This window comes from Artemia sp. Qi Xiang Cuo, unplaced genomic scaffold (assembly GCF_049724085.1).
Source record: "Artemia sp. Qi Xiang Cuo unplaced genomic scaffold, ASM4972408v1 HiC_scaffold_23, whole genome shotgun sequence".
NCBI lineage: Eukaryota > Metazoa > Arthropoda > Branchiopoda > Anostraca > Artemiidae > Artemia > Artemia sp. Qi Xiang Cuo.
Genome location: NW_028297432.1, coordinates 2,840,935 through 2,899,206, shown reverse-complemented (window position 1 = coordinate 2,899,206; position 58,272 = coordinate 2,840,935). Strand labels below are relative to the sequence as shown.

The following is a 58,272-nucleotide window of genomic DNA, read 5'->3' as shown; positions in this document are numbered from 1 at the left end:
TGTTGTTGTGCATCACGTGATGCACAGTACTAGCACTGCTTCGGCTTTTTATTCTTCTAATCCTATCCCTTTGTTGTCTACTTTCATTGTCGCCGCTACTACTTCTTCTGTGAAGCGAAGAACTGTTGCTCGTCAAGAATTAAATGAGTGTTTAGTCGATATTAATTTTGGTTGAAAGTACATTAAGATTGTGAGAAGTGGTTTTTTACTACTTTTTGTTGTAAAAAGTAATAAAGCAGTTCTTTTACTACTTTTTGGCACAAGTTCATGCCGCCTTATGCCTCTTTTTTACATGGGCTAATACCTCTTGCCCTTGGTGTTCAATTAGTACTAAAATTTCACGGGAAGATTGAACGGACAAACATGGAACATTTTGCTGAAAACTATGCTAATTCTTGTTTGTGAGTGTGTGTTTTTTTTTCTCCCTATCCGCACTTATTTATTACTTGAATTTGGGAGATGCCTTTATCACCTATATTTTCTATCTATATTTATCATCTATATTTTCTATCTATATTTATCATCTACATTTTCTTTCTATCTATATTTATATCTATATTTTAGACGACTCAACTTTTTGGTCTCTGTTTTCATCTATGTTAGCTTAAGGAGTGAGCATTTTTTTGGATACACAGATTTCATAGGAAAGTCCCAAGTGGCTTTGCTATTCCAAGTGACGTTTAGAAGGAGACTTCAACATCAAGACTTATTTTAATTTTGCTCAAATCTAAATTGAACCATGTAATGTATATATAATGCCGTTTTAAGGAACATCTTGAGCCTAGCCGACTGGTTAGCACTCTAGACTTGAAATCCTGAGGACAGGGATTCGAGTCCTGGTGTCGCTGGTTATTTTGTTTGAAACGAGGATCAATAGTGTGACCCTGTAAGCTCAGCGAGGGTCGACCCAGCTGTAAAAGGGTACCTGGAGAAATCGGGAGAGGAAAGCACAGGAAGTGTCGGATTATTTAACCCCCCCCCCAACTACGCATTGCACTCCCGGATGAAGGCAGTAAATCAAGAAACTAGTACCTTCGAAACGCAGACCATTGGTCAGCATCCGTAAAGGTTTGAAGAAATGTAGTGAAAAATAGGGTTTAACTGTGGTTAAAATAAAAAGTAGTACTGTCAGCAAGTTTGTATTTATATATAAGTTTCTGTCAGGCGAACGGAGAGTTTAGATCTTAAGACTGCTGATTTGGCTACGCCACTCAGAGGCGGTTTTAGGGATGGAGCAGAAGGAATATTAGCCCCGGGTGCAGAAATTTTTGGGGTGCAAATTTCAAATAGATAATCTAAGTGTTATAACAAAAACCATTATGTAATTTAAAATTTTTATTTTTATTAAAAATAAAGTAGAGCGTGCAGTTAATAAACGAAAATAAACTAAAAATTAAAATGTTTCAATAATAATAATTGAATGATGGTAATTAAAATAAATAAATTAAAATAATCAATGAAGATTAAACAATTAAACAATTTAAATAATAAATTAAAAAATGAATTATGAATTTTTCGATAAATTGAAAATAATAACGATAATAAATTAAAATTATGTTAAAATTTGGCCTAAAAATTTTGTAGGAGATAGAGAGGAGGGAGGGGCTAATCAAGATTTTGCCCTGGGCACAAGAGAGGCCAGAATCGCCACTGACTAGAATATAATATTTTAGGGATTCCACTTTACCGGATTTGGGCATAGTTAATGTTAATGCATCTTTCTTTCAAAATATTCTTATTAAGTACAATTGATTTTAGGACTGGTATTGTTAAGCCTTGTCATGTCGGGGAAGATGGACGTCCACATCCTGTTGACCATATACTTCAACTAAAAGATGAACTTGAAAGACCCCTTGGACGTAACCAGGACACTGATGAAGATTGAACAACCTGAAAAACTTTCCTTTCGTTTTGTCTTCTTTTACTTTTTTTTTCCAGGAAAATTGTTTTATTTATCTATGACAGCTAGAACCAAAATCTGATATAAAACCAAGTGTATTCCCAATTTTGTAAAGCATGTGTTTACAGTACTTCCTCTATTTAATCTGTTTTTTTTTTCTTATTAAGAAGAATAACGGATAAGCTGAGTCTCGTATACGTTTTTTCATTTCTTTTAGCCTTGTTAGAATTTCAACAGAGATTTCCCTTAGAAATGTCAGTTTGTAATTGTCCCTTAGAGGGCTGGAAAACATATATTTTGGACTGCTATTTTTTTTTTCAAGTATATTTAGGATGAAACAACTTAGACCCTCCCTAATGTTTTGTAGCATAACTTAGATTATCGAAGGTAAAAATTATTCGATGTACGCCTCGACTAAACCAGGATTCAGTTTTATGTTTGCTCCCGTTACTATTGTTACTTCGTTGATGTTTGCATGCACGTTTGAAACGGAATGAAGCTACCATAGTTATAGCTTGGGAAATGAAAATAAGTAATGTTACTTCATCTATTCAAAATGTTCTTAAAAAATTTCTAAAAAAAACGACAAAAAAAAATTATAAAAAAAATGTTCCTAATTGATTTTTTTTTTTAATGTTTAATAGCAGACAAAAGAGCATAAGAAACTGATATTGGAGGTAACCCAGGCCTGTCTCTGAAAAAGAAAAAAACAACAAACAACATTTAGACCGAGCGAAATCATAAAGTATATTATAAAAACTAAATAATTCAATTAGTTTCATTTTTTTTATTTGTCACTTTTGTTTTTCATCGGGTTGAATATAGAAGGAATCCGACTGGTAGGCTCAAGAACATATTTTAAAACAAAGCAATGGACAAAACAAAAAAACAACAAACCATTAAATAATAAAGAAATCCGAATATTTTGGCTTAACGTCCGAAAGCCTTTATCAATGGAAACAAATTAATTAGCTAAATTAATAAGGAAAATGAAAACAATATACAGAACACATCTTAATAACTTTCAATATCACCATACAAATGTCACGAACAGAATGATACAACAGAATGATAAATTAGGTTGTCTCTGGTACAATTGGGGTTTGAAATAACCTCATTTCAGAGACAACCTAATTTATCATTTTGTTGTGTATATTTGTGCTATTTGCATAGTGATATTGGAAGTTATAAAGATGTGGGTTTTGTTGGTTGTTTTTCTTTTCTTTATGTTACGTTTAAGTTAGCTTAATTTATTTTGTTGTGTTTTTATTGTGTTTTTTTTACGTTGATAAAGGTTTTCGGATGTGAAGTCGAAATATTCGGATTTTTTTGTTATTTAAAGTTCGTTCCTTTTTTATCCATTGCTTTGTTTAAAATGTTATACTTCTTTTCTCTATATTTTTATTTGTTTATTTGTTCTGTAGGTGGAAAGGCAGTATGGTCTAAGAAATCGTTTAACATGTACTATGTGTGTTTTTTAATAGCCCTTTGTTCTACAATGTAATCTAGCCCTAACTATATTATAATCAATAAGAATAATCAAAAACTAAAGAATTTCCATTCGTTTATAATGGTTAAGGTTGATTCCAAATGAAATTAGACCTGTATTTGATATACAAATTTACAACTCTAAAATGTTTCTAATTTTTCTGGGTAAGTCTGTATTTTCCAGGGAGCTGCCAGCTCTAATTTTTATCATACTCATGCTAAAGCGCTAATGTCTACTGTTTTGTCAATTTATTATGCTCTTTGGTATGGACTACAGTATGTTATATATTATTATTGCCAATGTGTATTTGAAGTTTTTAAAAAAAGGTAAAGAAAAAAGTACAGGACATGAAGAAACAATTCAAAATCAACCTTATTAAAAGAGAAAAGGTACTAGAAGAAACCTAATAGGGTTTAAAACAATTTTGGCATTTTTCTTTCTAAAACATATTGCTAGAAATTTTATTCGTTTTTTGGTCTTTTAATGTGAAAATTTTAACATTTGCTTTGAAAAAATTCTGATGAATGTATGCAATACGCTATTAATCTAATGATTAGATCAATAGATTGTAATCCATTGTCGAGCATGTCCGTATGATTATTTGTTTTAAGGAACGAGAAGATAGGACTTTGTAGGAAATTTTTCTGTAAAATTATCAGTATATATTCATTTAATCCAATTGCCCTATTAATTTGTAATATTAATTGCCTTATTAATGTAAGGGGTACAGAAGCTGGTCCAAAATAAAGACAGAGAAAACCCAAAAAAAACTCGAAATGGAAATAGTCAAAACGTAAAAGTTTTCAAAATTAAACATAATAACAATTTTCTCCTCTTATTTTTTTAAAATTAAATTAAAAACAATTAAAATTAAATAAAGGGAACAACATATGAAAAAGAAAACTCAATTGTCAAAAATTTCATTGATAAATTAAAAAAAAAATATGGCAGTTCCCCCCAAAATATAATATTTACTTGAATCAAATATTCCCCTCTCCCCCCCCCCCTCCCTGCTAGGTCTCATCAAAGACAAAAATGCTTATTACTTGCTACATATTAGGTATAGCTAATTCAGAGAAATTTAAGAAACTAAACATTAATTTCGTCAAATACCGTGTCTTAATTAGGCCGTAGTTTCCTTATAAGAACACCACTCCTCATAGTTGCTCGGCAATGCTGTTTGCAGTCACGGTTCTTCATAGGTGAATTCGTGAGATGATGATTAAAGTTAATCAGCCTACTTGTTTTTTTTTTTATGTGTTTTTTTTTCGTCTTCAGAGCCAGACAACTAATTTCTTTAGATGCCTTTTCTTTTTGAAAATTATAACTTTTTGATCGTGTAGTTCATAACATATAAAGATTGAGGACAAATTTAACTTTTGTTTGTTCTTATGGGGACATGTTGTTAAGTGAGAGAAGTTTTGCGGCTAATAAACATACTATGTTCTATTCATGGGTACTTGGATCGAAATAATTAATGTATTTCCGTTTGCTTAGCACATTTTATTTAGTTTTAGACAACTATGAAATTAAGAAGCTAAAATTTATCCGTTCAAAAACGATTTGTTGCCATATTTCTAAAAAAAATGGTTTATCTGAGGAAAAATAACTTTAATAATTAGTTAAAATTAATTATTCATTATTTCAACAACTAAATTGATTCTTGAGTAAAGAGGGATAAATCCCGGCTTCTTTTAAAGTGCCCGCAAAATTCAGATTCCGTCAGTATGAATCATTGTTGGTACCGTTTTTCCATATACTTTTTCTAAACGGTGGAAATTAAGCTGTTAGTTTCTGGCCTTAAAAAGACAAAAACATAAATACATGGAAATTTTTTAGGCAAGAGTTGTAATTTTTATTATTCAGAAAATCAAACCTATTAATAAACAATAAGTATATAGAATCAGTTAAAAAATGTGTATGATGAGGATTTATAATTCTATGATTGTTACCAAAATTCGCATATTCTGTGTATTTTTTGCATTCATATTTTCTTTTTATTTCTTTAAAAATTTCTTTAAATGTATCTTTCTTTAAAAATTTTGTATCACTCCTCAGAAGGATTGGCTAGAATAATGATGTGAATATGATGTTTGATTCCTCTAAAAACAGGCTTTGAATTTGAAGACGTTTTGGGTTTTCAGCCGCTATACGAAAATGATGTAACTTCCTTTGCTCTGTTTGCCATTTTTTCGAATGGTATACATAGAAACTAATCAAATGATGTGTATATTGGAAAGTTCAGTTCAATGTATAGAAACCCACCTTAAGCTCATTAATTGAGTATATTTACTTGTATTTGGGATTCTTGTACTTTGCTCACTTCGCTATTTTTAAACTTGAATTTTATATTTGGTCTTATGAATTACAAATATTTCTTTTTACTTTTTCTCATGTAGCAAATGTGAGTCGCTTTTAATTAATAAATCATTTCCCGTGGTGTTCTAGTCCTTTCATATGTTTTATTTTATCTAATAAACACTTTATATTGACTTTAGCATACATTCTAGTTAGTAAATCAAAGCACTTTATGGGAAAATTCCGCTTCTAAAATTAATAATACAACCGAAAAATAATTTTAGGCATTACTTTGACTGACCGTGTATTAAAACATAAGTTACACAAACGAATGACGTTTGATCCCACCTTCTAAGGCTATAATGGAAGAAAGGTTAGGGTAGGTAGGCCACCACTTTTCCGGATAAAGGACGACATTGTTTCAAATTTTCCTCAAAATAGATATCCAATTTCTCCATTCAATGTATTTTTGGTAATTAAGATTTTTACTTTATTTACCACCATCGTATAAGAGTAGAAAATTGTGCAGGACCTGCGCAATTGTGCAGAATTTTAATGCCCCAGATATAACGGCAAAACTGGTCTTGTTGCATGAGGAGCTGTCCGATCTGCTTTTCAAGGTTTCAGCCATTTCATGGTCGTATCGCATGTTTTTGTTTTATTTAGGTCTCTGTTTCTTGTAATTCATTATTCCACTTATTTCTTGTTGTTTATAGTCGGTTAGAAATAATTTGTTATTATCATTATATTCTAAAGATTGTGCTTTTTGGCCATCCATTTGGGACTAGGAAAAAAGCATTTCGTTCCTGATGGGGTGACAAAAGGTCTAAAGAAAGAATTTAGAGGTGATTGGGGCTTCAAAGGGGTTTAACAGTGGAACCTTAAATAGATTGGGCAGAAGAAGAGCATGTGCACCTTCGTTGACCTGAGTTGGCCTGATGCTGCAATGAATGACTAGTAGCACTGGTAGTTTAGAAAACGTAACTTTCATGCGAGTTCATTTTATGTAATGAAACAAATATTGCCATAAGCATTCCAACGAGTTAGTTCTAATGATGACCGTAAAAGGTAATTTTATGGTCATTTCAAGGTCAAAATGTAAGAAAAATCTATTATGCAGATTTCATGCTATTGATAACAACATTGAAAGCCCCAGAGAGGGAAGGGCTTGTACCCCCTGCAGGAGGGTTTTTTTAGTCATATCAGTCGTATGTTTTGACCTCAACCAGGCCTTTGTCGCTTAATTCAGCCAGAGACAGTCCAAGTCGTATATTTTTTCCATAGATAGAGTTTCACATTTTCAAAACTTATCCGTAGAAAAAAGTTAATTTTGACACTACTCTGAAGACAAGTCCAGTCGATTCAATAGAACCAGATTGAAAAGGATTGGATTTCGAAACCTGTTTATAGTCGCGTATAATTGTGTTGCAAGAGTAACACTTGGAGTCTACTCTCTGTGGTCCTTACGGGAAGCATGGACATCCAGGCGGATTGATGAATATGGCGTTACATCTTGGGAAGATGTGAATAATTCTAGCGAAGAGCCAAAAAGAATGTTCTCGTTATTACTTGAACCAAAGCTTACAGTGTTGGATGTAGAGTCTAATTGTCCATGTCAGAGAGAACACACTGAAGTCGTTCCACTATGATTTTGCTTCTAGCTATAATTCTGTTTTTGAGTATAAGCTCCTTGCAAGCTTGCATTCAAACAGGCATCAATCTCAAATTGAAGGCGGACTAACAGCTGAATGTGCATATTTTCCTTTGGTGATTTCCAGGCACAAACATTAGAATATTTACTTGCAACTCTTGGAAGGGTAAGTAGAAAGTTTTAGCAATCCAGAAGAGGAGTATTACGTGTTCAAAAGTGCTATTATCAACTTTATAGACAATTTCAGTTTGTGATTTAGGCTGAGTTTATTATTTCTTTCTCTAAGTTTGATATTGAGGCAGTAAAGCGACACCAAGTGCTTCTCCTAAAATTTAATAGTTCTCTTGTTGCTAAGATTAGAAAGTTGGCCCCTGGCAAGAAAATCAAACTTTAAAGTAAGGGAGATTCGATTTAGTTTTTGATGCCGATCAATAATTCTTGAAGAGCTGATACATTTTTCATGGAATCATTTTCTTTTTAATAATAAAACTTGTTCATTAGAAGCACCATTTTGAAAATTTCAAGCGGTGACGACTTGATTGCTCTAATGGACGTTGGAAGAAAAAAATAATTTGGTAATAACTGTACTAAACCGACCTAAGCCCTGATTCACTCCGAAAATAATCCAAGTCCTGACTAGGTGTGAAAACAACCTGGAAGTTCTAAGTGGGTCCCTGACCCCTCCTTTAACCCTCCTCCCGTATCCCTGTCAACTTTTTAGCAGAAAGATATATACGTTCCATTTAGTTTGAAGCAGAATTACGTAAGCATAATCAATCTGTATTATAGGATAAATAAAGTTGTCCTCTGGCTCCTCTGAGTCCCCATCCTGGCTTTCAACCACCAACTTCTTTGCAGAAAGTAAGTATCTTATACCTTGTTTTAACCAGAATCACACAAATATTATCAACCTGTGGGATTAAGAATCAAAGTTGGTAAATAACCCTTCCTTCCCCTTCTGCCCTCCCAACCTTTACCAATTCCTGATTTGTATCAGAAAGGCGGTAATAGTGCACATTGTATAAACCAGAATCAGGAAAGGATTTTCAGTCTGTTTGAGTAGAGAGCTAAAGTAGGTCAATGGCTACTTCTAACCAACCGCCTTTTTTTTCTCACCAACTTTTAGTAAAATGTTAGGTGCATGGACCCTGTTTCTTCTTTAATGATGTCTTCTATTCTATATGCCCTGATAACAATCCCTATACGAGTTACTGGGAAATCTGCAACGCTAATTGACAATATATTCGTGGACGGAAATCTACTTGAATGTTCTTTTGCTGATGTTTTAATTACAGAAGAATCGGACCACTTTTTTCTCATGAGTAAATTAAATAATTCTTGTGGAATGATAACTAAGAATGATAATTTACATAAAAAAATTTCCGTGATTTAAGAGAAGATAATTTAAAAAAGGTAGATAGAAATGAGTGATGTAGATTTTTCTCCAGTAAGATGACCCGTTGGATGCGTTTGATATTTTTATTGGAACACTTACAAAAGCATTAAACAAGACCTGTCCTCTTAGAAGATCTAAGAGGGCTAGGGCGAAATTCCCTAGAAAATCATGGATTACTCAGGCTGTTCTAAATTCTATAAACCGAAAAAATACACTTTATAAAGCATATTTAGCTGAACTATCTACTATTAATTTTCAGCAATTTAAAACCTATAGGAATATCTTAAATGGATTGAAACGAAAAGCTGAAAAAATGTATTTGCGAAATGAATTTATGAAGCATAAATGTGACATGAAGACAATCTGGAAAACAGTAAATTTGGTCCTGGGTCAAAAGGGTAAAATATAGTTTTCACTAAACTACAAACTGAAAGGGGAAACTTGACCACTTTGAATGGAATAGCTAATTATTTATGTAAAATAATTTTGTAGTGAGGGTGCAAAACTATGAGCAGATACTCGAAAAAAAAATTAACGGGTTCCCAAAATAGTTCAACCTGAAGTTCTGGTAAATATTCCAATGACTTATATTTCTTGTGATATAATTGAAATGGGAAAAATTATCAATGGTATGCATTCGAATTCAAGTGATGTAGATGGGATTTACCAGAAGATTGTCAAATCGGTTCAGTCAGTTATAACACCTATTCTACTATTTCAGTCAGTTATAACACCTATTCTACTATTTCAGTTAGTTATATCACCTATTCTACTATTTCAGTCTCAGTAATAACACCTATTCTGTCATTTGATTAATAAATCAATGGAAAATGTCATTTTCCCGGAAGCTTTAAAGGTCATTAATTATAATACCATTGCACAAAGGTGGTAAGAGAGGCAATCCTTCAAATAAAAGACCCATTTCTATTCTCCCTTTTTTTTCTAAGACGTATGAAAGGGTAGTTGGATCTAGGCTAAATTATTGCGTTGAAAAAAAGAAAAATCTTGTAAACACTTAATTTGGTTTCAGGAAAACCGAAACGGCTGTAATCAAACTTGTGGATTGGGTAAATGAGGCGTGTGAATTGGGTTTGATTCCAGCTATCTTATTCATAGATTTAGTAAGTAAGTAAGTAAGTTTATTTGTAACCCGCGACACAAGATAAATGCGGAGTAAAAAAAAAAATAATAATAATATTATCCACAAGGAAATAATAAGGAAAACACAACATAAATAACTTAACAATATCCGTAGAAACACTAATCTGGAAGAAAATAAGTGAGGGGGTCACTGGCACAGATCTTCCTTGGAGTATTGGTCCCACAGTTTATATAATTATCCAGTATGATCATTCCCTATCTCACCCATTATAAAAACCCGGACCGGGGTGCGAGTGCTCCAGAGAACGTAGAAACATAGGCGGCATCAAATCTTTTCACGGGTAGACAAGTCAGACGCGAAACAATCGGAAACAAGTGGAAACCTGCTATTACGAATAATGCACTCAGACGCGAAACAATCGGAAACAAGTGGAAACCCGCTATCCATAACTGCACGAAGAAGTGGGAGGAGCTTTTTGTTTGCACCGAGAACGAAGACTAGAAATGATCTGCGATAAGCTTACTGGATAATTATATAAACTGTGATTTGTCCTCAGATCCTTAGCGATGTTGTCAAGCAGTACTAGAGGGTCAATAAGTCGAAAACGAGAAATAATCTTGTGATTTCTGTACCACCTTGGCAAATATAGCAGGAATTTACAATATTTAAAATAGCCTCTCCTTAGCTGAAGAAGGTCTTTTTTGAGCATTAGATGCTGCAAACCGGAAAGAAAAAGAATTGCAGGAGAACAAAAACTATGGTAAAGCTTACATAAGCCTCGACGGCTGTACCTCCCTCTATTAGGCGAGATTTTACCATGTGAGAATCGAATGCACTGCAGAGCACTAGCAAGCTGAGACGAGCATGTAGTCAAAAGTGTATCAGAAAAAGTAATCCCAAGCCATTTCAACTTTGAGACACACTTGAGTAGCATTGTACCCCCATGTAAAGAAGGAGCAGGGTTAGAAGTATTAAAACACAGGAACTTGCATTTTGAAGCATTTACAGAAAGCCCAATCATACTCAAAGCACTAATCAGAACATTTGGGTTCTTTGTGAGGCCTGACCTAGTATGACTAGCTAGCAGAACATCATCAGCATAGGCAATGTGACTAACATCAGTATTTTCTAAAAACACAGTAGGAGACAGCATTCGCAAACAGTCCGTAAGCACAGTTTTAAAAATATATGGAGACAGCACACCGCCTTGCCTGACTCCCTTCTTTACTGAGATAGGCTCGGATATATCAGACATCCATTTTAACCAAACCAACGAATTGAATACCAATATTGAAGAACGATTACTACGGAAGAATTAATTCCTGCTATAACTAAGTAGCGAAACGCTTGCGAATGTACAACGTTGTCAAAAGCGCCCAAGATATCAACCGAGCAAAAATAAAGTGGCCTTTTTTGCATTTTTACAGAGACGAGCAACTGACCAAGTATATGACGGGCTTGAGAACAATCAAAACCGCCTCTGAACCAAAATTGATAATCAGAAAAATCACATTTAGTCAAAACTTCAGGCAACACGACATACTCGAACAGCTCGCTCATGAAACAGGACACTGTAATTGGTCGATAACTGGAACACTGATCTGCGTCCTTTCCCTTTTTCAAAACTGATGTTACGATTCCCGACAGAAAACTATCTGGAACTAATGACTGGGATAAACACATCTGGAATAGGAGCTGAATGTGTGTTAACAATAATGGACACTTAATGGGGAAGTGATTGTAACACAGACCGTCCATATCAGGAGCACTTGATTTCTTAACACTCTTTAAAGCCCGATAGATATCACCACTAGATATTGACAATATATGGAATTACCTAGGAACTCGAGAAACAGTATTATGCAATAAGGAAGAAAACATGGACTGGATAGAATGATAAAATGTAGAAAAAACACGAGTAAAATGAGCAACAAAATCACTGATTTTGATAATCGAAACGGTAGCAGGCACACACTTGCTGCTATTAATTACATTGGAACAAGACTTCCGATCCGAGAGGCCATCCGAACCATTCAGGTAGGCTTGACGCAAAGAAGGTCTAAACTGACGTTTCAAATTTTGCTTCATTTTAAATACTTTATCAGACTTAGGCTGATCACAAGTAATTCAAAGGCGAAGTCAAAACTTCGCACGTTGTTTAGCTTTTTTCACTTCTGGGAACACATTCCATAACGGTTTTCTGGTGCCAAATCTAACACGTTCAACAGGAACTGAAACTGAAGCAGCTGACTTCAAACAATGCACGATCTTGTAATAGTAACAATTTAAATCAATCTTAGCTGTCAGTGACCTTACAGAGGTTTGTAAAAGGTGAAAAGGCACTTTCAGGCTTGATAATAACAATAACTAGCAAAGAACATACAAATAAACTTCAGAATTTACTCGTTTCCAATTTGGCTTATCAAACCATTTATTATGGTAAGAAAAACGGTTATAAGCTAGTAGAGCAGGTGACTCAATTTCACAAATTAAAGGCAAATGATCATCCTCAATTTTATCATCCAAAACAATGACAGGAGGAACCACGAGAGATCCTTTAAACTATAATATGATCAAGGTTTGATCTAGAACCATCACGGTTATGAATGTAGGTAAACTGTTTATCTTTATTGACTAACTGATAGCGACTAGGCAAAGCATCAAAAACAGGTCACTTCTTCCAGACTGGGACTGAAGATTGGTATTAATATCACCAGCCACAATCCAATTTAATCCCTGATTGGTCACTCTTAGCAGAAGTGTCCTGAGTCGCTTACAAGAACCCGCGAAGATAGATAGAGAAGAAATGTTCTTGCGATTGCATGACATACGGACATTGATGAGGACCATATTACCGCATTTTATTGCCAGTAAAGTATGTTCAGAAGAAATAAGCTCAGGTTTCTTAGCGAGGCGACCGCGCGTTTTTTTAGCTTCACGTATGAACGTGTGGTCTGTACAAAGAAAGCCTTTGACACAATTGACCATAAAAAATTATTATTTGACCTGGATAAAATCGGTGTGACTAGAAATACCTTCTTATTATTTAAATCTTACTTGAGTGGCCGGAAGCAAATCGTGGTGAATGGGTGCTCTTCAACTGCTCTCACGAATACTCTTCAACTTCTGTAGCTAATGGAATAACCTGTGGAGTACCCCAGGGGTCTATACTAGGTCCTCGTTAATTTTTGTTTTTACTGATCGACTTAAGTATTATGTGTCAGAGGCTGGTATAATACTTTTTGCAGATGATACTCTTTTTCTTGTTGCTGCGCCATCAGTATTTCCACTTTTTGGCAAAATGAGAAAGGCATTGATCGAGTTTATTGAGTGGGTAGATTCCAATCTTTTGACATCAAATCATGCCGAAACTAATTACATTTTATTTTCTCGGACATCTAATATTGAAACTAATTCAGAACTAATTATAAGTGGTAATCAAATAAACAGAGGGTACCGAAGTATTTGGGTTTTATGATTGATGAAAACCCATCATCGAAAACACACTCTGATATTATAGGTTCAAAATTGTCAGGATCTCTGGGTGTGCTTCCCCGAGTTAAAAACTTGGTTTGAAAGAAAATTATTAGATTATTTTATTTTGCTATTTTTTACCCGTATATTTCCTATGGTTGCTCTATATGGGCAAGTAATTTTGTGTCATGTTATAAAAAAATTCAAAATAAAGCTGATAAACTTTTGTCACATAAAATATTCATGGCTCAAAATATTAAAGAATGTTACATTAAGAATCAACTTCTTGATATTTCAAAAACTAGAGATTATCAAGTTAGTATTTTCACGTATAAACATCTTAATAATTTACTTTGCTCTTCTTTCGAAAATATTTTTTTCCATTAATAGTGATCTCAATAGTCGTGATCCACAAGGAGCATCGACTCGAGTCCATCATTTTAGAAAAACAACTAGAGTTTCTTTTGTAATAAGAAATTTTTCTCCTTGTGTTTATGGGATATAATACCGGTTGCGATTCGAACTGCAAGTCATCTGATAACCTTCAAGGCCGCAGCCAAAAGATTTTTTCTTGCAATAGTATAGAATTTATGTATGTGTTTTATGTAAGTAGGATGGTTTTTGTATATGTGTGGATGTAATATTATTACCAAGTAGAATTATATAAAATAGTATTTTTAGAATATATAGAATAGAAAACTCTCATCTGCGGCCTAAAAGCCTTGAGGGGTTTTCTTAACAGGTACAGCAAAATTTGTTCTGTATTTTTTTTTTTTTTTTTTTTTTTTTTTTTTTTTGTAAAATAAAATCATCTTATCTTTGTTTGATTCAGAATCACACAACGTTTTTCAATCATTATTATCAGAGATCAAAAGTGTAATCGTGGCTTCTCTCGCCCTCTCTGCACTATTTTTGCGTAAATATAAGATTGTAGCTCCTTGTTTTAAGCGGAATAATGTGAGGACTTTCAATCTTTACAATTGGAGGTATAATTTTGACCTACGGCCCCTTCGATATCCCTTTCTATTACCAACTCCTCAGAAAATGTTTGCATATAATACCTTATAAGAACCGGAATCACGGGAGGCACCTTGGATTTGTAATGGTGGGAGTACCGAAAGGCCAGAGGCCCTCTCATTACTCCTAGCACCATCTTTGTTACCAAAAAAGTAGGTATGATGCACTGTGTTTGAAAAGGAAACATGCAATGATTTTGAATTTCAACGGTTGACGACCAATGCGGTTGTACTACTCTTCCAACACCCCTACCCCTCCTATCGTACTTAAGTGAAAGAGCAACAGTTCACTATAAGCTAGATGGAAGAGCCTCGCTAAAAGTGATGATTGACATGCAGAATTTCTACGATTACCCTCCATATCTTGTGACTCAGTGTTCTCATTCCCATTTATTTAGCAAGTGAAATCTTTTCTTTCCAAATCTTCCACTTCTAAATTTTTATTTCTACTTACTTTCTGCTTGTTTTTTATATTTTTACTTAATTTTCTGGGAATTGCTATGTTTAATATCTAAAGAAAACAGAAATAGTCGAATTGTTTGGAAAAAAGATAGATTTGTGTCTAAGATCGAAAAATTGTATTTATTTTTGGGATTGTAGGTGGTTCAAAACTACAAAAAAGGCACCAAGGTTGTAATTCATTGTGATTTATCAGAATTTTTTTTTAACTTTTTCGTCCCTCTTGATATGTTTTGACAAATTATTTCAATGTTTTTTAATATTTTTATAGATTTTTCACTTTTATAAGGGATGCTTTTGTAACCATAAACAGAAGAAAGTTAAAAAAAAAACACTTGAACGCTGGATTCAGAATAAAATTCTACTCTTATATTCTACTCTTGAGTAGACAGTCTGCAAAGAAGTAAGCATGTATTTTTGTCGACGAGGGTACAAATATGCTTTTGTCTTCATTCGCTCAACTTTTACATTCAAAACCCCATATTTCTGATTTCTTTCTAGCGTGCTTTAGTCGTTTTAGCGGATCCATACGAAGAGATTAATCAGCTAGGTCGTAAGACGTTAGACAGGGTTCTATATAAATTTATTCATAGTTGCTATAATAGTTGTCCAAAGAAAGTTCTTTGCTCTTGCTCCACCCACTGGTGTTCTTTCCAACACACTGTTGGAAAAAGTAAATTTATCTTTCACCGCCTTCATATCAGCCTTGACACCGGATTAGCAGTTGAAAAACCAGTGTCACAGTTATAACCAAATTTTTTTATGTTAAAGAATCCCTATTGGGAGGTATTTAAAGAGTCTGTTGAATACATTCTTGCAACATTCAATGAATTTAATACACTTTTCCAGAGTGAGTCACCTACTCAATAGTTTAATCAGTATTGAAGGCTTTTCGTATGACCCTCGTCAATCGTTCCTACCTTAAGAGCATAAAGAAAATCAAGAATGTCGATTTGATCAATGATGACAATTATTTAGCCATGGAACAAGTGTGTCTGTGTTTTAATGCTGGAAGTCGCCTTTCTGATGTCAAACCCGATCGATCCCTAATTCACCAAAAAAATAACAAAACGGGGAAAGATACAATTCTGCAAGGCAGCTGTCATATATTCTCAAAAAGGTTCTCTTTCCAAGTTGAAATTACAAATTTTTTGAAACGTGTCTATAGTATAAGAACGTTAATGGGGCACAAAAAACTTTCAGCCTTCTAAAAGAAATCAAAACTAGAAAGTATTATTGACTAGTTTGTGTGACTCGGTGTGCTACTGCACAAATAAAAGAAAAAGAAGAAGCTTCGGAGCCTTTGATGATTTGCTTGAAACGTTAGAAAGGAATTAAATCAAATACAGCAGATTCATAATGCTAAATACTAAAGAGCATTTGTTTTTCAGTTTTTTTTTATTCCTAAATTCCCGGCGCCAGTTACAACTAAATATCTTATTTGCCGCTGGTCTCTTATTGAGATAACTTTCGGGGATAACTTTCTCAAAAGGATCATTCCAGATCGAAGTGCAACGTTGGATGAAGCTGCTCTTCAACCAATTCTGTTCTCAGCTTGCCATGCTCAAGATACTTCGGCCGAGCAGTGTGTCTTCATGTCTATCTTATTCATTCAAAATTGGAAGCAAAATACGAGAAAACTCTAGAGAAGGAGGTGAAATTAAGTACTTGTAGAAAACAGCCATTGATGCTATATCAATCCTCTCACTAAGAGACTGGAGAGAGTCGTGGAGAACAACTAGACCTGCCCTATTGTGGATCTTTTGGAGGGATGCCAGCAATTTTTTCGGAGTGATAGTATGCAGCGGGCATCCATACTCGGCAATGGGTCTGATACAAAACTTGTAAAGTGGGATGATCAAGCTGAGTGGTAGAAGGTTTTCACAACGAAGGGTTATCCCAGCTTTCATGCGCAGGATGGTTTTACGAGATCAAAGTGGGTATTCGAAGAAGTATATCTGGAGAAGTGGATTCCAAGGAGATGAATTTCTTCGACTTTTTCTATAGCTATGTTCAAGAAGATGAAGCTGGTGTCTATGCGTGATACTTTTGATGAAAAGATCATAAGCCTTTTTATTTTCAATGTATTGAATCTGACCATCCAGGCATCAGACTGCTTTACAATTTCCAAAAGATCTGTCTGTAGTGGCAGGGAGGATTTGATTGGATCATCGCGTTTCACGATGATAAATAAGCTTTGGTTCCATCAGCAAAGTGATGCAGCGGGTTTGCAAGGCTATCTCCAATGTGATTTATATGAAGAATGTGAAGTATAGGTTTTAATATACCATCCTGGGTACGCCTGTCTTTATTGAATATTCGAGGGAGGGGAAACTGTCAAAAACAACCCGATGTGGACGATCAGAAAGAAAGCTTTAGTTACCTTTACCGAACGGCCTCTGACACAATAAGCGTAAAGTTTCTTCAGTAGGCTAAAGTACAAGTAAACTTGGGTCTGGAAGTGGGAGTTCCTCTCCCCGCCCCATAGCAAGTTACGCCCCTGTTCACAGACAGTAGATTTTGACCCTTAGAAGTCCTGTTTGTCCGCTCAATATCATCTCATAGAGCTTAGCTAGTCTCATATCTGATCTTATTCTGTTATATCTTAAAGCTTGTACTGCATACCAAAGTCAAAGATCTGAAAAGTATCTTTTAACCAGCTTCAAAAATTTTACATACCACCAACTTCACCGGTTCCTTATTGCTCGTGAATGGAATGGTACTTTGCCTCTAATCTCGGCAAATAAAGTTAAAATAATATTGTAGAACAGACCAAAATGATGTTATATTTATCTTTAGTATAGAGATCCTTTTTGGTCATGTAGATCCGTTTTGATTTGTCATCATTACCAAAAATCCATAATAAGAGCAAGACTCAGGGTGAACTACAGGGGTCCCACTATCTGTGGAATCTGTCTAGCAAGGACAAATTTTAGAGGGAGACGCATGCTGCTACCGTATTTTTTTATTATTATCTTTTTTTACAGAATAATCTTTATCTAGCCATGTATTGTCTAGTTATTTGTGAAACAATTTCTACTTAGGAGACAAGATAAGATATGAGACAAGATAAGATATTTATTTCAAAAAGATCACTATCACAAGCCCACAAAGGGCCGAATTCGGACTTCGGAGTCGACAATATAAATGGTTGCACTAAAACTGGCAAAAATGCAACAAACAACAATAAAATAGAAAAATCATAATGAACAATCATTTAGCAGTCAATAATTAAAACTTTAAAAAGTCAATTAGAAAGTTAAAAAGATAAAAACTTGTCAAACGAAACTTACACAAATGCAAATCAGAAAAAGAATTAAAACGGACATAAAAAAAGGGAGGGGGGGATAAACGCATAGACACAGAAAAAAAAGAGCGAGACATAAATGCATATGAATTAAAAGAGACACTAAGAAAGTGTCAATAATCCAACTACAGTAAGTCAATAAAAGAGTTAAAAAATAAAAACTTGTCAAAAAGGGGGGGGGGGGAAACAAAGAAAAAAAAAGAAGCTATTGGGACATTTTATTCATTTTTCCTGTAATAAAGGGGGCAAAATTTTTTTCGTATTTGGAATTAACGCAGTGGATGGGGGACAAAACAGGGAGGGGCTCAGAAACAGCTCGAGGCTGCCGTAATCTGGATGGGGAGTGACGTTTGGGGAAAATACTTGCCGTCCGAGGGTTTGTTATGGCATTTTTGCAAAACGGAGGCACAAATTATTTCTTCGTCTCTCGAGGGTCTCTAGGTTTGAAATATTTAACAAATACCAATACGGTATCTTGCCCTCTTTAAAAATAATTCTTAGAGCTCTCTTTTGGACATTTTCAATTTGTCGTGTTGCTTCATTAGAGAGGCCAGGGTGCCACACACGACAAGCGTACTCTAATATGGGATGCACAAAAGAAATCTATACTTGTATTAAATGTGATTGGGGGCAACTGAATTTATTTAAAAGTTTAAGGAGGGAAAGCGAGGAGTTTGCTTGTCGTAGGATATTGTTTATATGGGCATCCCACTTCAAATTAGAAGAAATTGTAACACCAAGGAGTTTAAGAGATGTGACAGAAGTTTCAGGAGGTATAGGAGCAAGAAAAAGGGGAGGGGATTTAAGGAAACTTACTGAGACTATTGCGGATTTAGAAGGGTTAACAGTCATTTCAAGGGACGAGGCCTCACAGGCAATATCTTGGAGTATGCCCATTGGGTTGCTAAAGATGTTTTTATGACGTAACTCTAAAACTGTCAAGTCATCGACAAATTTCCATCTATTGTTGTAAAGGGCTGAAAGGTTATTAATCATAAGTGAAAAAAAGAGAGGGCCTAGAATATTCCCTTGAGGAATGCCATTAAATATGGTGAGATAATCTGAGAAACAATTTAAATATTTAACTGCTTGAGATCTATTAGAAAGAAAAGAGGCAACAAGCTTAACAAGGAAAGTTTCAATGTGGAATTCATTTATAAGTTTATCTATGAGTAAATTGTGGTTAATCAAATCGAAGGCTTTTTGAAGATCAATAAAAAATAGATTAAGCCAAGTGTTAGGTTTTTCAAGTAGTTTACCCATGGTATCCACAAGATGGATCAGGTAATGAAAGGTTGACGTGGATTTAAGATTACCAAACTGTCTAAGATCAATGAGGGGGAGGACTTTCATCTTAAGCCAGTCTGCGGGAAAACTTTCATACAATTTTGAAAAAATCGAGGTAAGGGTAATAGGACGAATGACATCAAAACCAGGCTTCCCATTTTTCTTTTTGATTGGGGTAATAAAGCCTTGTTTCCAATATTGAGGGAACTGTCCAGATTCGGTAATTTAATTAAATAGGGTGGATAGGGGTTTTGAGAGGTAATCACTGAAAGCTTTAATCAGAGGAACAGGAATATCTAAAGGGCAAATGCTTGATCGTTTTAGTTTTTCAATTTTTTTTACAACATCAAGTGGAGAAATATGTGGGAGTGAAAAAGGAACAGGAATATCTGGAAATTCGTAAGATAGTGGTGGGAGACTCTGGACAATAGAAGCCAAAAACTTATTGAGGTTATTAGCTGTGGTGTTTGGAGGTTCATTTATATTAAAATTTAGTTGTTCTTGACTCTTGCCGGTAAGTTTTTTAATTTCAGAGTACCAGTTCTTTGGTTTATCATGGCACAAGTATTTAATTTTATTTTAATAATAGGCTCAGGCAGCTTTTCTAATTTGACTTTTTAATTCCTTTCTTAACTTATTTGCTTCAGCTAAATTACCCCTCTTAAATAAGCTTATTTTCGTGCGGATTAATATTTTTATGTGATTATTTATGTAAGGTCTATCACTGGAGCCCTTTTTGATTTTTTTTTCTGGGAAACATAATGAATTGGAATCAATTAGTTTTTTTTGAAAAATCAAAATTGTGCCATCAAGGTTATTAGAATTATAAAGGTCTGACCAACTTTCACTGGTCAGCCATGATCCAAAAGAAAAAAGTCCTGCGTCACTGAGGGGACGGCAAACCCCAATGGAGGTAGTAAAGGAATGTTCAATGGCTGAGGAGGGAGAAAAAGAAGACAATAGTGGTAACTGCCTCCTAGTGGTGGCAGTGCTTGCGGGGAGTTATAAAACTTACTCATGTTTGAACAAATAACATCCAGAGAGGTGTTACCTTTTGTTGTAGATATTTTAACCAGTTGTTTAATATTAAGAGAGGTGCAGATAGAGTCTATCCTCAGGTCATTCGCATCACCAAGTAAGCAAATACCAGCGTTCAGATACTTTGATAACACAAAGTCAGCACTTATAAGAAATTGTTGGATAAATTTGCGTTTCTGGTCAATACAGTGGTTAGGGGAATGATAAAAGACGGCGGATACAATTAAATTGAAAGGGCGGGGAAGTACTTTCGGTCGAAGGCTCAGCCATAAAATTTCATCATCATCTGATAAGTTGGGGGTGGGGATGAGCTTAGGTTGGAGGTTATCTCGGACAAAAAATAATATACCACCCCCTTTTTTCCCGAGAGGGTGATCGGGAGGGCGAAGTTTTATAAATTGAGTATAATTGCTAATTTTTAGGATATCTGGGTTCTGGGACTGAACCTCTGTCACAGCAATAATATTAATTTTATGAATTTCAGAGATACCCTCGAGTTCGGTAATTTTGTCAAAATTCAGGCTCTCAGCATTGGTAAGTAGGAAAGTTGGAAATTTAAACCGATTTGGGTATTGGGATTTTTTTTCAATTCGGGATGGTGTTATTTGGGGTTGAAGTTTGTGAGAAGGGTGCTGTGGGTAAGGGTGTGGTTTTGAGGCATTATTAAAGGGCAGGACTGGACCGGGATTGAGAGAAAAGGAGGACAGCGAACAAATTATGGGAATATTATTAAGTTGGGATGGAACTGCGGTGGAATTCGTCTTAGTATTTGAAGTTTTAGAAATTTTGCTTGGATGTGTTAACTGTGGATCATTCTGCCTGCTTACTCTTAAACCAGAGTCATACTGGTAGGGTAGCCAGGGGGGATAAAGTGCAAGGGAAGGGAGAAAGGTTTCCTGGTGATCTGGGAATAAGTCAAATTGGGAGTGATCTTTATATGGGGGTTGGGGGGGGGCAAGATGATGCTGAGGGAGGGAAGTAAGGTGGGGGGTGACTGAGAGGGGGGGGGTTGGGTTTGTTTCGGCAAATAACGGGTGGAGTCCAGAACCGGTCGGTAACTTCTTGGACGCACGGAGAAGAACGGAGTCGAAAGGAAGGGGATTTTTGGGAAGAAAATGAGTAAGGGGGGGGGGTTGGGGATGGTCCGAATTGAGAAAAGTGATTGTGGGGGTTGGACTGACTGGGCAGGCGTAAGTACATGGGGCGGAGGATTGTTTCGAGGGATGGGCTCCTGAGGTATACTGCGCTGTATCGGGTATGCAGGGGGATAAGACTGAAAGTTGAATGGAACACGACCTAGGGGAGGGGGCGGGCGTGAATACTTTCGGCGTTGCCCTAAAAAACGTTGGTTTTGTGGTTCAGTTTTGTGGAACCTACTACGACTCTTAATGGGCAATTTGATATGATGTTTTGCACAGCCAAAGCATCTTCCACTTGAAAAGCGTTTGCAGATATCAACATGGGGGTATTTGCAAAAATTATTCATACAACGGCTAAAAACATGAAACTTACAAATGTGTAGATATTTACAATTACTAGACATGTATCTACTGTCTAAAAAACTAAAGCACACATTCGGTTGATTACACTTAAGATCACTGAACTCATTTTTTTGAATATATGATTGCATTGGGTGATAATTACCGCTTGTAAGTTCAACATTATTGTCAATCTTTAAAGATGTGTCATTACCACTGGATTTCAAGAATAAATTATCTTCAGTTAAAACAGGGTCAGAATGATTAGTTTGTGTAACCTTTTTAATCCCTTGAAAAAACTATGCCGAAGTAAGTTCACTAGCACTTGTTTGATTACATATATTGAAGTTTTCAGATTCAAAGGGTTTTACAGTTTTTACGCAACTTGAAGAATTTGGATAATGCATATTTAAATTAGAAGTATCAGCTGAAGGAGAAAGACTAGGCGACGTAGAGGATTTGAATGCATGTTTAGCATCAACAATTGCTAGCTGAAAACTGACTTTTAACATTTTGATCTCATTGTCCTTGAAAAGATCACTTTTCTGACGTTCATAAAGATCGGATAAACTATCATAAAGAAATTCAAGATTAGTAATCCGTTTCCTGAAATTGACGATTTCCGCGTCTTTTTTTATGCAATCTTCACAGGCATGGTGCTCGAAGACACTAGCCGTTTCTGCAATGCTTGCCGATTCACCTTTACTGGAACCATAGATTTGGGGGGAAATTTGGGAATGATGGGCTGTAGTTATTTTTGTAGAATCAATCGATCCATCAGAACTGTTGTTGACATTACTCGAAGCACAAGGTATAGTAGGGGGTTTTGTAATACCACTTCGAACGATCATTTTAAGTTGATTTTCGTTGGAGATGGATGAATTTTCTTCATCCGAAATAACAGGGGATCGATTGGTTGAACCACTTCTGGTTTTTTAGCGATGGTATTAATCACGTTATTTTCAACCATCGACGTTTGGCATTGTATGCATAGCCAATTAGGCTTTTTAAGGCTATTACTTGTTGTTGTGCCAACACAAGCAGGATGCAACCAAGCATTGCACTTAGAACACTGGAAAGACCCAGTTCCACATTTTCTGTAGCATTCATTACAAGGATGGGACATTCTAGGTTAAGGAATAAAAAAAAGACAAACCTTGAACTGGAAACTATATCTTCAACTAAAACCTGGTCGCCTAAGCCAGGATTAGCACTGGTACTTGCTAAAGAAAAGTTCACAAGGCTGATCTCGCGTCTTCACTTAAAAATCACGAGCGTCATTTATTTCAAAACAAGACGTCTTGACAGGTCAAGATCTAATGGAAGACTAAATCTACTTCCAATGTACTTAGTTTTTCTTACCTCACCTACTTCTTTTTTTAACTAAGCCTCACCTACTGTGGAGTACTCGCACCCCTGTCCGGGTTTTTATAATGGGTGAGATAGGGAATGATCATACTGGATAATTATATAAACTGTGGTCGTACTTCATCTTCTTGCGTTTTGTCGCATAAATTTGAGGCTAATTCTGCTTTACCACATGAAAAGCAGGCACAACAGATGCTCATTGAGCACTCGAAAGACTCATTCTATCCTAGTGATCTGTTTAAAGTTTTTCGTAAAAGTGTGCTTAAAAGTGAGTGAACGTATAAGCCATAATAATTTGACGTCAGAAAATCTTGAATCCTTGAGCCCATATGGTTGCCTTATTTGGAAATGTGGATACCCCTGTGCCTTTGCTTAAACAGTTTCAAAATTTGCTAAATAACACTGAGATGTAATCTGAAAAAATTCACAATTTAATTGAAAATTAATAGGAAACGCATCGAGAGAGGAAACAAGATGACGATGGTTGGAGAGGAATGTTTACTTTTATTTCAAGCTTATTAAAAAAACTTGAAGGCAGTTTTTAAATGTTTAATGGCAATAGAATACGTTATAGTAATTCTTAAATGAAGCGAGAGTGATTCTTAATGAAGAGTAAGAGAATTGCCTACACGCAATTTTCTTAGCTTTAGTCTTTTCGAGCAAAGATATTCTTTTTGGGCGTCAATATTCAATCACTCAAAAAGTTGGTCGTATGTATATGTAAAGTGCCTTAATACCACTACGATTAATTTAATTACCTTAAATCACAGCTTGGAGTGAAATAAGGACTTTTGATCCTGTTGAATCACTCCTTATGATGACTGTTGTAGTTGGTTAAGTTCTGGTGGAAGATTCTGGTGCTTCCCAGTCAAACTTCCATGGTGTATTTTTCCACTCAGCATCCAGATGGCGTTTGAAAGCATCTGTTGATTCAGCAGCAACAGTGTCCTCCTTGAGGTTATTCCAGAGGTTCTCGATCTGATTCGAGAAGAAATTGCATCTTGCTCCAGTTGAAATAGAAGAAATAGAATTAAGAAGAAATAGAAGAAAACAGAAACAAAAGATATTCCTCATTCTTGGATACTCACCCAAGACAAAAGATATGACTTACTAGCAATGAAAGTACGATTTAGTTTGGCCGTTTTAAATTGCCTTCTCTTGTTCTTCTCTATTGGGGAGCCTATCTAACTATTTACTACCAATTGAAAAATTGGATCTAGCATTGGCTAAGTGGCTAACCTATTTAGTACATTGGAGCATCCCTTATCCATCTTATCTGCTTAATATTAAGTTCCCTGGACAGAATCCATAAACGGTAACACCAAAGACTTACCCAGTAACTTGTCAGCTATAAGACTACTGACAAACAACATTAGTAGCCTAATGTGTACTCAATTTTAAATATCTTATTTACAAAACTCTAAAAGTGTTTTACATTTCACAATTGCTATCATTTTATTCTTTGCATATATTTTTCTAGTTTTGAAGAGATTGAATTTTTGTTTAGGAATACATAGGCTATATAGCCTATATGGAAATTTAGGGATAAACTTCTGGTAGGCCATATAATTTAGCTAAGATGAAAGTGAAAACATCAATAAATTTTTTACCAAATCATATTATTGACTTACAAATAAAGTGAATATACCACTTGATTTTTATGCTCTTTCCAAATATAATAATCATTTTTGTCAGAAATGAATTTTGGTAAAATTCTACTTTAGTTACTTTTGGCTATCTTGGAAAGGGGTTGGGTTAGGAAAATGAAACTTTCAGGGATGGATGTACATGCTAAGGTTTGTCCCAGGAAGTTACTTGAAGTACCTACCTCCACTCATCCCCCTCCCCTCTATATAGCCTAATGGTAAATTACTGCACAATACTAGTTGTTTTTAACTCATATTTCATCCTATATTACTATCATAAATATAAATCACTGCTTACCTTACACAACTTCTGCTTTAACCTTGTTCATTAAAATATATTCCAAAATCCTATTTAAATCCTAAGCCATTTAATTTTCAACCCATGCCGACTTTCTTTATGGTATATGAAACCAGGTTTGTTGTGATGTCACACTTTCCTTATCAGAAACCCTTACCCTTAAGGGTAGCAGGCACATGCCAAACAACTCTGTTGATAAGACCATTTAAACTGTATTAATTAGGGAAAGAATTTGAAAACATCAGAATTGACTTCAGAGGACATGTTATATCACGGGAAGAGGTTTTTGAAATCCTCCTTCCCCCCAAACTCAAAATTCTACTTTAGAAGCTTTTAAAATACTTCTATATCAATAAGACATAGAGTGCTAAAAACATAATAATCGACTTAAGATGACACGTTATATCAAGGGAAGAGGTTTTTGAAATCCTCCTTCCCCCCAAACTCAAAATTTTCCAAAATTCTACATTAGAAGCTTTTTAAATATTTCTAAATTAATAATAGATAGAGTGCTAAAAACATCAGAATCAACTTCAGAGGACACGTTGTATCAGGGGAAGATGTTTTTAAAATTCCCCTTCCCCCCCAAACTCAAAAATTTCCAAAATTCTACTTTAGAAGCTTTTTAAATATTTCTAAAGCACTAATAGATACAGCTTTAAAAACATCAGAATCAACTTCAGAGGACACGTTATTTAACGGGAAGAGGCTTTTTAAATCACCCTTCCCCCCAAACTCAAAATTTTTTAAAATTCTACTTTAGGAGCTTTTCAAATATTTCTAAAGCTCTAAGACATAGAGTGCTAAAAACCTCAGAATCAACTTCAGTGGACATATTATATCACGGAAATAGGTTTTGAAAATCCCCCTTCCCCCCAAACTCAAAATTTTCCAAAATTCTACTTTAGAAGCTTTTAAAATATTTCTAAAGCACTAATAGATTGAGTGCTAAAAACATCAGAATCAATGTGGATATTTACATCTGTTAAGAAGTGACTATTTCAAATGCAGGAAAAACACATACTAAGTTGACCTATCTTTTCAATATATTTATAACCCAATTCACTGTTATCTTTGTTTGACTATTCCTGCTGTTTAACAATGAAACAATTAATTAAAGCTGCAATAGATATTATGAGTTACAGCTTTGGTCTGTAAATGACAATTATTGAGATATGTCTTGCAATTTTTGTGAAATAAATTTCTTTATTATAATAAAGAAATTTAAATTTATTATATATAAGGGGGTATTTTTTTGGTGGGAGGGAGGATTTTCCGTGAGGGTATTTCCCGTGGGGGGGGGTATTTTCTGCGAGGAGGTATTTTCTGGGGGGGATTTTCTGGCGGGTATTTGCCAAGAACCACAAATTTGATGGTATGAGTTTTATTAAAATCTTTTAATTTTAGGGGTTGTTTCCCCCTTTTACAAAACTCAGACAAATTTTTTAGACAGGCAATTTATCAACCAGATTTTAGAGTAGTATTCTGGTGCAACACGTTGCAACAAAATGGTCAGCTTAGATTAGTATAAGCAGGGGCACCGCAAGCAGGTTGCTGACCACCGCCCCCGCCCTCCCCCTGCTATCAAAAGTTAAGGGGTTTCCAAAAAAATAATCAAAATGAATATAGATTATTCAGTACTTGTGCATTATAAATAACCCACCACTATAGACTGTACAAGGACACCGGACAAACGGGTTTTTGTTAGACAAATGGATCGCAAAGCGTGATTTCTTATTGCGTTTACAATATTTAAACTGTTGTTTTTTTGGGTTTAGGGAGGGAAAAAGGTACCTGGGTTAGGTTATGTATTTAATATATGCTATGCTTTACCCCCCACCCCCTACTGGGCAACTATTTAGGCCACACTTGTTTCTAAAGTATTATATTTTGATCCTATTTTATTTTATTTTATTAGCAGTAACCAAACTTAACTTCTTTTGTGTATAGTGGTGGGTTATTTATAATGCAAAAGTACCGATTATTCTATAGTCAAATATGTACTTCTGCCCCCTCCCTATTTACACTTTAATAACATCTCGTAGCTTCAAGAATGAAGATTGCTACACTAAACTATTTGGACAAAAACATTTGAATTGCTTTTAGAACAAATGGGGTTAGATACTGTAAATTGCCAAATTTTCTGTTACAACATTTTAAACATTAATTAGTAAATAATACCCATAAAAACAAATTAGTTGGGGTTATAAAGCTCCAATATATATTTCATGAAATGGTGCATTCTCGAGGAGATTGGTTTTTTTTTTTTTGAAATAGTGCTCTGCCAGATATCCTTCCATGTGTTCTTCTCTTCTGCAGTATCTGGGTATATTTTCTTGAACGTCATGCCAGTGTCTTTTGATGTTTTGTGTGTGAGCACCTGTTGCAGGGTCAACAAAATTTATGCTGTGGTTGACATGTAAATGCTGATAGCCCTGGCTAGCCAGACAATTGTAGGCCCTCCAACAGTCACTGATAATTGTTGTCCCTGGCAGGATTCGGTTTTGGATAATTCCCAACAACGTGACACTACTTCTATCTGGCACAGAAACCATGAATGAATTACCAGTTCCTTGCTCTGTTCCACAAAATACCCATTTACCCTTGACAGTCTGACCACTATTATATTTATGCTTCCCAAATTGGGCTTCATCTGTATCAACACTGACTCCTTCTCCTCCCAAAGGATCAAAGTTTGAATGACATATGTACATACAAACCTCTCTGCAGAACCGGCTCCAATCCACAAAGGTTTGTTTACAACAAGTAACATTGTTGATCATGAAATCCTCCCTTGGAGGCGGTATTTGAAGCCAAATCATCAAAAAAAGGAAATTTTTTAGCTCAGAAAGGTGTGAACAAGACATCCATGTTTTGTTATAGATCGATTTTGAAAAATTACACTTTACCTGAGAATATTCACGGCCACCTTGGATAGGTATAAGCCTAGACTTCTGGCAACGGAACGAATTTCTATATTTTACGCAAATCTGGTCACAAATATCGCAATTCCTGCTTCTCAATAACATGCCATGGTTAAAATACAACTCTAAGACTGCCTTAACAGTAGAAAATTGAACAATACCACCACAGAAATTTATTTGACAAAAATTGCAAGACATATCTCAATAATTGTCATTTACAGATTGAAGCTGTAACTTGTAATATCTATTGCAGCTTTAATTAATTGTTTCATTGTTAAACAGCAGGAATAGTCGAACAAAGATAACAGTGAGTTGGGTTATAAATATATTGAAAGATAGGTCAACTTAATATGCATTTTTCCTGCATTTGAAATAGTTGCTTCTTAACAGATGTAAATATCCTCGTCAATTCTGATGTTTTTAGCACCCAATCTATTAGCGCCATATACATATCTTAAATGTTTCTGAAGTAGAATGTCGGAAAATTTTTAATTTTGGGGGGCGGGGGATTTCAAAAGACTATACTTGTGATATAGCGTGAACTTTTAAGTCGATTCTGATGTTTTTAGAAATATCTACTCGTGCTTTAGAGATATTTTAAAAGCTTCTAAAGTAGAATTTTGGAAAATTTTGAGTTTCGGGGGAAAGGGGATTTCAAAAACATCTTCCGTAATATAATTTGTCCTCTAAAGATGATTCTGATGTTTGTAGCACTCTATGTCTTAGCACTTTAGAAATATTTTAAAAAGCTTCTAAAGTAAAAATTTGGGAAATTTTGAGTTTGGGGGAAGGGGGATTTTAAAAACCTCTTCCCGTGATATAATGTGTCCTCTGAAGTCGATTCTGATGTTTTTAGCGCTCTATGTCTTAGTGCTTTAGAAATACTTAAAAAGCTCCTAAAGTAGAATTTTAGAAAATTTTGAGCTTGGGGGAAGGGGGATTTCGAAAACATCTTCCCGTAACATAATTTGTCCTCTGAAGTCGATTCTGATGTTTTTAGCACTCTATCCATTGGTGCTTTAGAAATATTTTAAAAGCTTCTAAAGTAGAATTTTGGAAAATTTTGAGTTTGGGGGGAAGGAGGATTTAAAAAACTTCTTCCCGTGATATAACGTGTCCTCTGAAGTCGATTCTGATGTTTTTAGAACTCTATGTCTTAGCGCTTTAGAAATATTTAATAAAAAAAAACAAGTTTTTTAAACTGAAAGTAAGGAGCGACATTAAAACTTAAAACAAACAGAAATTATTCAGTATATGAAAGGGCCCTCCTCAACGCCTTGCTCTTTACGCTAAAGTTTGACTCTGTCTCACAACTTTATTTTTTAAAACAATAAAAAACTTTAGCGTAAAGAGCGAGGCGTTGAGAGGGGACAGCCCTTTCATATACTGAATAATTTCTGTTTGTTTTAAGTTTTAATGTCGCTCCTTACTTTCAGTTTAAAAAACTTGTTTTTTTTATTTAATTTCTGATCGTTTTTTAGTTAATGCAGCTTTTATTTGCATAAAAATTTTACTTTTCTTTTGCTAAATGGATGTTTTTACAAATTAACTTACGTAACTAACTTCTATATTCGTATATTTTTCTTCTGGCAAAAAATACAAAGTTGCAGAATTTTGCAGATATGAGCTTGAAACCTATGTAATAGGGTTTTCTGATACGCTGAATCTGACGGTGTGATTTCCATTAAAATTCTTTCACTTGTAGGGGATGTTTCCCCTACAGTAAATTTTCTCAGGCTCCTGGCCTTTGATGAGTAATACTAAACTTAATAAAATTTATATATTTAGAATCAGCATTATAAACACATTCTTTTGATACATTTATTGACATCAAAATTCCGTTTTTAAAAGTTTTGATTACTATTGAGCCGAATCGCTTGTTTTTTTATTGTTTTTTTTATTACGTATTTGTTATTACGTATATGAGGGGGTTCTCCCCTTAGTCAATACCACGCTCTTTACATTAAAAGTTAAAAAACATTTTGATTCACAAACCCCTGAATCACAAAGGCCATTTAATTAGAATAGATAGCTCTTTTGAAAGCACTAAAAAAAACTGTAGCGTAAAAAGCGAGGTATTGACTTTGGGGAGAACCCTCTCAAATACGTTATAATTTCTGTTCGTTTTAAGTTCTAATATTCCTTCTTACATTTCAGTTGAAAAAACTTGTTTTTTTTTAATTTAATTTCTGATCGTTTTTTTAAATAATGCTTGGAAATCCGGCGCCCCCTTCATAGAAATGTCCCCTACCCCAAAGAAACATCCTCCACGGAAATATTCTCCAGAGTAACCCCCTCCTCTAGCCCCCCCCCTCCAGAAAAAATCCTTCCTGAAAATGGTTGTATACGTCCAAATAACCAATAAATAATGCAAGCAATTCTGGCACCCCCTTCATGGCAATTTTCCCTCCCCCCTGAACAAGTTCTTTATCAACAAATCCTCCACTATAACTCATGACCCCCCCTTACCAACCAATACCAGAAAAAAAACCACCAGAAAACATAGGTATAAATCCCAATAAACCAATAAAAATTTTAAAAATTGGTAAAGTTAATAACTTTTATCCCACCCACAGGGAACATCGGGGGATTAAGTAATCCTAAAAGACATAATTATTATATTTTTGACCATGCTGAACAAAATGGCTATCTCAAAATTTTGATCGGGTGACATTGGGAAAAAATAAGTGTGGGAGGGGGCCTAGTTGCCCTCCATTTTTTTTGGTCACTTAAAAAGGGCACTGGAACTTTTAATTTCCGTTCCAATGAGCCCTCCCACAATATTCTAGGACCACTGGGTTGATACGATCACCCCTGGGGAAAAAAAAAAAAAAACAAACAAACACATAAACACGCATCTGTGATCTTTCTTCTGGCAAAAAATGGAAAATTCCACATTTTTGTAGACAGGAGCTTGAAACCTCTACAGTAGGGTTCTCTGATACGCTGAATATGATGGTGTGATTTTCATTAAGGTTCTATAACTTTTAGGGGGTCTTTCCCCCTTTTTTGAAAATCAGCCAAATTTTCTCAGGCGCGTAACTTTTGATGGGTAGCAGTAAACTTCATGAAAATTATATATTTGAAATCAGCATTGAAATCTGATTCTTTTGATATATCTATTGGTATCAAAAACTCGTTTTCTAGAGTTTCGGTTACCATTGAGCCGGGTTGCTCCTTACTTACAGTTTGTTACCATGAACTGTTTGATTTAAAAAGCTTCTAAAGTAGAATTTTAGAAAATTTTGAGTTTGGGGGGAAGGGGGATTTCAAAAACCTCTTCCCATGACATAACGTGTCCTCAGAAGTTGATTCTGATGTTTTTAGCACTCTATCTATTAGTGCTTTAGAAATATTTTAAAAGCTCCTAAAGTAGAATTTTAGAAAATTTCGAGTTTGGGGGGAAGGGGGATTTGAAAAACCTCTTCCCGTGATATACCGTGTCCTCTGAAGTCGATTCTGATGTTTTTAGCACTCTATCTTTTAGTATTTTAGAAATATTTTAAAAGCTTCTAAAGTAGAATTTTAGAAAATTTTGAGTTTGGGGGGAAGGGTGATTTCAAAAACCTCTTCCCGTGATATAACGTGTCCTCTGAAGTCGATTATGATGTTTTTAGCACTCTATCTATTAGTTCTTTAGAAATATTTAAAAAGCTTCTAAAGTAGAATTTTCGAAAATTTTGAGTTTGGGGGGAAAAGAGATTTCTAAAACATCTTCCCGTAATATAATTTGTCCTCTAAAGATGATTCTGATGTTTGTAGCGCTCTATGTCTTAGCGCTTTAGAAATATTTAAAAAAGCTTCGAAAGTAAAATTTTGGAAAATTTTGAGTTTGGGGGAAGGAGGATTTAAAAAACCTCTTCCCGTGACATAACGTGTTCTCTGAAGTCGATTCTGATGTTTTTAACACTCTATCTATTAGTACTTTAGAAATATTTTAAAAACTTCTAAACTAGAATTTTTAAAAATTTTGAGTTTGGGGGGAAGGGGGATTTCAAAAATATCTTCCCATAACATAATTTATCCTCTAAAGACGATTCTGATGTTTGTAGCGCTCTATGTCTTAGCGCTTTAGAAATGCTTCTAAAGTCAAAATTTGGAAAATTTTGAGTTGGGGGGAAGGGGGATTTTAAAAACCTCTTCCCGTGATATAACGTGTCCTCTGAAGTCGATTCTGATGTTTTTAGCACTCTATCTATTAGTGCTTTAGAAATATTTTAAAAGCTCCTAAAGTATAATTTTTGTAAATTTTGAGATTGGGGGGAAGGGGGATTTTAAAAACCTCTTCCCGTGATATAACGTGTCCTCTGAAGTCGATTCTGATGTTTTTAGCACTGTATCTTTTAGTACTTTAGAAATATTTTAAAAGCTTCTAAAGTAGAATTTTACAAAATTTTGAGTTTGGGGAGAAGGGTGATTTCAAAAACCTCTTCCCGTGATATAACGTGTCCTCTAAAGTCGATTCTGATGTTTTTAGCACTCTATCTATTAGTTCTTTAGAAATATTTTAAAAGCTTCTAAAGTAGAATTTTGGAAAATTTTGAGTTTGGGGGGAAAAGGGATTTCAAAAACATCTTCCCGTAATATAATTTGTCCTCTAAAGATGATTCTGATGTTTGTAGCGCTCGATGTCTTAGTTCTTTAGAAATATTTAAAAAAAGCTTCGAAAGTAGAATTTTGGAAAATTTTTAGTTAGGGGGTAAGGGGGATTTAAAATACATCTTCGCGTGATATAAATTGTCCTTTGAAGTCAATTCTGATGTTTTTAGCACTCTATCTATTAGTGCTTTAGAAATATTTAAAAAGCTTCTAAAGTAGAATTTTGGAAAATTTTGAGTTTGGGGGGAAGGAGGATTTAAAAAACCTCTTCCCGTGATATAACGTGTCCTCTGAAGTCAATTCTGATGTTTTTAGCACTCTATCTATTAGTGATTTTGAAATATTTAAAAAGCTTCTAAAGTAGAATTTTGGAAAATTTTGAGTTTGGGGGGACGGGGGATTTCAAAAACATCTTCCAGTGATATAATCACGTGTCCTCTGAAGTCGAGTCTGATGTTTTCAAATCCTTTCCCTAATTAATACAGTTTACATGGTCTTATCAACAGAGTTGTTTGGTATGTGCCTGCTACCCTTAAGGGTAAGGGTTTCTGATAAGGAAAGTGTGACATCACAACAAACCTGGTTTCATATACCATAAAGAAAGTCGGCATGGGTTGAAAATTAAATGGCTTAGGATTTAAATAGGATTTTGGAATATATTTTAATGAACAAGGTTAAAAGCAGAAGTTGTGTAAGGAAAGCAGTGATTTATATTTATGATAGTAATATAGGATGAAATATGAGTTAAAAACAACTAGTAATGTGCAGTAATTTACCATTATATAGAGGGGGGGATGAGTGGAGGCAGGTACTTCAAAGTACCTTCCCGGGACAAACCTTAGCATGTACATACATCCCTGAAAGTTTCATTTTCCTAACCCAACCCATTTCCAAGATAGCCAAAAGTAACTAAAGTAGAATTTTACCTGAATTTTACCCCCACCCCTATATACCAATTCAGGTGTATATTTGCATATTAGGGGTGTGGGGGTAAAGTTTAAACTTACCTCCCATTTACATCACAAATAAAATTTGCCTCCACGCCCCCCCCCCCGAATATGCAAATATATAGGCTACTCTGAATTGATATATATAGGGGTGGGGGTAAAATTCATTTCAGACAAAAATTATTATTATCTTTTGAAAGATCCTAAAAAAAGGCATCAAGTGGTATGTTTACTTTATTCATAGGCTAAGTCAATAATATGATTTGGTAAAAATTTACCAAAACATCATTTGATGCCTCTTCTTATGATCTTTCATAATTTAATAATTGTTTCTCTGGCCAGTTGCATCTTGAGCCCTTAAAGGGGTCCCAAAGGTATTTAATTTTTGTAACCATGCAAAGAAGTTATCAACACTGGTTAAGCTATTGAAAAGTGGTTAGAAACATATCACTAGTTTCTGAATAAGTTGTTTAATAGTAATATATTCATACTACCTTCCAGTGGATGGTAGTATGACACATACTATCTAGTTATGCTGCTGTTTGCTGCATATAGATTCAGACAATCAGAAACATTGCAATCTTATTTGCACTGGATAAGGGGCAGTTGAAACAATTTGGGCCTGCACTGCCATCAAAATGAACTTTTTTTTCAAAATTGTGAAATATTCTTAACAAATTCAGTAAGTGTTGGTTCTAGAGAGAGATCATTTTCCAAGCTAAAGTCAATAAAAAACTGTCTGATATCAACAATGAATCAGGACAGATTAAATAGTTTAAAAATTATGCTAATTGCAAGTGAAGACACAAGGAAGTTAGTTTTCAAACAGTTTTAGAAGAATCTATAGAATAAAACTTAGAAACATGTAAATTCATTTATTCATGTCTAAAGATATAAATTTTGAAAGGCATTTTCAGCAGTTTCCTAATATCTAGAGGACAAGATAAGTGGTAGCAAGAATTAGAACAAAAATGAAGAGATATGTGGTTAAAAGATATATGACGGCAAGAACAAAGAAATATGTAGCTAGAAGATAAGCAGCAGTGAGAATTGCAAACAACAGTGGGAATCAGAAAGTGTCAAAAATGAAAGTGAAGAGTAAACAACTGTGGAGTTGGCAGACACACAAAAGCAAGCATTAGAATGTGTCAAAGATGACAGTCAACAGGAAAGTCTGATCACTGTATAGTAGGCTTCCAGGTTTTGGCTAATGGCAGAAAAGACAAAAAAAAACACCAAGAAAAAATTACAACAGAGCAGACTCCATTGCAATGCGCAATGACCTCAGCACATGGATTGGGGAAAAGAGTTCAGTTTGACTGAAACTGTAAGGAAATGTACTCCAAATTCCTCTCGGTCATGTCTCAGGCTGAGGAGAACACGTACCATATCCCAAACATTATAAAAGACCAACCCTACCACACACTGTTTTCGACCTCATAAAAAAAAAAGCAAGCCTGTTGGAAAAATTATGTAGCTGACCAGTCGAGCCCTCTCAAAGCAAGAGCCTACCGAAGGCTACGAAATAAGGTGAGGCGACAAACCAGGCAAGCAGCTAGCATGCAAGAGCAAAACCTTGCAGAATCTATCAAGACAAACCCCAGAATGTTTTGGAACCACATAAATTCTAAACTCATTGCAAAGCCAGACATTCCAAGCTTAAAAAACCCTATGACTGGACTCCTGATTGAAAGATCTGCAGAAAAAGCAAATTTATTAAACATGTATTTCACTACTGTCTTCATCCAGGAACCTATTCAGTCATCACTACCAACCCTGCAAACCATAGTCTCTGACCAAACACCCAGGATCAAGATAGACCCACAGGTGGTCCTGAAGAAACTCAAAGACCTATGGATAAGCAAATTGCCAGGTCCAGACAGACTTCATCCCAGAGTGTTAAAAGAAACCGCAGATCTAATTGCAGAGCCTCTACCGATGATTTTTCAAAAATCCTTATGGTCAAATGAACTCCCTAGTATCTGGAAAAAGGCAACAGTGATACCATTGCACAAAAAGGGAAACCGCCAAGATCCTGTAAATTACCGCCCAATCAGTCTAACCTGCAAAATACTGGAATCTATCATATCTGACCACATCCATGAGCACATGAGCAAAAGAAAGATAATCACTAGCAAGCAATTTGGGTTCTTGAAGAGAAGGTCTGCAGAGTCACAGCTTCTTCTGGCAGTGGAAAACTGGAAAATGCATGCAGATAAGGGTTATCAAGTCGATGTCATTTACATAGACCTTAAAAAGGCCTTTGACAAAGTACCTCATCGTCGCCTTTTATACAAACTCCGCAACCTTGGCCTGGGAGCCACAGTTGATTGGATTGAACAGTTTCTTATTGAAAGGTCTCAAACAGTATCATTAGATGGAGTTTTGAGCACACTTGAAGTAGAGGTAATCAGCAGTGTCCCCCAGGGCTTGGTCCTTGGCCCTCTCTTATTTAACCTGTATCTCAATAATCTAGTAGAAGGTATCAACTCTGAGATTCTACTGTACACAGACAACACCAAGCTGTATAAAGTAATTAAAACAGCTGCTGATGCACAATCTCTGCAAGAGGACCTTGACAAGCTCAATAGTTGGATGTCCAACTGGCTGATGGAAATCAATATTGAAAAAAGCCACAAGCTAACGATAGGGAAACCTACTATCCACTATGAATATAGATTAGGAGACTTACCGATCACATCATGCCAGGAGTAGCACGACTTGGGAGTTGTCATTGACAGCAACCTTGACTTCCAGGCCCACTACAACAGCATTATTGGGAAAGCAAATCATGTTGCAGGAGTTTTAAGGCGCAACTTCACTTTTGGAAATGATAAGCCTTCTCTACAAAGCTTTGGTACGGCCAATCCTTGAATATGGTCATTGCACTACACGTCCCTTTTACAACAAAGACATTGAAGCTCTTGAAAAAGTTCAAAGACGAATAATAAAGTTCTGTCTGACTTTGAGAAATTTATCCTACAAAGATAGGCTCTGGAAGCTCAAACTCCCTTCACTAGCTTATCAATTGCGCCGAGGAGACCTCATTGAGGTATACAAGCTTTGCTACGCCGCCTACGAAAACATCCAGGCTACTGATGTTCTCAGCTTCAGCCACACGAACCTTCGTGGTGACAACCTCAAGTTTCAAGAGAAGAGGTTCCAAAAGGACATTGGCTGTTGGGTGTTCAAGAACCAAGTAACACAACACTGGAACAAGCTCCTGTTTGAAGTCATCAATGCCAACTCATTAAACTCATTCAAGCAGGAACTGGACAAATACTATGGTGAAAGTGCCTATTTGTTTTGCATTATATTATTATTATCATTATTATAAAGAATTTTGCTATTAAAGATAGGCAACAGCAAGAATCAGAATGTTTCAAAAATGAAAGCAAAAAAAATAAAGAAATATTACATTAGACAAACAATGCCATCACAATCTTTGACACCAACAAACTGTGGCACAAAACCAAGTAGAAACTTACAGAGATGCCTTACACAAGTGTTAATTACAAACCATTGGGACCCTTCAACATTGTATATGTTCACTGTGGAGTCCTCTATTTTTCTGTAGGAAAAGTAGCCAACAATAGTGATTTTAGAGGGTTAGTGCCTGCTTGGTCTAATTACATTACTATCTGCATAATTTCATCAATGAATTAGCTTGGCCTCTTATAGGACATCACTTGCTCTCTAAAGAGTTCCACTAACACATACAAAACAAGAACTCTTATTTTGCTTTAGCTTCTTTCAGCGTAAGCAAAGATCAAACTATCAATAGTTGTATTATTTTCAGCTTCAAAGTAGCAGGACAAATTTGTCACATAATCAATTTAGTGGTATGTCCATCACAAACCCCTGAATAGAATTTTGAACCCCATTCATGTAGTCAAATTTTTAGATCCTGGTGCTAAAGAGCACCTTGTGCATATTTTAGATTACTCTTGTAACCCAATGGATCTCTTGGAAGAAATATTGTGACTAATTGTGAGACACAAACAACTATGTTAATGTTACATGAAAATATAAGAAGTGGAGGATGATTTAACTTGACTTGTTGCTCCACTTGGGCAATAGTCACAGATACAAGACAAGTGACAATGAGAATCAATATTTAAAGGCGTGTGCCATAGCTGTTGGTCTCCTGGTACTATATACATAAATAAATATATATATATATATATATATATATATATATATATATATATATATATATATATATATATATATATATATATATATATATATATATATATATATATATATGTATTACATTTGAGTTTTACTTAAAAATTTAATATATAGAGAGGGCCTTGCAAATAATTTCCAATCAGGCCCTGCATTTAGTCCATCCAGCCCTGGCTACAAAGAAGAGCAAGATAAATCAACACAAACAATCATTAGTGAGACTTAATAAATCAGTTTAAAAGCCTTATTTGATAGTACTATTCTTAGTACTCAGTTTAAAAGTATAAGTTTTAAACTGAAAGTATAAGTTGTAAACAGTATCAGTTTAAAAGCCTTATTTGATAGTACTATTCTTAGTAATTACATCACATAATAATTAATAGAACCATTGGGTGCCATTACATGCATCATGCAAGCCAACACAAACTGTGTCATAGAACCATAAACTGCCATTTTGGATGGGATATACATTTCATCCTAGATGTTGTGCCAAACTAATGGTATCTCAACTGCTCATGCTGAATAAGTTGGGGCTGCTGGGAAGGAAATGATATAAGTTTCTGAAAAAACTTTAAAGTAAGCTACTTGTACCATCCTTAAAAATACTTCACTTTACTGCCTCCCCTCCTAATATGGAAATATATAGCTCAAAATATGTACTTCCCATGAATTATGCAGTTTCATGATTGTTTACTCTGTTGTTCAAATAGATTAAATGACTAAGAAGCAGGACCAACAAAATCAAGAAACAGAGAAATGCTTAGGAAATACATAATTTGGGCTATATATTTGCACACTATGGGGTTTAGGGTAAAGCTAAGTGATTTTAGGAATGATTTTCAGACTTATATAGTGTTTCTTTCTTGACAGCCCCAACTGTATACTGATACTTACATTTGAGTAAAAATCTAGTTTAGGGACTTTTACTTAAGGTTTATTTGGAAGTTCTTCAGCTAGGTAAATAAAATTTTCAGGCAGCTCTCCAGAAGGAAACATGCTAGAACAAAAAGAGAGGCAATTTTATGTTGCTAATTTTGTGGTTAAAGTTAAAATTTGTGGCAATTCATTCCAAGCCCCCCCCCCCCATGTATAGGCAATGTCCCATAAAATGAAAGTGAACATAAAAGAATTGTGCTGTTAGATGATAAGCAACAGCAAGAATTAGAATGTTTCAAAAATGAAAGCAAAAAAGAAAGAAATATTAGGTCATATATATATAGGCAATCAAACTAAAAACAAACTGGTACAATTAAATTTGGTAAAATTCTAATTTAGGGGTGTTTTGCTATTTTGAAAAGTAGTGGAGCTATGTGAATGAAACTCTCAGGAATGAATCCAGGGCCAAACATATCCACCAGGAAGGTACTTCCAAGGTATTATTCTTATTTTTAGGGCTCAGAAGATTGCATATATGACAGATCTATTACCTATCTATGTTTTATCAAAAAAGATTCACCAATAACTTGTGGTTTTCATTCACCAATTCTTGAAAATACGATTCACATTATTTCAGCAAGATATTATGTCATATCAAAGTTGTCTTTTTAATTTAGGAAATAGAGTTATGGTATATATATATATATATATATATTATTTCCCAATAAAAGTAATTCCTTTTTTATGCTTATATTCAATATAATAATTGCCTCTCTGATAATGCACTGTTGTTTACAGTCCTTTAATTGAGCACTGTTGTTTACAGTTGTTTGGGTCAAGGTGGAGCACTTTGCATTTTTCAACACTGTTCTCTAGTAGCCATTTTTCTGACCAGTGTGCCATGCTATCCTGCTCTTCCTGTAGGTAGGCTCTTGTTTCAGCAGTATTGTCTGTCCCTGCAAGCTTAGAATTGTCAGCATAAAATATTATTTTATTTCTTATGTGCAATTAGGGGTACCAGCAATAATATTGGGATAGAGTTAGGACAAGCTAAGTGCCCTGGGGTACTATACTTTTTACAGGTTGAGGGTTGGAATAAACTAGTGAGCCATCAAAAGTGTACACAACTAGAGGTGCATTTTCTCCATCAGAAGGTCATGGCCCAATCTATGACTTCTTCTTTTAGTTGCTGGTATTCCAATTTAAGCTTCTGTCTCTCATGTGGAACTTTCTCAAATGCCTTGACCTAGACAAGGAGGTTTTTTTTTTTCAATTTGAAAAAAAGTTCTGGGGGTTTCAGATTTGTAGTTTCTTTGAAAATTTTCAATGAAAATACAAAAATAGGCACTCCCAATGGTATTTTTAAAATCCAAGATGGGGGGCAATAAATAACAACTGTGTAATGATCTGATTTTGTCATCCACTGGGTTTCGATGTAAATACTGATTTTATTAATATTTATTGCTGATATTTATCAAAATATTAATAAAATGAAGCCTATCATGAGCTATGCTTTGTTATACATTCTTTGGTACTAATTTATAGGATTGAGCTTGATGTCTTTAAGTGCACCATTGTAGATTTATGTCTCATTACTTTGCAGAATTTCTTCGTTATGGTGTCAGATCTTAAAATGGAGGAACAATTTTTGAAGAGGTAAATTATTGCTGGAGAAGAGGTGTTGGAATGTATGCTATTAAGAATACTAGTTTACATGAATCTGCATATTCAGTGTTTCAGGACACTTGCAGGTAAATTTTGTAATTTTAGTTCATGGTGATGGATAAATTATTTAATAAGATATGTAACATATATAATTTATTTTGATTAAGATATATAAAGATATGTTTAAGTAAAGATTAAATATATAATTTGTTTAGATTATTGGTATAAAGAGAAAATCCATAGCAACCAGTCACATTTTTTAGCTTTTAATAAAAACAAATTAAAAATACACAAAAAAAGAACAATAAGATGTAAAAGTTTACTTATAATGAACAAAGGAATGCACAATAGCAACAAAACCTGGCTGTCTGGGGTTATTTATACTTGATAATGAAGGAAAAATGCAAATAGCACATATTTTTTACAAATGAGAAATACTACTTGCTTTTTACCATTCAGTCAGTGGTCAAATTAAGCATTTTTAAGAAGTGTTAAGAGGTGAATGATACTTTCCCTGATATCTAAAGACGTATATTTCTATTTACCATTCAGTCAGTGGTCAAATTAAGCATTTTTAAGAAGTGTTAAGAGGTGAATGATACTTTCCCTGATATCTAAAGACGTATATTTCTATTTACCATTCAGTCAGTGGTCAAATTAAGCATTTTTAAGAAGTGTTAAGAGGTGAATGATACTTTCCCTGATATCTAAAGACGTATATTTCTATTTACCATTCAGTCAGTGGTCAAATTAAGCATTTTTAAGAAGTGTTAAGAGGTGAATGATACTTTCCCTGATATCTAAAGACGTATATTTCTATTTACCATTCAGTCAGTGGTCAAATTAAGCATTTTTAAGAAGTGTTAAGAGGTGAATGATACTTTCCCTGATATCTAAAGACGTATATTTCTATTTACCATTCAGTCAGCGGTCAAATTAAGCATTTTTAAGAATTGTTAAGAGGTGAATGATACTTTCCCTGGTATCTAAAGACATATATTTCTATTTACCATTCAGTCAGTGGTCAAATTAAGCATTTTTAAGAAGTGTTATAAGAGGTGAATGATACTTTCCCTGATATCTAAAGACGTATATTTCTATTTACCATTCAGTCAGTGGTCAAATTAAGCATTTTTAAGAAGTGTTAAGAGGTGAATGATACTTTCCCTGATATCTAAAGACGTATATTTCTATTTACCATTCAGTCAGTGGTCAAATTAAGCATTTTTAAGAAGTGTTAAGAGGTTAATGATACTTTCCCTGATATCTAAAGACGTATGAGGAAATAGAAAAACATTTTTCAGACAAAGGAGTTAAAGACTGATTATCAAATGAAACCTAAAGGAGTTAATATAGCCTAAAGTCTTGTATTAATAATTTTGGGGAACTCTTGTATCACTGGCCTACTTTCAGATTTCTGGCTGTTTAGTTTTGAATTTTTCCAGATGTTGCTTTTAATTTTTCCTTGAAATAAAACAGTTTGTTGGATTTATTACTTCTTAAGCTTTTTTTAGAGTGATCCTGGGTAGTAAAGCCGTGATAAATTATTCTGTTAACAATCATAATCAAATTCTTGATTACATAGATGAACAAAGGCTTAAAAAGATCTGAGCTTGATGACATTGCTGTGTTAGTGGTAGTCTGTAAAAAAAAACCAGTTATTTCTAAGAGAAATAGAACAGTTAAAAGCTTAAAGATCTTTAAAAAGAAAGTATAAGATTCTTCAAATGTTTTTTGAAATTTCTTAAAAAACAGGAGACTAACAAATTACAATATTCTTGAATAGAAGTCAGACCTTGGAATTACAGCATTGTGGCATTCTCAGGATGAATTGGATGTAAAACCTTCCCTGGTAATTATGCTATTTAGGCTGTAAATGTATTCCTTTCTCCAAGGCATCAGGCGGGTTTATACTTTGGAAAAACTGTAAACCCTCTCTCCCTTAAAGTTTCTCTTATACATGTTACTCTGTTTACTATTTTGTACAATTTTATTACTCTTGCAAAACCCAAATAGTCTTGATGCCCTTGCATCCATAGAAATCATTTTATGGAATTTCATCAGAGTAACTGACTTTCATATGCAAAATGTAATGTCAAGCAAGGAATAAACCATGGGGTGTAAGGTCAATCCAGGTTTGATTGAGAGAGGAGTTTTGCTTGTTTTTGTGTAGTTTCCTCAAATTTGCATGAATTTGTTGAGAAGAAATAGAAAAACAAAAATGGTATGAATTACACCTTAATATGTGTTACACCTTAATACATGATTGTGTCCATGTAGAAAGCGTTCACTATAAAGCAGCAAAACATAGCCCACTTCCATGTAATCAAAGCCTACAACAGCTTGAATTTCCATCTTTACAGTTCTGTTTAGAATAAACAGGTTGATTAAGATGTTGAGGATTATTAACAATTTTGGCAGCATTAACAACCAATTGCTCTTTACTTGCACATTTGAATTCTGTTAGATATAAGTATTTTTATTCATCTGACTTAAAGTATTTTAAGCTTTTTTATGTGAACAATTTGAGTTTATCTTTTGAGTTTTTGTGTATTTTTTATATATTTTTTGTTTATATTGGTTTTGCTTTTTTACATTCCATTTTTCTGATTTGCTTTCTGTAAATTTTTTTTTCTAAGGCGCTTTTTCTTCAGGTTTATTTATTTATTTTTTGATAATTGAGTATACTTTGTGGTATTGATTTATGACATTCTATTGTGATATTGATTTATGGCTTTTTTTTCTTTTTTTTTGATGGGAGACACAAATTTAGCTAGCATTCTTTGCTTATGATATTTGTTTTGAATAAGTATTTATCTGTTGTGGATACTCCAGGTGGGAGGTATTAGCGACCTGAAGCTTTGGGTTGTGTATACCCGTGTGCACATTCCAGTATGCTGCAGGCAGGTGACTCTTCCCCTAGGAAACGGCTTCAAAGAACTACCCGCGCAAGGGTCAGGCTTGTGTGCAGCTATATATTTAAGTATTTTTTCTAGGATATGCCACTGTGAAGGAGAGAGTGATTCACCCCTCATATCTCCCTGTCTTTGTACTGGTTCCCTTCTTTATGTTCATCAAGGTTGTCTACAGAAATGGGTCAAAGCATCTGATGCCAAAGTCTGTGAACTTTGTAAATACCCTTTCCGAATGCAGACTAAAGTGAAACCGTTTCGAGATGTAAGTTTGCCTATGCTTTAAAATTATTTTTAATCTAAGTTTGTTATCACTCTAAAAGTGAGCCATTTAGAAGCTCAATTTGTTACATCAATCAAGATTATGTTATCAAAGCATTAGTTTCCACTCTCAATCAATATATAAATTAGCAGTTGACTAATGCTTAGAATAATTAGTATGGTCTTAAAAAACTATTTTAAATATAGTCTTTAAAATAAAACGAAAAAAAAATATTGACGACTAATAGACCAATTATTTAAAAGCTAATTTGGTGGTACAGTAGGTTTGATTTCAGGTTGGTAATACAGGACCTAGAGTTCGAACTCACCTGTAGTAACACATTGCAGGGCCAACACAGGGATCTTAGAATTTAAGAAGTGTTTTTTTCATTGAATATATATATATATATATATATATATATATATATATATATATATATATATATATATATATATATATATATATATATATATATATATATATATATATATATATATATATATATATATATATATATATATATATATATATATATATATAGTTAAATTGAGTATACAAATCAAGCTTAAAACGAACAAAATCACTACAAGCAAGAGATTGGGTACTGCCCGGTTCCCTAACTGTGAAAGTCTGAAGTCTGAAACGAATTGTATTAAAACTATTTTCTTTTGTAGTTATTGCAACATTGAAAATAAAATGAAAATTACAGTAAAAGAAAATTTTGAGCTTATGAGCTTTCAGCATATATTTTCATCATAAATCAAATGTTCAGTTTAATTTTATCAGTTCTTTTCCGAGACTGTTCTAGACACATAGGCCATGACAGAGGATGGAGTACCAGGCAAGATAGTCAGACTTATTTAAGCATACTACCAGCATATGCGAGCCCAAACTCAGATCGGGGGAGAACTATCCTCGATGTTCCAAATTGATTTTGGTGTCCGGCAGGGATGTATATTGTCTCCCGTCTTATTCAATTTCGTGATCGACTGGATTATGACCAGAGCAATGACGACCTTTGAAACACGGGTCCCTGAAAACACGGTATACAACCTAAATGGTTTAAACGACAAAATTTCTCCTTTTAGTTTTTCAAATAAACAGTTTTCGGTTCAGCGACATTAGGAAAACATCTTAAACTATTTTATTTCATTTTTGGAAAAAAAATTCAAACTTCTTAAATTTTAAGAAATTTAAGAACCTTTATTAAACTACTACGAAAAAATTATTGGGGTAGTAATGGAAGAATTCTTATTTCTCATTCAAATTAAGCTTTAAAAAAATTCTATCAAAGACGGCTATTTTTAGATCTCGGAGAAAAAACTGAGTGTTGTTCCCTAGTGTAAAGACATAAGAGCAAAAGTGGATTCAGAGCAAGACATTATCTAAATCTCTCCTTCCTTCTAATAACACATAGTTTTTTTTTGTGTTTTTCTTCAATTCCCCACTTGTGTGTTCTGTGTTTTTGCTTAAAACTGGAAATTCTCTTCAACTAAAACCATAATTGAAAGTAAAGGCAACTTTCTATAGGTAAGTTGTTTGTTCCTCAATTCCGGCTACTGTATCCACGAAAACAGGGAAGGCAAGGTATATAAAGGAACAAGCACTTCATAACGTAGACCATTAAAATTAATACCAACGTAATTTCTACTCTTGAGATTAATAACTCTAAACAGTGTAAAAATTAATCTAGACTATAGTTGCATTCTATGGTAGCTTCCTTTTCTTTACAGGTGCTTCAGTATAGAAGATAGTTATATTTTATCCTCTTTTTCCTAATTATTTTTTTAATAATTTTATTGTTAGGCTCAGGAACAAAGTAAATTAATAGGGAAGAAATTAATATTTTCTATTTACAGATGGAGGGAAAATTGTGAATGTCACTCAAACAAATAATATTTTCATTTTTTTGTTATTGCGCTGTTATTGTCACATCAACCTATTTTGTGTAACAAAACAGCAAAATTATTTTAAATATTATAATATCTAAAGAAAAACATACAAAGGTATTTACACATTTGAATTTTTTTAACCAAACGTTTTATTCCCCAACTTTGCTCAGTACTGAAATGATAGACGTTGTCACAGGGGCACCTCTGCTTGTTGTAACAATCAATTCAATCGTCATAAAAGATTGTAGAACTTTTAAATGGTTTTTGAATGAGCCCTTTCCAAATTTCTCTGGCAACTCTTTCATCAGGATAAAACAGGACAGAAACAAACAAATAGAGACACAGACATGCTACCAATGGCAAGATACAATTTTCCACAGTTTTTAATTTGAGATTTGAAAACCCGCATAAATCAGTTATTGAACAAGATTTTTCGAAAAGTATAGTTATATTTCAGATGCAACCCTTTCTTAGGGGCTTCCTCCCTTGCCATCACTTCCCTGGACCATTATTTGTTACATGCATTTTTTACGGTTTATAGTGTGTATTTTTTTGTGTTGCAATCATCACTTCACGTAAAGCTTATTTTTATTTATGTTACATTGTTTTTCTTTTTATTCCTTATGCTTTCCTAATCCGTTTGTTAAGTTTTATTTAAAGGGCTGATAAATAGTATCACACGTACATACAAAAACTGCGATCTTCTTTAAATGAATCAAAATTTACAGCCAGCTGCAATAAATACTACTACAACTAACAAATCACCAAGCCGCCTGAGGCCAACACAGCTACGCACACTCCTCCTCCATCTCAATCCATTTAAAGCTCCCCTCTTTACCCCCTCCCAGGAAGTTCCCATTTCCCTTCAATAATTCCTTACGACATCCTCCCAAACCAAAAGATTCCTGACTAAAAGTTCCTGTGAACTAGGTTGGGTTTAAAAAGTCTGGATGGTCCTGATGGTTCGGGATGTGTGATCCCCCCATCAGGTTAGTCTAGTCTTCTGTCCCTAGTTAGACATAGGAGAAATCCTACTAGGGTTTCCTCATCGTGGTTGTCAGGTAGAAACGGTTGGAATTGCCTATCCCAATTCTTGCTAGGCCAAACAGCAAAGGGGGCCATCAGGGAGTGGAGACCTGCATAGATAATATATTTCCAAAAACCTCCAAATGAAAGTCAATATAAAGAGTCCAACCCATACTACGGCATCCCCGGCAAGCGATGCGTTAAAGGTTTCATCGGTGCTTTCCCCGGAAAATTGGCAAGCTGAGGTACTACTTCGAAAATATAGACAACCCCTCAGTGTAGGTGCTGAACGGCTGCTCGATGAAATGCCTAACGACCCAATCGTTTATCGCTGGAGAATTATTGCGTTACAACATAGACATAATTTGCGTTTCAGAAACTCGAATCAACGGCATTGTGGAAGGCTCAGAGATTAGAACTCTTGAGGACGACGCTTCTTTCTCCTTTTTCAACTCCGGATCCCTTGATGGATCTGCGTATGGTGGAGTGGGCATCATTTAAAGCCCCCTATCAGCGAAGTCACTTCTAGAGTGGGAACCTATCTCACATAGAGTCGCAAAAGCGCGATTCAAAGGCCACCTATTCAACATATCAGTTATTGTAGTTTATATTCCTACCAGGGACGCACCGGAGAGCGAAGCAGACCTTTTTTTTTACCAATTTCTCAATTGTACGCTTAAGAAAGTCCCAAAAACGAGACCTCATCTTTATTGGAGGCGACTTTAACGCCAGAATCGGGGAAAAAGTATCCAATACTGAGTCTTCCATTGGCCACTCCGGTCTTGGAGCTAGATTTAGCAGGGGATCAAGACTTCTTCACTTTGCCATGACGAATGATTTGGTCATTACAAATACCTTATTCAAATACAAGCCCAGCCATAGAGCCAGAAGGTATTCAAGAGATGGTAGAAAAAAAGCCATATTGATTACATGCTCATGTCCCGCCGTTGGAAATCAATGGCTACGAATAGTAGATCATATATTGGAGCATGTACTGGCTCGAAACATTGGTCGGACCATCTTCTATTCAAGTAAGATCTAAAGTTACGACTTGCAGCACGCCCCAAGAGGGAACCTCCATGAAGATTTGATACCAATCGCTTCGATGATCCTAATATACAACAGGCATTCTGCTTAGAGTTGTCTAGCCGCTTTGAAGCTCTCCAAGTGCAAGAAAACGACGAGCAAACTCATATTTGGATGAAGAGTGGTTGACCATACGCAATACAATCCACGAGGCTGCAGAAGCTGCGACAGGATACCGCAAAAGACTACCCAAAAAATGGATGTCAACATGCACAATTCAGTTGACTGAGCACAAGCAACAGATATCGGACAGAAAATCGGAGTTGTTCAAACGCCAGAGAAGAGAATGCCCCCAGTAGGCTAAGAATGATAAGAACCGGTACTGGAAGAAAATCACTGAAGACATGGAAGCCGCTTCCTCTAGATCGGACACCAGGAACATGTATCAGCTCCTAAAATCAATCAGGATTAAATCACATAAGCCTACTAGTACATCCATCGAAGATTAAAACGACATGTTACTCTCGAATAATACCGAAATAATAAATCGCTCGAAGGAGCACTTTGGCAAACTACTTAATCAGAACCAACTCTCCACAGCGATAGATGATAATCGTCACTGCCATAATCCAAATCGCAGCCCTGATGACCTGCAGGAGCCAAACTCACCCAGCAGTATTTACAATGACGTGAATGTTCCCCCCCCCATGGTAAATGAAGTCCAACAAGCAATCAATCACCTTAAAAGCATTGCACCGGATTCTGATTAGCGAAAATAACTGCTACGTTTTCTCAATCACAAAGATACGAAAATCTTTTTTACCATGGACATTCACCTCCGAACCTCAACACTTAAACCTCCTTAATAGGGACCATGGAGCCTACCAGTCCCTCTAAAAAAAAAAAAATCAAACTTGGTATGGCAGGAATTAACCTATAGACATTTAAGCCTCAATGCTTGTTCAAAGCATACCTTGGCATCCATAGCCATTAGGGAGTAAGATGAATCCTTCTCGACATCCACACTCATAAGCACCATTAGACAAATCAATACAGGTCTGCTCACATGGCACAGTAGCAGTACACTTCCCTACAAATAAATAAAAACATAAAAATAAATCCATTATAACTATTTTAACTTAGACGATAACTTCATGAAATGCAAGCCCTCGCGTTGCCTACAGACAGTAATGAATAAAGCAAGGCCCACCCTTCCTTCCACTCGGAGGGTTTTAAATTTCTGTCTTGTCTTCGGATTGGAAAGATGGTTATCACCCTTGGTGATTCATCCCTAGTTTAAGTGATTCTTTTTTATTTCTCTTATGATATTTTACCTAAGGGAAAATTATTTTCTTTTTTTGCTGGTGAAACCAAAAAAATATCACAACTCATATATCAGGCTTTATTTTTGAATAACAAGTATGTATGTATGTATGTATTTTTTCTCGAAAACGACTCCATATTTTTTCGGGAAAATTGGAATCCTGGTATATTCTGCCCTAAAAAACTATTTAGATATATCAGAAGTTTGAGAAAATTCGGTATAGCCTTAATTTTGGTTTTTGCAAATGACGTCATGTAGTAAAAATTGCAATGACGTCATGACACTTGCCACACTAATGTGGAAAAATTGAATATTTTCATGTATGCAGAAGTTTATCTTTGAATAGACTGCAGTGTGAAAATACATTAAATTGCGTAAAGAGCAAAAGACAATAATTGCAAAAATATTTGTATATTTTTTAACAAGGTATTACCACAATTCAAAAACCTTAAAAAAGAAAACCAAAATTTTTAAGCTTAGTAGAAATCGTTGGTTGAAAAACATCATTACCGAATTTATTTTCTTACAAGTATAAGCAATGTCTTTTTAAGACATGAAGAAAAGTTGAAAAATTTTTTAAGTTTAGTTCAGCTAAAGTTATTATGTAAAGTGTAAAAATATTTACGGTGCCTCAGCAATAATTTTATTGTCTTAATTCCAACTAGAAAAATACCTGAAAATTTTGAAATTAGTTGTTTTGTTTGTTTGATAAAAATCAACTCGCTACGTGATTAAGCTTACAGGATTGAACGCAATCAGTTATACTATGTCAGCAGAAATGCCCAAGAAACGAAAATTGTGCAACAATTACAAATGATGATTCTCTATTTTGAAAAGCGATTTCAACAACTCAAAAACCTTAAAAAAGAAAACCAAAAGTTTCAAGCTTAATATATATCGTTGTTAAAAATCAGACTGGCTTCAATAATCAAATATCTTTGAAAAGACTGTAGCATGAAAAGACATTAAATTGCGTAAAGAACAAAAAACTAAGGGATTACAACAATTCAAAAACCTTAAAAAAGAAAACCTTTTTGAACGCAACCATTTATATAATCTCAGTAGGAAGGCCCAAAAACAAAATATGCATTTACTACAAATGATGATTCTCCTATTTTGACAAGGAATTACAAAAATTCAAAAACCTTAAAAGAGAAACCAAACGTTTCTAGCTTAGCACATATCGTTGTTAGAAATCAGACCAGCTTCAATAATCAAATAACTTTGAACAGACTGTAGTATGAAAATACATTAAATTGCGGAAAGAGCAGAAAACTGGTACTTGCAAAAATGTTTGCATATATTTTAACAAAGGATTACAACAATTCAAAAAACTTAAAAAAGAAAACCAAAAGTTTGAAGCTTAGTAGATCGTTGTTAGAAATTGGACATGCTTTAATAATCAAATATCTTTGAAAAGATTGCAGTATGAAAAGACAACAAATTGTCTGCGGTTAGATGACAAGCGACATAAGAATCCATATATAAAAGCCTGCCGCGTACCAAGTGCAGGGGCCCAACGGCTGGTAATTGTAAAAATATTTGTATATATTTTAACAAGGGATTACAACAAATCAAAAACCTTAAAAAAGAAAACAAAAAGTTTGAAGCTTAGTAGATATCGTTATTAGAAATCAGACTTAAGTCAATAATCAAATCAGAGGCAACGCTATAGCGTTACCTATAGTAAAGGCCATACGGCTCCAATGTTTTATTATTATTAATTAAAAAAAAAACTTCCGAAAAATAATTTTTTCAAAGAAAAGTAAAGGCCATTTTAAACTTAAGCTTAGGAGATACTAATACCTTTTAAAATTCAAACTCAAAACGACCAGAAATTACTATTAAAGAATAAATGAAACCCGAAAAGAACATAAAATAAATAAACAATCATAGCAAAAAAACATACAAAAAGTAAAAATATAATTGAAAAAATCGATATTAAAGCGAATAATTCTTAGAATTAGTATGAATATAAAGCTCAAAACAAAAACAAACATTTTCCTATTAAATTAAAAATGAAACATACAACGAATATAAATCAGATAAAGAATCTATACGAACAAACACACAATATATATTAATGTAAACGAATAAATAAATCTTAAAACAAGTGAAACTTCAATTGAATATGCAAATCAAGTTTGAATCGAATAAAAATAAGTATAAACCAGAGTTTGGGTTACGCCTCACTGCAGAAGCCTAAAACCTACTGCGTCATTGGCGCTTTACTGAAAACGAATTATATTACAAATGTTTTCTGGTAAACTCATTTGAATTTTTTTTCAGTAAAGTACAAATTATATTCTGGCTTTTAGAAAGCATAGGGTTTTTGAACCCTACTCATATTAATTTATGCTCGTTTTGGGTTTGACTCTAATATTTATTTTAATTTTCGTTCGTTTTGGGTTTCATTTATTTATTGATACTGATTTGGGGTAGTTGTATGCTTGGTAGATTATATGATAGTCCGGACGCCAGGTGTTGAAAGCGTGAATCATACCACGACGGAATGGGGCCGCTACGAGAATTATCCTACCATCCATCACTTAAATTGAACATGTGGATTCAAAAATACCAATGGCACTTGCTTGCGAGTGGTGGAACACTCCGAAACTTGACATTTTATTATATTTTGGTGTTTCATGCAAGAAAATGCATGTTCCACAAAGTTTGAGGTGCGGTTTTCCGCTCAAATAGAAATGCTTAGAAGCCATAGAATGTTTTCATAACAAACCAACACGATTAGTTAGAAAAAATGGCAGAGTTGAAAAAAATGGTAAAACTATATGAGTCTTAAACAGTCTTGGAAAGTATAAATCAAATCAAATTAAATATTAGATATATAATGATATGAATTGTTGAAAGATCCATCAGTTCAAGATTTTATTTTCACTGTAAATTTATTTTCATTTTCAATGCTGTAAGAACTGGAAAATAATAAATTTGTAATATACGAGTAATTCGTTTTCAGTGAAGCACCAATGACGCAGAAGGCTTGAGGTTTTGACAGTTAAAGAAGGGGGCAGTATCCAAATTTTGTTTCTAGTGAAACTATATTTGTCTTGACTAATCTTGAAAAGAACTAATAAATTAAACTGAATATTTGATGCATAATAATAATAATTGCTGAAAGCTCATCAGTTCAAAATTTTACCATAATTTCTATATTTATTTTCAATACTTATTACAAAAGAAAACATTTATGACATAATTCGTTATCAGTAAAGTGCCAATGACGCAGTTGGTTTTAGGCTTCTGCAGAGTGGTGATACCCAAACTATTGTTTGTAGTTATTTTTATTCGATTCAACCTTGATTTGCATATTCAATTTAAGTTTCACTTGTTTTAAGATTTATTTATTCATTTACATTAATATATATTGTATTTTTGTACGCATTGATTGTTTATTTAATTTCTGTTCGTTTTAAGTTTCATTTATACTTTAATAGCAAAAATATTTGTTTTCGTTTTAAGCTTGATTTTCATATTCAATCAAAGCATTACTCGCTTTAAGATCTATTTATTCATTTATATTATTACTTGTTGTATGATATTTGGTATGATTGTTTATTTAATTTCTGTTCGTTTTGGGTTTCATGTATTCTTTAATAGTAATTTCTGGTCGTTTTGAGTTTGAATTTTAACAAGTATTTGTATCTCCTGAGCTTAAGTTTAAAATGGCCTTTACTTTTCTTTGAAAAACTTATTTTTCGGAAGTTTTTTTTTAATTAAATTTGTGTGTTTTTGATTGCAAAAAGTTTCAAGTTTTTATGGCATGGGGGGGGGTGCTTACTGTCCGATTATTCTTGATTTTAAAAAACGGATCTAGAACTTTCAATTTAAATCGAATGAGGCTCTTTTCAAAGTCTATACGATTACCTTTTTGATAAAAACCTTATATATGAACAATAGACAGCTTGCATAACTTATGGACAGCAATTTACAACAATGAATGGATTGAAAAAATAGATCCAATAAGGGGTTTTAGACCATTTCACTTGCTGACACAAAGGGATCACGACTGTTTGGAATTGACCTTCATAGGATTTTGTGTGCCAAAGCAATTTTACATCTATCTCAGAGTATGTATTTTAACCTTATAATTGGAAAATTATAATAGATTTCCTATATGTTCTTCCCATAAAAAACCCCTTCCCATAAGTTACAAACCCCCCCTTAATAAGTTATGCCCCAGGGCAGAACTTACAACGCCTACCCCCGGGCCCTTGTGGGCTGTGTCGACACCGGAGTTTTTTGTTATCAGAAATTTGAACTATTTTAACAAAATGTTTATCTCAAAATTTTTTATCTCATGCATTTAGGGCGTGGAGGAGGGGGGAGGGGTTAGTTACCCTCCAATCTCTTTTGACTCTTAAAAATTGAACAAGAACTTTCAATTTTCAGTCAAATGAGCCCTCTCTAAAGTTTATACGAGCATCCCTTCCATAAGAAATAATGGGAAGGATTCAGAGAATCCTTAAATTACAACCCTTGCCCAGAGGGCTGTGGGGGAGTTGTCATCCTCAGAGACCTAATTTCCAGAACTTAAAACTACCTTTAATAAAATGGCTGTCTCAAAATTTAGATTGGATGTGTTTGGGGAAAAGGTGGGCTTGAGAGGGGGGTTAGTTGCCCTCAAATCACTTTCAACTATTAAAAAGGGCACTAGCCCTTTGAATTTCCAATCGAATGAGCCTTTTTTGAAGTTTCTACGACACCGCCTTCTATAAAAATCTAATATGCTCCCAGGGCATAACTTAAAACCCTTTCCCTGAAGGTTTTGGGGGATTGTCCTCCTCAAAAATATATTTTCTATCTGGAAATCAACTATGCTGAACGAATTGGCTATATCAAAATTTTAATTTGATGTGTTTGGGGGAAAAATTAGCGTGGGGGGGGGCTAGTGGCCCTCCAGACACTTTTGACTATTAAAAATGGAACAAGCCCTTTGAATTTCCAATCGAATGAGCTTTTTTGAAGTTTCTATGATAACGCCATCAAACAAAACCTCACATGCACCAATTGCATAAATTAAATCTTGGGTTCTGAAGGTTGTGGGGGAATGTCCTCCTCAAAAATACAATCTCTACCTGGAAATCAAATACGCTGAACCAAATGACTCTCTCAGAATTTTGTGTGTTTTGGTTTGGGTAAATAATGGGCATGGGGGGGGGGGGGCGCTAGTTGCACTCAAAACAAATTCTACTATTAAAAAGGGCACTAGCCCTTTGAATTTCCAATCGAAGGAGCCTGTTTTGAAGTTTCTACGACAACGCCTTCTATAAAAACCTTATATGCCCCCAGGGCATAGCTTAAAACCCTTGCCCCGAGGGTTTTGGGGGAGTTTCCTCCTCAAAAACTCATTTTCTACATAGAAGTAAACTGCGCTGAACAATATGGCTATTTCACATTTTCGATTGGATGTATTTTGGGGAATGATGGGCGTGGGAGGGGGGGGGCAAGTTTCCCACCAATAACTTTTGTGTATTCAAAAGGGCACTAGAACTCTCGATTTCCAATTGAATGAGCCCCCTTTGAAGTTTATACGACGATCCCTTCCATATGAAGTGCCTCTTGGAAAAAAAAAAAATAAAACATTGCAGCCGTATGGCCGTTACTATAGGCAACGCTATAGCGTTGCCTCTGATTATTATTTTTTTCCCAGAGGCACTTCATATGGAAGGGGTCGTCGTAGAAACTTCAAATGGGGCTCATTTGAAGGGAAATCAAGAGTTCTAGTGCCCTTTTTAAGGGTCAAAAGTTATCGGAGGGCAACTAGCCCCCCCCACGCCCATCATTCCCCCAAACACATCAAATCAAAACTTTGAGATAGCCATTTTGTTCAGCGTAGTTGATTTCCAGATAGAAAATATATTTTGAGGAGGACACTCCCCCACAACCCTCAGGGCAAGGGTATTAAGTTATGCCCTGGGGGCATATAAAGTTTTTATAGAAGGCGTTGCCATAGAAACTTCAAAAAAGGCTCATTCGATTGGAAATTCAAAGGACTAATGCTCTTTTTAATAGTCGAAAGTGATTGGAAGTAGAAAGGGGGGCTCTACTCCAGACCCAACCACGTGGTTTATGGTTTTGTCACTGAGAATGAAAAAACAGGAATTTTCTCACTTGAAAAACCAGGAATTTTCTCACTTTTATGGTTGTTTTCTTGGATGGTTATGTGTGTTGGTCGATTTATTTGATGTTTTTATGGTTTTTGTCAGTGAGAATGGAAAAACAGGAACTTTCTCACTTTCATGGATTATTGAGTCTAATGGGGGCAGGTCAATGGCACTTCCTTCTTGCTGTTGCCCCGATGCAAATGTCATGATCCAGAAATAGTATTTGTTGTTGTTGCTCTAGGCAAATGTTATGAGTTTCCCGGAAACAGTTAGATCACATGTTTCCTTCTCAGCCAATCAGAGGGCTTGTTTACATAACAATTTGACCTTGAGATTTCGTATATAACGGGCATGCAATGTGATTCAATTATCAGAAAGTATTGTGAGACAATGGATAGAACAATTAACATAATTGATGAGCTTGAGGCTTTGGCAGCCGCAATTAGCAATGTAATTGCATTTTTATTTTCAAACGAATTTTCCTTGGACATCCTCCAGTATATTCAGCTAAAACGTAAATATATTCCTTTACCCCCAAACCCCCCCCCCCCCCAAACCATACAAACATCATTATAATCAATGGAAAACATAAAATATATTCTTTTTACCCTAACCCCCTCCCAAGCTGTTTTACAATCCCAAATTCTCGCAAAAGAAATAATTATCCTTTCGTTAACTTCCTTCTTTCTATATTTCAAGCAAAAGCGATCACTGACTTCTGTCAATTTTTAATGAAAATGCCGCTCTGTTTTGACACAAGACTCAAATGTGAGGCCTATAATTAGCTATCACCCTTTCCGGTTTACAAACGCGGTCAACGGAACTATTCTTCCGTCAAAATTAAAACACAATGATGCGATAATTAAGCTAGGCCTACACAACCTGTATGGAAGTAGAGAAACAAGTTATTTTCAAATTAGGGTCTAACAATACCCCCCCCCCCCACCCCCATTGTCTTACAATCCAAAATTCTCGCAAAAATAAATACCATTTCGATAAATTGCTCCCTACTATATTTCCAGCTCAATGCCCCCCCCCCCACTCTAATACAAACATCACTTTGCAATGAAAACGAAAATATATTCTTTTACTATCGAAACCAAACCATCGCAAAAAGAAATACCTTTTCTCAAATTTATTTTTTCTGTAAGCCTATCAACTTGTCTTTCTCTTAGCTATTAACCCGCTATGTTTTGACATAAGCTCTCCGCACAAGCATATAATTACTTTGTCACCCTTTTCCGGTGTGTTCACGGTATCGGTCTAGCCAAAGGGTTTGTTATGTTTGTCAAATTATAACGGTTTTAGGCAATAATTCAGCTACGCCTATGCAACCTGTATAGGAGTAGAGAAATACATTCTAAACAAAATAATTGCTTACAATATATTTAGGCTAGTCTGTAAAAGGGGGAGGGGGAAATACAGCGTTTCTACCAGATTCGTTGTAAGTCAATTATTTAAAAGGGAGGGAGGCAATACATCGCTTCTAACAGCTTTGTTGTAAAGTAAAAACAAACTATTTCTTCGCATTAAAAGTAAGGGGGGATTTGGTGTGTAGCCATGTACACCCATTGACAAGAAAACTAATGTGTAAATATATTCGTTACGTCTCTAGGTATGTTTTTAATTTTTTCGAGCTTTCAATATAATTTTTTTTATATTCCCAGTCGTGAATACAAGATTTTTGTTTGGGTAGGAGGTTAGCACTTTTAATAGTGACAAAATAGAAAAGATAATTGCTTCATACCTTAATTGCTTCTTCGTCATTTAATGATTTTAGCTATAACATTTGAATAAAAGGTAGTAAGATATGCCTTTCGCTTGAATAAAACGCATGATTAACTCAATGAGAGGGTAGACTTAGGGTGGGTTAATTTTCCTAAATTTAGGGGGAGAGAATATGGGTTTTTGCTTTACTAAAATGAGATAAATACTTTTCTAAACAAAATTATGGTTAATAACTTTCTTTCTTTAAAAAGGGAGAAATTATTTTGATTTGATTTTTTCTTCTCTTCTTTAAGGCAAATTATGAAGAATTTGCGGACACTACATCGAAGAGAGCTATGACTGGCGCAAATAGCGAAGAATGCTTGTCGCCGACCCCCGCTAAGAAAGCGAGGGCCAATAATGCGCCCCCTGCGAAGGCTACTGCCATGCAATATGATCGCTGGCCAAAACCCTCTAACTCCACGCTACTTGACCCAATGCAACCTGTCAGAAAACCAAAGAGAGAGTGGGCGAATAGCTACAATGCCGAAGCCCCACCTACGCAAGCTTTTTCAAGGGTCTCAGAAGCTGTCCCGGCTGCACAAGTCACAGCTCCTGTACAAGAAATTAACGACACCGCCCCCTCCACCCTCCAACACACGTTACCTGGTCCTTCGGGCACGCAAGCCCAGACGGATTATGCAAATGTAAGCATTTTTTCCTACCTATCTATTTCTTCCAATGTTTTTTTTCTTTTTCAATCCCAATATAAACTTATCGCAGTGAGATATTAACCCCTATTACATATCTAAATGTAATTTTTACTAAGAAATCACTTTTTTTCTAATCTTTGCTATCGCTCCGATATTTCATAAATGAATATTTTTAGGTAAATTCTATTAATAATCACTGCCTTTGAAACTGAAAATGCTATTTTTTCTAATCTTTAATATTTTCTCTGTTACTATCATATATATTTCTGGACACCTTCGAAAATGAATGCTCTTTTTCACGTAATTTTAAGAGAGAGAGTATCCCATCTGTCACATATTGACGTTCTAATTTAAACTTAATATTTCTATCGTGCCAGTGATTTTAGCGAGGGGAAAGCGAGTTAACGGTTCTCAACATTTTGAAGTTCAAACTCGTTCATCTAACCTCCATAATTAAACTCATGTGTTTACTGAACCTGTATGGAATTAGAAATAGTTCAACTTTTGAAGGGCATTATGTAAATGCGGACTGGGAAGAGCTGTGGGAGGCACTGCTTGCGAAAAAAAAAAAAAAAAGTACCAAGTGCCGCCTTCTATGTCATATCTTAGATTATCTTCAGTTGCATTAACCCAATATTATTAAGCAATAATCCAAATTTTAACAGTAGGGATGATTTGAACACTTTGAAAATAAGCTATTTTTTTCATTTATAGATTGGACGACCATTGGTCCCATATTCGCCGTCCAGTGAAGAAGGGGAAGAAGAGGCAATGGAGTTTCAGGACAACGAAACATGGGACGATATCATTGAAGTATCTTTTAATATTGACGAGTATTTAAATGATTTTTTTAATGTAGAAGCTAGCACAGTTGAGCTG

General features: G+C 34.8%; 1 protein-coding gene and 1 long non-coding RNA gene across 2 annotated transcripts in view; both read left to right on the top strand.

Moving 5' to 3' along the window:
* The first annotated feature begins 24,321 nt into the window (after nt 1-24,321).
* On the top strand, nt 24,322-43,580 carry LOC148938969 (uncharacterized). Its single transcript, XR_016143587.1, has 3 exons — nt 24,322-24,385; nt 40,348-40,495; nt 43,406-43,580. It is a non-coding gene; the product is annotated as an uncharacterized LOC148938969 (long non-coding RNA).
* Nucleotides 43,581-57,126: 13,546 nt separating this feature from the next.
* The window catches only part of LOC148938968 (uncharacterized), a 1,947-nt gene continuing 801 nt past the window's right edge, over nt 57,127-58,272 (top strand). Inside the window, exons 1-2 of the mRNA XM_089107412.1 lie at nt 57,127-57,387; nt 58,108-58,263. Coding sequence (XP_088963538.1) covers nt 57,127-57,387; nt 58,108-58,263 — 417 coding nt within the window. The remainder of the gene's footprint in view (nt 57,388-58,107; nt 58,264-58,272) is intronic.